We start from the raw sequence: 72089 nt of genomic DNA, 5'->3' as shown, positions 1-72089 counted from the left end.
CGAAATGTCCATTGACAGATAAATGGATAAAGAAGATGTGAGACACACACACACACACACATGTGCATGCACACACACACACACACTGAAATATTACTCAGCCATCAGAAAGGATGAATACTTGCCATTTCCATAGATGTGGAGGGAACTGGATGATATTATACTAAGCTAAGTAAATCAATCAGAAATAATTATCATATAGTTTCATTCACATGTGGAATACAAGAAATGGCAGAGAGGAGCATAGGGGAAGGGAGGGAAAATGGAATGGAAAGAAATCAGAGAGGGAGGCAAACCATGACAGACTCTTAACTATAGGAAACTGAGGGTTGCTGGAGGGGAGGTAGTGGGAGGATGGAGTAATTGGGTGACGGGCATTAAGGAGGGCACGTGATGTGATGAGGTGCTGGGCGTTATATGCAATTGATGAATTATTGAACTTGATATCTGAAACTAATGATGAACTATATGTTGGCCAATTGAATTTAAGTTTAAAAAACCACTAGAGTGGCGACTGGCTGACTCAGTCAGTGGAGCCTGTGACTCTTGATCTCAAGGTTGTAAGTTTGAACCCCATGTTGGTCATGGAGTCTACTTAGAACAAACAAACAAAACACTGGAAATATACTTCCTATCATTGTTTTTGGTCACTTTGATTACTTCTTTTGGTCAGGTCAACCTCCTCAATCTTGGGCTGGCTCTTGACTTTGGTAAGGCTTCCAGTAACAAATACTTCAGACCCAGCTATTATGTGTTGACCATTTAATAATGAAAATGCTTATTCTTCAGGGGAGGTAGGCTAAGGTAGGATGTTTGTTTTGGTTTTGGGGTTTGTATTTTGTGTTGTTTTTTTTTTTTTTCCAATATAAGCCTTTGGCAGGGCCTTCGGCTGGCAATAAAACAATATTTGAGACATTAGAGAAAGGATTTAGGAACTGAGTGTTCCCAGGCTTATCAAGTGGATGGTTTGTTCTAGACCGTCAAGAAAGAAGGATTTATTTTCAGAAAGGAGGTACATGCTATTAAGAGAGTAAATGGGATGAAAGTTTTCTCTCTTGCCTTGTATACCTGCTATTCCGAGGCTATTCTACTTGAAGAACAAAATGTGAGAATCATCGTCTGCAGTTTTCCGTAGAAGTTGTCTCGATGGTTGCTGATAAGTTACAGACTCTACAACAACCACTCCCAAGCCATTAAAACAGGTCTGAACCCATCCTGTCTGGTAAGTTGCTGATACTTCACCAAAAAAAAGTGAGAAGAGTAAATGCAGTTGGAGCCCAAGATTTCAACCCAAGACTGCGGTGACTGGGCGTAGGATAGGAAATACACCGGTATCTACGGAGTTGGGTTTTCAATCTCCATATCCAGAAAGGCTCAAAATCTTTTGCGCAGAGACAATTAAATGCAATTAGTACCTATCCTACTGTATTGTGATTAGTACATACCCTACTATGTCTACCAAAGCCCGAGAATTCAGGGATAGGAAACACTGGCTTTTATTTCCCTAAAAAAGTAAAAGACAAAGGTTATTTACTATATACCTTGGGAAAATTTTTAGATGACTTAATATTTTGGCAACCAAAGCAGCTAGAATTCTATAATCTCACCGTATCAAATGAATAAGTAGGATATTTTATGAATGTATCATTTAACTTAGAATACTTTTTTTTTGGTCACTTAAAGAACACTTTAGGGGTGGAGAGCTTTAATCCTTTTGTTACTGAAAAAAGTGGCATTGTGAAATTAAAGTGGGTAGATTTTTATAGTAATAAACACAATATGGGTAAATACCTTTGGAATGCAAAAATCTTTATTAAGTTAAATAAATTTTAAAAGTTATGAGCTAAGTATAGCGGCGCCCAGGTGCCTCAGTCAGTTAAGCATCAGACTCTTGATGTCAGCTCAGGTCTTGATCTCAGAGTCGTGAGTTCAAGCCCCACACTGGGCTCCACACCAGGCATGGAGCCAACTTAAAAAAAAAAAAGTTATGGACTAAGTATTTAAATAAACTTTTACCTAATTATCTTTCCATTTATTTGATCAATAGCACCTTTTTTAAAAAAAAAGATTTTATTTATCTGTTTGTCAGAGAGAGAAAGAAAGCATGCACAAGCAAGAAGAGTGGCAGACAGAGGGAGAAGCAGGCTCCCTGCTGAGCAAGGAGCCCAATGAGGGACTCAATCCCAGGACCCTGAGATCATGACCTGAGCTGAAGGCAGATGCTTAACCAACTGAGCCACCCAGGTGTCCCCTGATAGTATTTTTAGTACGTCATATTGCAATTGTTTACATTCTAAGCTATGATTCACATTTAATACAAATTGCTATCCTTTGAGCAAGGATACTCTTCGAGGAAGGACATTTTTCCCAAATAACCAAGTCATATAGAATTTTTAAGCCCCAAAGAAAGATCTCTGTAGGTAAAAGGGACATGGTATCCTTTAGCTCAGCCTAACTTCTACTTGACTTGGGAAATTTGTAGAGTTTATCTCTGTTTTTTGTTTTTTGTTGTTGTTTTTTTTTTTTTTTAGAGAGATCACCAAACCCAAACGTTTTCACAACATCCCTCATGGGTTGTAAATATATTGCCACTGCTTACTGGCTGTGGAAATAGCCGAAGAAGTTCAGGGATTTATCAAAGTTCTTGGCAAATGTGTTGTTGGAAAAGGTAAATGAAATTGGAGCCAAGGATATTGGATATAGTCTTGATGTTCGTTATTTACCTTCTATGCAAATATTTTCCCCGCTTTTGGTTTGCTTTCATGAGTCATTATGTAAAAGCAACCACACAAGGGCAGGGTGTAAATTATTAGCTGGTGTCTGCCGGAGGCGGCGGGTGTGGAACCGAGCTAGTCTGGTAGAGGAGGCCTTTGATGCAGCAGTGAAAGGATTCACCTAAAGCACGACAAAGGAGGTAAGATACAAGTTTACTGAATACACTACAAGGGAGTGGAGGTGGGGCAGGACATCCAAGAAGAGCCCAGAAAGCAGTAAGGGGTGGGAGGAAGGGAGCTGTTTTTAGGGGGAATGAGAGGAGGTATGGGAAGTATGGAAGTTTCCTTTTTGGGTACCTGTGCCCAGTTGTAAGTACCCCATTGTTCAACCAGGACATGTGGATGTTTTGAGGTGGGCCGTCTAATGGGCCTGTTGTATTCGGTCTGCTGGTCCCTGTGGAAACGTCTACCTTACTCAGGTCTCCATTGTTCAAGCCTGCTGCCTAAAAGCAGCCTTTACAGGGGAGGCAATTTAAACTCGGGATCACAGTATCAGGTCACGTGCAGTGAGTGATGAGTGCTTTCGTTCAAGAGGCAACCCTCTGATTGTAGGTGTCCATATCGTGTTTTGATGACTCATATTGGCATCACCTTGAGGTCTAGATGGTGGTCCGCCATCTGGAGCTCCTGAAAATACATGACATAACCCAAGAACATCAGGCGAGAGACGAATCACAGACACGAAAGGCCTACAGCAAGACGTATTCCTCTGTGGCTAGACTGCGGTAAGACTCTCTACTCAAAGTCTTGCAACTCAGAGTACTTTCTTGCTCAAAGAGGTTGATAGCATCAGCCACCCCCTCCCCACCCTCCTCCTTTGTTAGAAATTCAGAATTTCAGGCCCCAGACCCGCTGAATTAGAATCTGCACTTTAACAACATCCTTGGTGATTCAAGGGTTAAGTTGGAGTTTGAGAGGCCATGATTTAGGTCCTAGATTCTAGGGTATCCCATTATTGTATTTGATTTTCCTGAATTATCCAAAAGACCCAGGACAACCTCTCTCCCACTTCCTTCCATCCATTTCTCCTCTGTTCTCTTTCTTCCTCCTCCTCCTGCTTCTTAGTCTCTTTCTCTCTCTCTCTTCCTTCCTCCCTCCCTCTCTGCTTTTTCTCCTCTCTCCCCCTCTAGAACATATGCCAGGGAAATAGAGATCTTCAACTCATGCGTTTTTATGTGTATTCGCAAAGCCAAATAATTCCAACCACAAGGAGCATGAATCTATAAAGGAGCTGAAAGAGGAGTATCGAAAGGTGGTGGTGATGGGTCTCTCCACAGAGTTGGAGCAGAGCCAGGAGGGGAGACACAGGTGGATGTGGATGGATGTGGAAAGGTGTGAGTTTTGCCTCCCTCCTCTGCTAGCCTGCGGTCAGTCACTGAGATCTCATCACTTACTGAAGTTGCTGAACAGGAGGCAAGGCATCAAGATTCTGCCCCTTTTCTTTTGTTACTGTTTTATTTTGAAAGAATTTCACACTTCAAGAAAATTGCAAAAATAATGCAAGGACATTCTGTATATCCTTTATCCAGATTCGCCTTTTTTTTTTTTTTTTTTTGTAAAGTAAGCTCTACCCTACCCCCAACATGGCGCTTGAACTTACAACCCCCAGATTAAGAGCCAGATGCCCTACTGACTGAGCCAGCCAGGTGCCCCCAGATTCATCATTTTTAACATTTGACAATATTTGCTAGCTCTCTGTCTCTTTGTACATATATGTACACACACTCATGAATTATTAGCTCAGAAGGCTGTATCTATTTTATCCCTTACCCCCACCCCACCCTTTTTTTAATGTAGGGTCGGTAAGGATCATATCTTATTTTCTTAGGCTCATGATTTGAGTTTTAGATTTTGGAGATTATTTATACTGATTGCTTAACAAGAAAAAAGAAATTCAAAGTTTGCAGTAGTAAAATCTTGCCTTGTCCATGAATTCCAATCTTAGAGTTAATTAGGATTTTGTTTGGTTTTCCCTCTATGCCTGCTTAGATATTCCATCATCCTTGAGAACAAATAGCCAGATTTTAAGCTATCTTTCCAATCATTTTTTTGTGTAATTTTTTTTTACATATCATGGGGAGAACTGACAAGAGCTAACCACCTTTTGGGTTTGAGTTTGTGTGGAGTTGGTTTTTCTTCCCCCAGCTTTATTGAGATAACTGACATACAACCTTGTATACATTTAAGGTGTACAACTTGTTGATTTGATACATTTCTATACTGCAAAATGATCGTCAAAATAGCATTGGCTCTCACACCTCTATTCCATGCAAAAATATCATTTCTTTGGTAAGATCTACTCTCTTAGCCACTTTCAAGTACAAGATACAGTGTTGTTGGCTTTAATCACCCTGCTGTACATTAGGTCCCCATGTGCATTAGACCTTATAATTGGGAGTTTGCTCCCTTTGACTAATACCTCACAGTTTCCCACATCCCCCAACCCCTGGGAACCAACACTTAGTCCTGTTTCTCTACTCGTAATACTTCAGAGTATATTTCTTAAAAACAATATTCTTTTATGAAATCACAGAAATTTAACGTTGGTAGAATACTATTCCCTAATGTAGTCCATATTCCAGTTTCATCAATTGCCCCCAAATGTCTTGTATAGGAACTTTTTACTGAAGCAGGATCCAGCCCAAGAACACATGTTATTATTATTATTAATTTTTAAAGATTTTATTCACCCATCTGCCAGGCAGAGATCACAGGTAGGCAGAGAGAGAGGGAGAAGCAGACTCCCTGCCAAGCAGAGAGCCCGATGCGGGGCTTCATCCCAGGACCCTGAGATCATGACTTGAGCCAAAGGCAGAGGCTTAACCCACTAAGCCACCCAGGCACCCCTCATTTCAGTTTTAATGACTATTTTAACCTTTAACAAGTAACACAGATAGTATTTATTACAGGATCTCTTTTTATGTGATAAATTTGGCTTCATGGGGGAATTTATGGCATTTCCTCTGTATTTCTCATTTCTCTTCTGGCCAGTGCACATGGCTCCAAGGAATCATTACTTGTCCACACTGACTTTGGGGAAATCACTCTTCTGCGTAGAGTTCTAACGGTTTTTCAGTATCCAAAGAGTTTCTGAAGTGAACGAAAATAAAAAAAATGAATGTTTTCATGGCAAGGAAGCATGGAGATCACACCATCCATCTTTCATAGACTCTTCTTTCTGCTTCCCTCTGTACATCTACTCTGCTTGTCATTTCCTCTTCCTATTGCCTTCCCCTGTTGACTCATCTTGGACTTGCCCTGATTATTTACAACCTACTGGCCTAAATACATAGCACTTACAGAGAACTTCCTTCTCAGTGTCTGTTATGGGAGGAACTGTGACCCACCAAAGACAAGTTCAAACCCAACCCCCATCCCTGTGAATGTGACCTTACTTGGAAATAAGGGTCTTTGCAGACATAATCAGGTTAGGATGAGGTCATGAAGGTTGGCATGAATCCAATGTAACTGGTGTCCTCAGAGAAAGAGAAGAAACACAGAAACAGACACACACAGAGGGAAGATGTCTCCAAGACAGACAGACAGGGAGAATGCTATTTGAGGATTGAGGCAGAGACTGGAGTGAGCAATCCAGCTACAAGTCGAGGAATGTTGAGGATTGCTACAACACCAGAAGAGGAAAACATAGACTAGATTCTCCTAGGGCCTTCAGAGACAGCATGGTCCTTGGAACTTGATTTTGCTCTTCTGGTGTTTAGAACTATGACAGTAAGTCTCGGATGTTTTTAGCCACTGACATTGTGGTCCTTGGTTACAGGAGTCCTAGGAAATTATCACAGTGTCCCAGCTAAAGTCGCTGAGCGAAGCTGCTTGGCTGTCTAACCCTGGTCCGGTTAGAGGTCAGCTTTGCTTCCCAGCCTGAGTAACTGTGAGTGGGGCCGTCTGACCTACATGTCTAATATAGGAAGGCTGGCAGTCTAGGACCCACTTGGAGAAAGGCCAGGGAGTGTGGCCAGTGGCTTGAAGACACAGACAAGGAAGTAGGACTCTAACTCTCTGTCTTTGTTGGCTTGCAACTTTGCTTTCAGGAGAGGGCAATGAACCCCAAAATTTCTCACTTCTGCAGCCATACTGAGAAGCTCTTGAACTTTTATCATGGAGGAGAGGGAAGCTTTCTAGGTTTGAACCGTTAAAATAGTTAAAATAGTGTTGACCAATACTGTCTTATTTTGATAAACTATCTTAATTTCTCCGTGCCAGGCATTCTTGCAAGATATGGGTCCATGGGAGAAGAAATATGGTCTGATTTTTATTTTTTTTTAAAGATTTTATTTATTTATTTATTTGACAGAGAGAGATGACAAGCAGGCAGAGAGGCAGACAGAGAGAGAGGAGGAAGCAGGCTCCCTGCTGAGCAGAGAGCCCGATGCGGGACTCAATCCCAGAACCCTGAGATCATGACCTGAGCCGAAGGCAGCGGCTTAACCCACTGAGCCACCCAGGCGCCCAGAAATATGGTCTGATTAATGAGCTTGCTTATTCCAAGGCACAAGTATGCCACAAAAAAAGGGGGGAGGCTATTCATAAAAATATTAATCTGGGCCCTTTATGGCAACAACAAGCAGGATAGAGAGTCAGAAGAAAAAAAAAAAAAGCCCACATCAACATCCAAAGATACTGTATGTGGTGTATTGTTTCTCTAATCAGATTGAAACAGCTGAAATAGGAAAAATCTTTTTCTGGGGCTTTTTTCCATTCTTGAAATTCCTTCACATTGCACTGGGAAAATAGACCTCATGACATGCAGAGCCAAGTGATGAATCATTCTCCCTAAATACATAAATAAAACCTGAATTTGAGCCAAACCAGTAAATCCATTATCTTTCAATCTAGGCGTTGTGGCTTGCTAGTAAATATCCAACAACCAACTCTTGGGAGGGAAAAGCTCTGATCCGCAGTGCGTGCTGGTTTCCGACTCCCACCGTGGCTCATTTCAAGTCGCCAACCTTAAAGACAGTGAACTTGAAGACGGGAAAAGGTGTGCACAACCCACTCACGAGCTAGCTCCTCCCTGCTATTGCTTAGGAATTTATTTTAATACTTAAACTTGACACCTGTAGAGAAATTTTAAAATGATGTGTTCTTTGGACTGAGTGTTGCACATAAGAACTCCTTCACATTCGACATTCTTTTTCATCTTTACACTTGATGAGGTCGAAGACATCTTAGGTTTATAGGCCATAAAATTGAGTGCCTAAAAGAATGAGGCGTTCATATAAAGCCAGGTAGCGGAGCTGAACTCAGCAAGTTATTTCAACTCAAGGGCCTTTGTTTCCTTTGCTGAAAAGTGGTCTAATATGAGTATCCCAAGATGGTTGGGACGGTTTAATAAAATAATGCATGTAAAATTCTTAGCACATTGTCTGGTATGCAGTTCTTCCCTATTTCAAATGCAATAAATATTCATTGTAGAACATTAGAAAGTACCAATCGGCAAAAAAGAAGAAAATTTAAAATTTAATTTAAAATATTAACTGTGGGGGCGCCTGGGTGGCTCAGTGGGTTAAAGCCTCTGCCTTCAGCTCAGGTCATGATCCCAGGGTCCTGGGATCGAGCCCCGCATTGGGCTCTCTGTTCAGCGGGGAGTCTGCTTCCTCCTCCCTCTCTGCCTGCTTGTGATCTCTGTCTGTCAAATAAATAAATAAAATCTTTAAAAATTAAAAAAAAAAAACATTAGCTGCGAACAACCTTGGTACAAAATTCTGGTTCTGCAGAACCATGAGTTGGATAGGGCAGACTGAGCATATGAAATACTTTACCAGTGATGAAGTATTTGAGCAATGGTTGAGTGCAATTTTGTTTGAATCATGATGGGAGCTTAGGTTGCATACCGATGTATGCAAATGACTTTTTAAAATAAATTAGAGGAATAATAATGTCATTGTCAATTCGAGTGTGCTATGATGTTTTTTTTCTGGATTGTGAGTCCTAAGAAAGGAGATGCTACCAAGGCCCAGAGTCAGGACACCCATGGAAACACATAGTGGCTAAAAATTATACCCCCCATGAATGTTGCAAGAGAGATGGGGAGAGAACAAAGTCAGACAAATTATTATTAGGGAAAGCTAATGTGTTTCTTCCAAGCCCAGTCATTGGAAAGTGTTCCCTATGTTGTATGCTCTGTTGCAAAGGAGAGCAGGGCCTCTCCTCTGAGGGGTACAGCAGGGCTATGTGTGCATAATGCTTACTGTGGACAGAGGAGGGGCGCTTGCGGTTTGCATGCCAAGGATGTGCTATTTTTGGTAGATGGCATTTCTCTGCCTGATTTGACTGAGGATTTTCAGTGGAAACAAGAAGTGATACTTTTCTTTTGTTCCCCAAATTTTATATTCTCGTTTTATTTTTGTTTCCTTTGTTACCATAATTCAGTATTTAGAAGATGGGCTTGTAGTTTAGAGTGCTTATATATGAAAAATCTTTCCTATTGTTCTCAGGCACAATAAAAAAATTAACACTTACAGGGGTGCCTGGGTGGCTCAGTGGGTTAAAATGTCTGCCTTTCGCTCAGGTTGTGATCCTGGGGTGCTGGGATCGAGCCCCGTGTCAGGCTCTCTGCTCAGAGGGGAGGCTGCTTCCTCCTCTCTCTCTGCCTGCCTCTCTGCCTGCTTGTGATCTCTGTCAAATAAATAAATAAAATATTTAAAAAAAAAAATTAACACTTATTCACATCGAATCTTTGAAAAACTGAGAAAAATGCAAAAAAGCCACAATATTATAGCCCTACTGCCTTTTTGTGCATTTCTTCAGCCTTTTAAAAAGTATGATAGCAACATCCATTGCTATAAGTGTATCTACCTACCTATCTGTCTATCAACATATACTTTTTTAAAAAGCGGCATCATATGCACACTACAATTTTTTTTTTAAACTTAAAAATAGACTATGAACGTCTTTCTAAGTGGGTGCATGAGGAGTAATCAGATCCTTTCAGTGGCTGTGTATTTCATGTGCAAATAAATAAGCATCACTTAAGTATCCATTGTCACCCTTCCCATTGCCAGATGTTTACCTTGCTTTACTGTTCACTTTTGGTTTTTGTTTCTGGTTTTTTGTGTTTGGGAGGGTGTTTGTTTTAGGCAATTTCAAACTATGCTACATGAATATTCTTGGTATATTTTTATGTGCCTGAATTAGTATTTCTGTAAATATACATTTCTAGACGTGCAATTCCTGGGTTGAAAACGATGCACGCTTAAATTTTTCATAGCTGTGATCCACATAGTCTCCAAAAAAAAAAAGTGTTATCAATGAATTCAATAAGGATTAACATGCCAGAGCACTCATTTCCTCACATCCTTCCAGCAATGGGTACTATAAACCCTTATCACAGAAACAGATGACTTCCGTGATTGCCTCCTTTTTAAGGATTCTTGGAAACTGAAGTGGTTGAAGGCCACAGAACTAGAGACTGGGTGTACTGCTCCATGGGCTGCTAGGAGAAGTCTTTGGACCCAGAGTCAAATGGGACTCTCCTGAGGCCTGGGAGGAAGAGAGTTGTATTTGGCCTCAAACCTCAAAGACCAACGCACCGCACATAGTGTAAGCCTGTTGTGGCAATACAGTAGCATAGTAGGGTGACAGATCGCTTCATTTTGGCTCAGGGCATCTCTTGTACTGGAAACAGGATCAGGAGCTAATTGGTACGGGGAAAACAGGATGGAGAAGAGTTTAGTGCTCAACCCTGTGCCAAATTTAAATAGTCATGTGAGATTCAAGATTTGTGATTCTGAAATCCCTTAAAACTCTACTAAAGATTAGATGATCCTTTAAGTGGCTGAGTCTAATTATAAGATAGGATGGGCTCTAAAAGTCAATCTTTCACTTCCTCAGGCAACAGAATTCATCAAGGCCATCTTCTAGGCATTGTTCTTGGCACTGGGACTTCAAAATAAAAATAAAATAAGGTTTTTGACTTCAAGGAGGTTACAGTCTCTGTGGGGGAGGGCAGAAAAGATTGAAAACCAGAAACTAATACCTTCCATAGAGTTCAGTCGGGTTGTGAGGGACATTTACTTAGGCAGATTTACCCACAGAAAGTTTTGGCACATCCATAATGGAAGAACTAAGAAGAAGGGAGGAGGGTGGTTACAAAGAAATGCTTCCAGGATGAGCACCAGATCACTTGATTGCTTCTTGGAGATAATTTTCACCTTGGTTCAAGTGGGTAGGTTGGTGGGTGGCCAGTGAAGAAGGGTTTTTTAAGGGATCTTCTCAAATTTTCTGTTCATACGAATCCTTAGAGTCCTTGTTAAAATGGAAATTTTGAATTGGCACGTCTGGGGTAAGGCCCGAGATTCAGCATTTCTAATAGGCTCCCAAGGAATGTCAGTGCCACTGGCTCAAAAACCACACATTGAACCTTGAATGCCAAAGATCTAGATTGAGGAGGCCCTGAATCCTTTAGAATGACTGGGAATGAAAGAAGTGGCTTGGGTCAGAAACAAAACTGGAGAGGTAGTGGGAACTAGCTAAAGAAAAACTATCTAATGGTGGAGAGCCATTGGGGTACTAAAAAGAGAAGGGATAAATTGGGGAAGGTGGTGGAATCTAATTCAGAGAAGCAGACTATGGAGAATAAATCTTCTGACCTCCTCCCTTTCTCCTTCTTAGCCATTTTCTTCTAAGAATTCTTCTTCCTCTCCTTGTCCTCTTTCTCCTTCTTTCCTTCCACCTCCTCCTTATCATCATCATCATCATCACCATCACCATCTTGCATTTAGGTCATATAATTGGAGAATTACTTCGTGCAAGCAAAGGGGAAGACTTCTAAAACCATAGATTCCTAATAATACAGTTTCTGACACAACTTGGCCTATACAACCCAGACAACATATGCCAACAATATTTAAATAGATGAATAGATATCCTGGAGGGAATTTTGGTTTGGCTGAGTTTAGCACACAGTGAAGTCAGCACTATTTTGGGGACAAAAAGAGATTTTTGGCTATTGCAGGATTCTTAGGTCTTTGAGTTCCTTAAAATTTCCAAAATGAGTTTTTATCTACAGAACAATTTAGATTGTTTGCCTCACACAATGGGTGCTGCTTTGACCATAATTCTACGATTTGAATGGTGACTTGGTGACTCTGCAGTGGCTTCTCTGGGCCCTGACCTGAAACCTAAGGAAATAACCACTGATTTTAATGACAAGCTTTCTCAGGCTCAGAGGCCATTTTTTTAATAGAATTTTTCTATAATAAACTATAATATCTGTCTTCTTTCCTCAGACTCAGTAAAGTAAACATCTCTAAAGCCAAATAGTTGAATTTATCAATGCTCATTTCTGCTGTTAGCTGGGTAAGAAAATCATCGGGGAGATGATTTCCATTTCTGATGGACTTTGGTTGACTACACATGCTAGAATTTAGTCCTCTAACCATGAATCATAGATATGATGTCTGTATTAAATAAAGGAAGGCCACTTAATCAGATTTTTAAAATTTTTTATAAGATTTTATTTAGTTATTTGACAGAGAGAGAGAGAGAGAGATCACAAGTAGGCAGAGAGGCAGGCAGAGAGAGGGGGAAGCAGGCTTCCTCCTGAATAGAGAGCCTGATACAGGGCTCTATCCCAGGACTCTGAGATTATGACCTGAGCTGAAGGCAGAGGCTTAACCTGCTGAGCCATGCAGGTGCCCCTCTTAATCAGATTTTAAAAACCCAGCTTAGTAGTTAGATATTCAGAAAAAAAGATGGCCCCCAAATTCTAACTGCCATCACTTTCATAGGTCCTTGGTGTCTTTTTCCTCTTCTTTAGGAAAATATTTTGATTATTTTAATTTTTGAGGGCTTAGCATTTTTATGTATAGTCACATTAATTGATTGCATAAGGTGGATGAATCCCAAGTGATTTGGATGATTCTCACCCTCTCTCCGTGCCCCTTGGGTTGGGACTTACAATTGCTTTTTCAGGAGGAAATGCAATAAGGAGCGTAGCCACAGCATACACTTATTTTCATGAAAAGAAGACAAGGTTCTCTTTAGCCTAGCTGGACTAGGATAATCAGTTTGTTCTGTTGCCTTGGAATCCAAACTCAGAGGCCTATCTGGGCCAGGAAGGACATGTGAAATGTATGATTAGTACAATGGATGAGTAACAGGGAGTGGCGGGGTCTATGCTGGATGAGGGTGTGTATTCACAACTAAATTTAAAACAACAACACTGATATGTGAGCCACACATCCATGACTGCAGGTTAGAATGTCATCTAACTCAATGTCAGTGTTGATAGCCAGAGCAGTACTCTCCTAAGATGAAGTGATGTGAGTGCAAGGGGAAGCCATACCACAGAACCCATAGCATGAATCCCTGCTTCCCCAGTGGGTAGACACAACATTGCTTAGTATTAAATGTTCACATCTGGAATTGACACACTTGCTTCATACTTTTTCCTGAAATTTTCAGTAATTTCTATAAGCATGTTTATACCTGCTCTGTGCCAAGCACTGTGCTGGGATGTGCAGATCAATAATACAGAGTCCTTGCCCTTGAGAGCCTAATGATAGGAGAACAAAGTAGAGACATAACAGATTAAGGCAATCAAGTGTTAGTTCTCACTCTCATTTTTGTTTTATAGGAAAAATAACAATGGTACGGCGTAAGCCAACAAGTTGGGAGTACAACAGAGAGCAGAATCATTGCCTCTAATCTCCCCCATCTAAATCATTCACATAATAAATGCACCACTATTGCCAAGAACCTCTGCCTTCCTGACTTCACTCCCGGCTCCCTGGCGCTCTGCCAGCCGGGAGGGAGCAGCTGGGATTTTGAGGCCGCTGTGTGGTAGTGGTGCTGTTAGAGTCCTTTTGTTCAAAGTAAGGATATGCCCAGAGGACAACAGCTCATTCTGTGGACAGTCATCAATAGTTTCACTAAAATAATAAAATGGTAGCCAGTCGCTGTTGGACAATTTGAGCCGTAATGGGAATTCCCTTGGGGAGTCCATTTTAATGCAGAATGTATGAGACTGAGAGGCATTTGGAAAGACAAAAAATAATAAGTGGAAAAGGCTAAAAACAAAATGGCTCAGTTCAGTATTTTCTGATGTAACTCGTACTTCTTAGTTTTACAACGTCTTCATTCCTAGAGCCCATAAGACAGATGCCTTCCAGAGTTGTAATTATGTTTATGTTACACGTGGTCATTTTTCTTCAGAGATTGTTTCATCATATCGGGTTTTACCAATGTATTGGTCATTTACAGATAGTATCCTATTACTCTAAATATGAAAACTTGAGCTAACACCTCTGTGGGGCTGGTTAGTGACCCACAATGGGACCCACAGATACCTTATTTATAGATGAAAACTTACTGTAGTCAAAATCAAATTGAAGATGTCCCCATTATGAAAAACGATTATTTATACTCAAAATGTCAGAGATGGGGAGGGGCAGAATTCAAGTCTAGGTCTGGCCTCGAAATATGGAGCTTTTCCATCGATATCATTATTGTAACCAAGCTTGTGTTAGTTTGTTTCTTGGTGACCCACAGAAACTACACCACGTGAGTTGTTGCACAAAGAAAAAAAAAAACTTCATTTGCAGCAAATAAGGAGATGATATAGGACAGCTTCCAAAGTCATGACTCCCTAAGAATGGGTGAATGGGTACCTTATGTTTAGGGTTAGGATGAATATTTAGATAGGGACGCCTTGTCAGCATGTATAGGGTCAGGCGTAAGGTAGAATATGGGCCTTAAAGAAACATGCCTATAGGCACATTGTTATGTCCTGTAAATGGGGCTGAGGCTCCTCCTTGGCCAGACATTTTAATATTATAATGAGGTAAAAGTAATGGTAGGTCATTCCATCGATCACTCCATGGTACCTCTGCACAGGGTAAAGTTGGGATTTAGCTCAAAGGGTCTGAGTGTTCTGGGCCAGGGAAGACTTGTTAAGGCGGTTGCTATCACCTAAGGTGTGGTTTCAGGTTTTCATTTGCCTGAGTTGAGAGGAAAGCTGGAAGGAAGAACTTAAGGGAAAATATAAGACGACAACAAGTACAAGCAGGTAGGCTGTATAGATCAGATCTTGAAGTCTAGCTGGGGACATTACCACCTTCAAAAAAATTAAGGTATAAAGTGAGATCATGCCGTGTTGATTTTAGGCAAATGAGATAACCTATTTCATTATGTAATCAAATAAGATGTTAATCTTTTGTAAAATTCAATACATATGGAGCCCCTCTGGAAATTACGAGTTAATTAACCTCATTAACCATGTTTTTGAAAAATTGTAACATTCCACAGAAGTGACAGGAGGAAAGAATATATTCTCTATATTCTATTTCAGTATCTCAATATCTCATATAAGTTGTAATCTAAATATGTTGCACTAATTTTTTTGAAAATTTTATTTATTTAAGAGAGAGAGAGAGAGCATGAGGAGGGAGGATCAGAAGAAGAAGCAGACTCCCTGCTGAGTGTGGAGCCTGATGTGGGACTGGATTCTGGGACTCCAGAATCGTGACCTGAGCTGAAGGCAGCCACTTATCTGCATGTTGCACTATTAAAGAGTTTCTAAGCAAAGTTTTGTAAAATGGCATTTCCCGGAGTATCTTCTTCCCCTGTATGGGTCCATGTTTCTCTGTTCTCATTATTCTTCCTATCATCTAATGCTACTGGTTCATTTTAAATCTTGAAGAAGTTCCTCAGCTTCCAACCCACTGATGACATCTCTCAAATATGTATAATTCTTCTATAATTTCAATAGGATTTAAGGAAAGAACATGGATTTGGTCCATCAACTTGAACTATGAACATCAGACAAATAATGGCTTGACTAAGTGGTGATCACAGGAAAATAAAGATCTATTATAAATATTTAAGGGAAGCAAACTGGCAGGGAAGAAATCCATCACTGAAGTATGACTAACAATAGTGAAATGAAACTCCAAGCTATTAGGAAATGTACAACAGCAGGCTTGAGCAGATAATGGTACATAATTAGGAGGAAATTTTAATTCTTTAAGAAATTTGGGATTAAAAAGAGTGCCATCAAAAAACCATTGCATCCTATGCCTGGCACAAAGCATACACTTAATAATTATTTAGTAACTGAATGGGTGACAGTGTCAGAAATGCTGTGGGATCTCATCCAAGCTGAAATATCAAGCTGTGAGTCGTGAGTGGTTGTGAGTGCTTTGATTTATAAAACTAGAAACTCTTTCTAAATCTAGTGTTTATCTAATACAAATGCTTTTTTTAGTAGGCCCATTTCAACCAATTCGCAATTGGGAGCTATCTCTTACTGCAAGAGTTCTTTGACACCCACTAAAAAGGTGGCTCTTTAATTTTCGGGATCTCACTTAAATGAAATATTGATAACGTAATTTTATATTAGAGGTTAACCAGACGTTAACTTTGACGCTGGGAAGGTAACACTTGAAGTTAGGTAAGTGGTAAATGCTGATTAATTTTCTGGGACCTTCAAAAGAGAGAAAAAAAATTTTTTTTGGTATGGTTGATTTTTCACAAAATCATAAAGTACATTTGCAGAGAGGGTCTCTGAGGGTCTGTCTTGCTTTCGGAAAAGTTCCTTCAAACTTCAGTTTGCATACAAACAATGCGGGCGTCCTGTTAAATGCAAATTAGGTTAGGCAGGTCTGTAAAGGTCCTAGGAGTGCAATTTTGACAGCTCCCAGGTGGTGCTGCCCGCGTTGTAAGAGTCTGCGTAGAAAAAGTATAAACGCTCCAACATCTTACGTCACTCATTTTCGTTTTCGACTTAAAAGATTTGGTCCAAATGTGCTTGCTGTTTTGTAACGAAAGTAAGTTCCCAGAAAACACTAAGCCTGCTATCTTCCCTCACTTTTGAACGGCAAAACATGTGATTCAAAACTGCAGCTCCGGCCTCCACGTTTGGTCGTCCTAAGGCGGCTTTGGGGACCAAGGAATGCGTCTAATACCCCAGTCCGGGTGTTGGCGCTACATCTAGCCGGGCTCCGGGTCTGCGGAAAACACTCACGGGCGGGGGAGACCCCGGGGATGCCCTACCGCCCCCGGTCGCCGACGCTAGCCCTTTCCAGGAACGCGCGGGCCCGCCCCCTGCGCGCGGCCGCCGATTGGCCGGGAGGCGCCGGCGTGACGTCAGGCCCCGCCCTCTCTCCCCTCCGGCCCCGCCCCGCGGGGTGGCCTGGCGGTTTGGTCTGGAGCAGCTGAAACCGGTTTGAGCGGAGCCGCTTCCTGCCGCTCGGCGCCGCCGCGGGCTGCCTGGGGGAGCGCTGGCGAGGCGCTGACGGCGGGTGCCCGGCTTCTCGGCCCGCGGTCCTCGCTCTCGAGCGCGGCGGCGGCGACGACGACGACGGCGCGGACCCGCGGACCCGGCAGGTGAGGCGGGCCGCCAGGCCTGGTCCGGCGCTCGGTGCGGAGGCCGCGGCGACAGCTCACGTGGCGGCCGAGCTGTCAGGGCGGCCGGGCCGGGGACGCAGCGGGGCGAGGGGTGGGCAGCGTGCCCCGGCCCCCGCGGGCACTGCCCTCCCCCCCCCCCCCCGCCGGGAAACAGCGGCCTGGACGTTCGAGCCGGTCCGTCGGTGGGCAGTCTCTACCTGTTTCCACTTTTATTGTTTGCTGCCACGATCCCGTTGGGCTGCCTGGTGCTTAGTTCCCCTCCGAAAGATTTGTCAAGTGCGGGATTCTCCCTGTGCCAGAATGCAGAGAGCGTACGACCGCCACGAGTACGCGAACTTCGGGAACGAAGAAACAAAAATTGCCACTGAAGTCGTTCGTGCACCCCTAGCCCGCAGCTGGCCCCTCGCCTACCCCTACTCGCTCTGTCCATGCGTAATTCATAGTGTTTTGGCAACTGCTTATTTTCTGAAATTGCCTAACCACATAGTTGAAGGCATGCTTGTATAATTCAGTTATTCTTAAAAAAAAAAAAAAAAAAAAAAAAAAAAACCGAAGTCCCTTCTTATCCTAAGGAGAGGTCCCAGCCATAGACATCTTTGCTCTCCATGCAATTTTGGGAAATCTGCATCTTCTCTCCCAAACTGCACTTGGCCCAAGGCTCTGCAGATAGCCTTGGTGACTGCTGGGGGAAAGCCTCGATCAGTTAGGGGCTTCATCAGTCCCCTCTCGCCCCACTGCCCGGTTATAAAGGAAGTCGTTCATGAATTCAGTCATGAATTTTTTGTAGAGAATTCTTTCATTTTGAGGCAGCTGTGAAGTCCGTGTAGTGCCGACATAGAAAAAGAGAGGAACCAAGCAGGATGTTTAGACTTGATGTTTTTTTCATGGTGTTCTCTGACGCTCCCTATTCATGCCGCGTAACTACCCTTTCCTCTACCTCTTCATGTTCTCCCTCTTGCTACATTTTTGACAGTTGTGACTTAGTTAAGAAGTAAATACAAGCTGTCAGTCCTTTTTTCAACTCCTGATGGTCTGGATACAAATAATTCAGGATAAAGCATACAGGTAAAACTGCACACAGCCTAATCTGTTCTGGACTTAAGAACTAGGGAGAACCAGTATTCTGGACAAAATAAGACATAGGAAAGTTCTGTTGAGAAAAATAATGACCACAAAAGAAATCTCATAGTGACTGAGTAAAATCTGATACCTACAAAAAGTAGGTTGATGAATCAAATCCTTGTATGTAACCTAACCAGGGAAAGTATATGAACTATACATGAAGTAATATCAAGACCAAGTGAAATGGAAAACATTTGGAAAACTTTTACAGCATTGCTTAGAAAGTTGAACCAGGAATAGTGAAATCTCCAGAAATGCTTTCTTTATGAAAATCCATTCATTTTTGCATACATTTGTTTAAAATACTGGCTCAAGTATACTGGGGTCAGAATAGTGGGGTCATAACGATCCTCCAAAAGGATGACCAGAAATTAACTCAGGAAAACGTAGGCATTTCATATATTCCTTATAGCCAGCCAGTTATGAGAACCAAAGCTGCTGGAGTCTAGGAAAAAGCAAGACTTGGAAATGGCTTTTTTCTTTGAAAAAATTTGAAGGAAGACAGAGATGTTCTTTTTGGCCAGAAAAACACATTTTAGCTAAAAATATCTGTGCTCTCAATTTAACTCTAAACTAAATGTTCCTGTACCTTGGTTTGCTTAAATACCCCGTTTGTTCCTCAAGCTGGTAAACCAGTAAGGTCATGTGTTGGGATAGTTTCTCTGACCACAAAAATAAAGTAGAATTTATTTCAGCAGGTAGTGTGAACTCTGAAATATTTCTTGAATGTAAATTACAATGTCACACTTTACTGATTGCTTAATTCTTTAAAAAAAAGTGCTAAAATACAGTTAGATGCTACTCAAAATCTCAGATGAGAATCCTGTTTGATATTTATCTTCAAAAAGCACAAAATGGAAGTTATATATAAAACAAATTGAGTTGGTTGAATTACATTTACTATCAGCTCATGTACATGAAAATGGCTAGATTTTTTCATCTGACTCTTGTTTTGTTTATATCTGGAAGACCTCCCCAGTCCAAGTTGGGATGATGATGATGATGATTTTTTTGGCTTGTTTGAAAGAAGAGGAAGTGTTGGTGTGTAAACTTTGCATTCCACAACAGGACAGTATTTTACTTTGTCACTACTGTCTTGGTGGTAGCTGGGTGCCAAAATTATGCATGCCAATCCTGCACCAGAATTTTGGCCTCTGTCCACAATCAAGTAAACTGGTGTAGGAGCAGCCCCCAGGCTTTTATTTGGTATGGTATTAAATTGTGGGAGGAAGACGGCAGGAAATTAAGCCAGACTATAGGACTTTTGGCAATTCAAGTGGAAAATGATGCTTTGTTGACATCCAGGAAGGTTTTTTGGTGGTGGGGGGGGGAGGTATTTTTGTGCTTGTGTATGTAGTTTGTACAGTACATTTACTGCAGTTGTTACTATAGCTGTTACCAAGTTACAATAGCCACTTTTACAAGCAAACTTAAGAATGAAAGTCAATTTTAATAATCAATTGAATTTGTATAAGTTTCCCATTTAATGCAGTAGAAATTTAGAGGTAATTTTGTGCCAGTTGTTGATTTTAATACATAGGAATAATTACATTTGATTTCCCTAAAATTGGCTAAAATAGATATTTAAAATTGATCATAAAATAGTTGTAGCAACTGTGTAATTATACAGATGAGATTATGTAGTCCTTTGCTGAAAACTGTAACTGTAAATACTGGGTGAAAGTAGAAGTTGTAGGTTGAGATTAAGCTTGGTTATTCAGCAGTTTTGCTAGATGATGGGGCTTTTTGCTGTGTCTCAAAATTAATTCAGTTATGTAAAAGCCAAGCTCTTTTGCTAGTCTTGAGGTTTCTTTATATAACATAAAATAAATGTTAGAGTGTGGTGTTTAAGTGAACTATTTAATTATTAGAAGGGAAATAATTCCTTTTCTTAGAATTAGTACTCTGATTCCTATCAGATGTCATATTAAAGGAGAGCTAATAAGATACTTGGATAATGATTGCTTAATGAGGGGGTTGATAGTCTACAGCTATTTTTAGATTTAGAACATTCTTTGGCAGTGCTAGAACTGGATGTATATGCTTTAAATAGATCATGTTTATTCTTAGACACAAATTATTTTGATCAAGGACAGGATTTTCTCTAGTGTACAGTCTTAGGTTTTCTAACTGAAATGGTAGAGTTACAAATAGGGAATTCTGTATTCAGGTGATATGAAACCACATTGACTGGTGGTCTTGTTTAATATGAATATTCAACATTTACATTTTATCACTGATGTGAGGGGGATGATAAATAGTTCATAGCAAACATTGAGTCTGGATTCTTGGCCCTAATAGCAGTCCCTGTGGATCAGGTTTCTCAGTCTCAGCCCTAATGATATTTGGAGCTGGACAGTTATTTGTGAAGAGCTGTTCTGTGCATTACATGGTGTTTAACAGCTCTGTTGACCTCTACCCACTAGATACCAGCAGTATCACTCCCAGTTGCGACAACCGAAAAGGTCTCTTGACATTGCCAAATATCCCTTGGAGGGCAGAATTGTCTCCAGTGAGAACTGCTGCTGTATATTACCTTGACTTGGAAGTGTAGTTACCTGAGCAGCAGTGTTGGTTGAATGGTCATTGCGGAGTTGGGTATGTGTTCATGGAGAGGGAAAGGGAGCAAAGGGGAAATAGAAGAATGAATAGCTATAAAAATTACTTTATGGTTTTTAAAATAATGTAGAAATACAAATAACCTTTAAGCTGGTAACTTAATGAAATGCAGGGTAAAGACATTGGAATTGGTTTAGGAATATTGGTGAATTGGGGCACAAAATTTGGGGGAGGGTTTGGAGAAGTTATGTAGAATCTGCTCTTTGTGTCAAGTATGTGTTCTTCCTATATATAAGTTATATAGCACTCTTTCGAATTGATACTGTACATGTTTTTAAGAAAATCTGTTATCTTCCCTCAGGTACTTAAATTAGGGAGTGGTAAACAGATTGTTTTGGCTGGGAAAACAACCAAGAAACGAAAAATCAGCTATGGAGATAATGTGAATAAGAAATCAAGGATTAGGGGTTTAGATTTCTGTTAGTAATGGAAGTAATTCCAAGTCAGAGACATGAGGAAGAATTTTTTTTTTTTTTTTAAGATTTTATTTATTTGACAGAGAGGGAGAGTGCACTAGTAGGGGGAGCAGCAGGCAGACAGAGAAGCAGGCTCCTTGCTGAGTGCAGGGCTGGATCCCTGGACCCTGGGATCAGGACCTGAGCAGAAGGCAGGCGCTTAACTGACTGAGCCACCCAGGTGCCCCTGAGGAAGAATATTCTAACTGATATAAAATGTATTATTAGGAATACAGAATCCAAAACATAGCTTAGAATACTTAGGATTTTGAATGAAATTCAGACCGTACAAAGAAAGTCATGTATGTAGGATCAATTAGAATCAACAGGGTTCGGTAATAGATCACGGAGTTGAGACTTTAAATATGAGTCTACAGAACTAGAGCAATGAAAGTCCTATGGTTAATACAGAGAAAATTTGAAAAGAGTGGTTTATGGGGGAGGATTTTTTTTGTAAGTTATTAGTTACATTACTTAGAAGCAGAACCTGCATCTTGTTGCAGAACATGACTAGTTTGTTTCAGTGAATGGTACTTAAGTTCTTCAGTTGTTTCCTTGTTATTAAATTTGTAACCTTACTGAAGTAGACTCTTGAGCCAAGTTTTTTCTATCTGCAGTTGTTTTTTGCTTTTGTTTTTGTTTGGCTTTTTTTTCCCCCTCCATCATAACATGAACCTGGTTGTGAAAGATAGGTCGAATTTGGAACAGCTGCTTATCAGAAGAGAAAGTTTGTAACAAAATCTTAAATCCTTTAAAAAAAGTGTTTGGACACACTTGTTTTGCATTTTTTCTGGTCCGTACACACAGAATAGGTTTTAATATTAGGTCTTAAATATTTCTAGGTATTTCCTAAATAACTCAACCTTTATGTAAGTTTTCTGAAATCTTTTGTTCATAGTTTTGATTTATTTCTTTTTGTTTTTTTGTTTCATTTTTAAATTTGTTTCTTGGTGGCAGCTATCTAGAGCTAAGTTTTTTATGTATTTTAAATGACATCTTCTCTTTTTCTTCCTAGCTCAACATTGTAAAATAAATCCATCAGAATGACACCTTCTCAGGTTACCTTTGAGATAAGAGGAACTCTTTTACCAGGTATTGTAAAGTTTTAGTTTAAAACAAAATTTTAAATGAGTATTTTCCCCATCTTGTCTTAAATATGCTATTTGTTATTACAGTAGGCCTCATTTTTAGATGAAAATATCTTTAGGACTTCTCTGATTTCAGAAATGTGCTTGGAGTATAATAAGAAGGAAAAACATACTTCCCCAAACAGTAAATGTCTTAGTCTCATATTTTCCAAGAAGGCTGTGAATGTATTTAATTTTGCACAGGATGAAGACTATGGGCTATGATTTTTAAGTACCATGAAAATGAGGGAAATTTTGCCAGTGCAAGAAGTTGGTGAAATATTTGGTTAAGATAATTTTGTTCCCTATTTGTAAATTTTTTGGCTTATTGTATTTTTTGCTGTCTGCTAACACAGTGTGAAGTAATTTTAGGGTAAATAGCATATCAAAATAGTATCAGGCCTGAGGCATGTATCTCCTTATTTAATATACTCACCAACTGGCCAGTTCCTCAAATCTGCTACATTCTTTCTCTCTTTTGGGCCTTTCTTAAAATTGTTTCCTCTGTCTAGATCTGTGGCCTCCCTTCTTCCCTTTAACTCTGCTTCACTCCAGCCCTGCATTTAGCTAGGTTAGGATTCCGGTGAAATTAAGGCTTCTAGGACTTTTTGTAGTACCTACAGATTTTATGGAATTATTTGAGTAATTGTGTTTATGGATAGATTGTCAGTTCTGTGAAAATGTGACTATTTTTTCATGCTGAGTGCATGCACCTAACACAGTGCCTGACTCAGAGCAGGAGTAAATACATGTTCAAGGAATAAATAAATGATTAACTCTGTATGTCCAACGTCTTTGGCCTAGCAGCCATCAGAGTGGCTGACGGAGTGTATATTTGTCCCAATTCAAATTCTTAGCCAAGATGATCTGGTAGAGAGCTCTCATTTCTGGGCAGGATTCTGCAGATTGAAAATTGCTAGTCAGCTGATAAGTTGACTCACTGAGGTCCAGAGCTTACCTCTAGTCCAGTGTGTAGCCTTCTCTGTGGAGAGAAGACTGCAGAGCTGTATCATACCCTTTCAGGGAATTGTACATAGACAACTTAAGGTAGAAGGAGCTGGCCATGTCAGGCATATGGACCAACCACAAAATTAGCCCTAGAAGGGTGAGCTTGGCAAGGTCTTACTCTCAAGGACTAGAGGGAAGATAGTGGTGGACGTGAATGTAAGAGAGGACTGTGTGCACAGCAGTGTGTTTGACTCTGGGAATGAATATTTGTATTTAGCAACAGCCTTTATCTTTCTTTTTAATCAGAGAAGGTAGTGATAACTTAATTACAAAACAAAATCTGGTTGCTCTAAAGGATTGGTGAATATTTTAACGTGAAATCTCTCTATATAACCACTCCATTCTTGACAAACATGTATTTAGAACCCCCCAAACTCCTGAGTGATTATTGCATTTGAAATTTCAGTTAAATTTTAGATAGTCCAACCTTAAAAAATGCTCATGAGGGCAGTTAAAGCCAACTACAATTTTGGCTTTACTAGAGTAGTGCGTAAAAGCCACTCGGAATGTGGAGGAGTTTGTCTTGCACTGTTCACTTGGCATCAGTTCATTATCTTTTTCTCCACGAATTTTAATAATAGTAATTCAGAATATATCACTGTGTAAGTCAAAGACTTCTCCATACTTCTATCCAAGAATTTTTTTTAAAGATTTATTCATTTTAGAGAGAGCATGTGCAAGCTGGGGTGGGGGCTCGGGGGACCGGGTGAGAGAGAACCTCAAGGAGACTCCCTGCTCAGTGTGGAACTCAAAACAGGGCTCAATCCCATGACCCAAACATGAACCTAGCCAAAACCAAGAGTGAGATGCTCAACTGACTAAACGACCCAGGCACCTTGTAGACTTTTGCTGAATGCGTATAATTCAGCAAATACAGGTGACAGTTGTATTTTGGTTTGTCTATTGATGAGAAGCGTTCAGATAAAACAATAGTCATTATTTAGTAAGGAGAACTGATTTTTCAGTAAGTCTTTGGAAGAAGTTTTGTTGTTGTTGTTGTTGTCCCATTGATAATTTTCTTAATCTTTAGTTTGTTTTAATAGCCACTGTTTGAGTTCCTGGAAAATATTGGTTACTATTTCTCTAGAATGCTTCTTTGCACTTAGTGTGGGCCTTTTTTTTTTTTTTAAGATTTTATTTATTTATTTGACAGAGATCACAAGTAGGCAGAGAGGCAGGCGGAGAGAGAGGAGGAAGCAGGCTCCCTGCCAAGCAGAGAGCCTGATTCGGGGCTCGATCCCAGGACCCCGGAATCACAACCTGAGCCGAAGGCAGAGGCTTTAACCCATTGAGAGACCCAGGCACCCCTAGTGTGTGCCTTTTTAAATCAGAAGCTGCCTGGGGCGCCTGGGTAACTCAGTGGGTTAAAGCCTCTGCCTTCGGCTCAGGTCATGATCCCAGGGTCCTGGGATTGAGCCCCACATTGGGCTCTCTGCTCAGCAGGGAGCCTGCTTCCTCATCTCTCTGATTGCCTCTCTGCCTACTTGTAATCTCTGTCTGTCAAATAAATAAAATCTTAAAAAAAAAATCAGAAGCTGCCTTGAAGGCAGGAACTGTGGCATGATCACTTTGTCTTCTTGGTGCTTGTTATTAGCTCACTTAAGTGGTTGAACAAATGAAGTAAGTTTATCCCTATCCATCCCTCCTTTTCTTTGGTTTTGGTTCTGTAGAGTTAGGTCAAGTTAAGAAGTCAGGTATTGGTGTGGTACCTAGGTCTGAAACATGTCTCAGTGAGGCTCCTCCATCTCTGCTAGTGGGGGCTCTGCATCTAGGTGAACTAGTGCAACTGACTGCTCTTTTTTGGCTTCCTAAAACTACAGTCTGAAATTTCCTTACTTAGCCCACTATAACTGGTTGTTCTCTTTCTTTAGGAGAAGTTTATGCCATATGTGGGAGCTGTGATGCTTTGGGAAACTGGAGTCCTCAGAATGCTGTGGCTCTTCTTCCAGAAAATGAGACAGGTGAAAGGTAAGAAGGGTAATAAAAGGTTACAGAATGATTGTGACACCCAGATTAGAAACGTGGAGGGTTTCTAAGATACCTTCATGTAGTTTTTCTCTTTTAATTTTTATGATAGTTCTTGCTTGTGCATAGAATGAAGTAGTTGTACAAAGTTGGTTGGTTGTTTAAAAAAAAAAGTTTCTCTGTTTCTCAGTTTCCCACTTCAACCATTTCAACTTTTGGCTGGTTCTTTTGGTAGTTACCACTATATTTCTGAATAACAGGATTATATTGCTATTTTTCATTTTTTTAAGCTTTTTTAAGGTATTGTCTTTTAGCTTTCAATATATACTTATATATATGGATACATCTATCTATCTATAGGTATATATATTTATTTTTTTAATTTTATTTATTTGAGAGAGAGATCAAGAGAGAGAGAGAGCACACCAGCGGTGGTGGGGGAGAGGCAAAGGGAGAAGGAGGAGCAGGCTCCCTGCTGGGCAGGGACTCTGATACAGGGCTGGATCCCAGGATCCTGAGATCATGAACTGAGCTGAAGGCAGACACTTTACTAACTGAGCCACCCAGGTGCCTTTCGGCACAAATTCCATTTTTTTTTTTTTTTTCTTTAAGATTTTATTTATTTGAGAAAGCAGGGGGAGGGGCATAGGGAGAGTGAGAAGCAGGGTCCCTGCCTATCAGGGAGCCCAATGTGGTGCTCTATCCCAGGGATCATGACCTGAGCCGAAAGCAGTTGCTTAACTGCCTGAGCCCCTCTCCATACATATTCTTAATAAAAGATCTGATTTTTTCTTTAGCCTATAAAATATTTTTCTAGAGCAGAGTGTGAAACAGGTATTTTAGCTAATCTACTGAAATGAGTTTGCAACTGACATTAAATAGAATGCTAAAGTTAGTGTGGGTGTATTGGTGCATTGCACTGTTGAAAGAAGGGCCTGGGTGCAGGTTTCAGTTCCACAGTTAACTGCAGTCTTGGGCAGATCTGATTTCTCTAGGCCTGGGTTACCTCATCTGCATTGTAAAGGGGTTAGGACAAAATCAGTGAATATTAGGGATATTTGGGGCATTATGGGTTGTCAAGATGTATATGTGGGAGGTAAGGAGAGAGGAGATCTTAAACAGTATACAGATACATGCAGTGCCCCTAGGGAGAAACACCAGATTACATATTATTAAGCTCAACTTGTTTTCCATGTAGAGCATGGCTACTGAAAATGTGGCCTGTGGGCCAGTGCTAGGGAAAAAAAAAAAAAAACAAAAAACAAAAAAAAACAAACTTTAGTTTTTCTAATAATCAGTGCATAATATGAAAAATACATAAATTAAGAGCAAGCATTTAGAAATGTTTATAGCACTTTGAGATCGTTAGGGCATTCATGTATGTCACCGTGGACTCATCTCTTGTTGTGCTAGATACATAGATCAGACGTGTTGGTTACAGGACAGACAAGCAAACAAAAACTGGTCCTTTGCAGCAGATAGCTTGAGGAGCACTGATGACAGAGCAAAAGAAAATAACAAATACAGTACCATAACACAAATCAAGGAAAAGGAAAACGGACACCTGGGTGACTCAGTCATTTGCCTTTGGCTCAAGTACCTCACTGGGCTCCCTACTTAGCAGGGAGCCTGCTTCTCCCTCTGCCTGCTGCTCTCCCTGCTTGTGCTCTTTCCCTCTCTCTCACAATATAAATAAAATCTTAAAAAAAAAAAAAGTCTATAGAACATCCTTTTCCTCCTTGCCATGATTGGGACATATTTTCTCAGCCAGTTCGCAGCTGTTTTTATAAGTGAAGTTGATAATACTGGAATCACAGAGGAATGAAATGTTTATTCCCTTCAAGTGGCTATTTTTTTCCTTCATTTTCAGTTCAGCCACTGCTGTCTGAAGTAAAACCTTATGCCTTTCTGAACTTGTTCCTAAAACACACCTTGCTGTGAACGTTTGAGCTGCACTGTCACCTGTCTTAAGTCCATTTCAGCTAGCCTGATCAAAGTTATGTGAACAGATGAGATAACACTTAACTACATAACTTGAAGGGACCAGCCACTTTACCTTGCTGACATGCACTGAAATGTAATTGATTGACATATGGCAGATAAACAGTGTTTCACATGGAGAAAGGAAGTAGATGATACAAGAGGATACAAAAAACATTTGTCTTGGACACAGTTCTTGTGTTTTAAAATTGTGTCTATTTGGATTTCAGTGTCTTGTGCATCTAAGCCCTTTGTACAGAGCTCTTTTTCAGAGTCTCTTAAGCTTCTCCATACCTGTAGGCTTATAGTGACAAGAGCTCTGTTAGGATTTTTTTTTTTTCAACTTACAGATAATTTGAAAGTCGTGGTATTGTTTCCTAGTAATGCAGAAAATGTGGGTCACTTGTGGTTTTATTTGCTCTTGTAGATTTTATGGTATTTCGGGGGAGGATATGAGGGCATTCAAAATAAAGCAGGTGTACTAAGCCTTGTTGCCCCTCTTTCCTGACTTTTCTTGAATTTCATCAGATTATATTCATTTTTGATGTCATTGAACAGTTCCGGTTCATTTTTAACTTTGCAGCATTTACTTAGGAAGGTAAAATAAAAAACTCATTGCTTTGCTCTCTGCATCTCTTTTTTTTTTTTTTTTTTTTTTAAGATTTTTATTTATTTATTTATTTGACAGAGAGAGATCACAAGTAGGCAGAGAGGCAGGCAGAGAGAGGAGAGGAGGAAGCAGGCTCCCTGCTGAGCAGAGAGCCCGATGTGGGACTCGATCCCAGGACCCTGAGATCATGACCTGAGCCGAAGGCAGCGGCTTAACCCACTGAGCCACCCAGGCGCCCCATCTCTCTGCATCTCTTTTAACCAAGGGCTCACTTAGACTCACTTGTGAGGGATTTAACAAATACACATGTCTAGATCCTACCCCTGGGGAATGAGGAATAGTGCATGAGAGAGGGATCCCATACATTTTCAGAGCTTCCTGCTAATTCTGCTGGTCACATCTGAGGTTGGCTTCACAGTATCTGGCTGAACGATTTATAAATGAAATAGTACTAGAAATTTGCCATTTTTTGTAGCAGAGATGGGAAATAATTTCACCTTAGAGTTGGTAGAGTGTGCCTGGAATGCTGTGTTGAAAAGGACTCTGAGGCTTAACAGAGAAAAGTAGTACGGGCGCCTGTGCTGAGCATTTGCTGGTCTTGCTTTACAGCAGTGGCCCTCAGCCAGTCTTCCCTCTTCACCTATCCTATGCAAACTCCACATGACGGGGCTCCACCCAGACCTCTGGAATCATAGTTTCTCAGCGTGGAACCAGGGCATATGTATTTTATTACTACTAGATTAATCTAATTGTTGACCAGGGGTGACAGGTGGTTGTGGGTATTTTGTTGGGAACCCAGGATTGAGTCCGAGTGAAAATAATGCCCTAAAGCCTGCCTTGGCAGAGCCAGGTGGGAAACAGTGCTAGCCATCTGGTATCATGGAAGAACATTTGGAGCTGATGTTTATTCACTAAACTATTCATGCTGAATTAATGTTTGGGTAATGGTCTATGACAGCGGCTCTCAAACTTTAGTGTTCATCATCAGAGTCACCTGGAGGCTTGTTAAATTACGGATTGCTGAACTCTTCCCCCAGAGTTTCTATAGTAAGTCTAGGTGTGGCCTGAAAATTTGGATTTCTAACAGTCTCCCAGGGTGATATTCATGGTCCTTGGATTATACTTTGGATACCACTGGTGTGTGATTAGAAGGTAATAAAAATCAGTTACAGTCATGAGTTGTAGTCACTGCTTTCACTTGAGTCAAAGCTTTAGAATAGCAGTAGACTATGTTAGCATAGCATAGTTCAGAGCAAGACATTGAGTTGAAACAAGTAAGGTATAGATCCCAATTGTTTGGCCAGGGGATTAGCCAGAAGCTGGGGAAGAAATCAGGACAAGGGACACTTGGGAACGTGAATATAACTCACTTGCCTCAGCCCCAAAGCCTCTTAGCAGCCCTGTAACATCTCTAAGTGGAAAGTCAGAAAAGATTCTGACTCTCACTTCCACCTTTGTGTTACTTTTTCTGTTTAAAATACTTCTCCTTGTCTTTGTGTGGCTGGTTCCTTCTCATTACATAGGACTCTGCTCAGACTGTTCTTCCTCATTGAGGCTCTCCTCCAAAACTTGCTGTCACGTCAGAAAGGTCAAATAGCCCTTTCTATGTATGTTTGGTTATTTGTCTCCCTTCACCAGAAAGCAATTTACTTGAAGATAGGGGTCTTTCTGCTTTACTCTTCACTGTGTTCCCAGTGCCTGATGCAGGGTCGCCCTGGAGTATAACTCTGTGTAGGAATAAACAAGTGTTATTGGTCACAGACCTTGCTGGAGGGGTTTTATGCATTATGAAGTCTATGCATTGTACTTTGATATTAATGCTTCTGCTCTTTTCCTCACAGCATGTTGTGGAAAGCAACCATTGTACTCACTAGAGGAGTATCAGTTCAGTATCGCTACTTCAAAGGGTGCTTTCTAGAACCAAAGGTATGTTTTCTTTATCTCGTTTCCAGTTTCTTTAACAAACTTACTTCTTTCAAAAGCAACTAATTTAAGTTTGGAAACATTGAAAGTAATGTGAGTTTGTTTTGATCAAATAAGGGAAACCGAACTCTAGATTAATGATATTTTAGTGCTAAAAAGCAAGCAAGTAGCCACTTCAGAGGCAGACGATGTCTGCAGTGGAATTTTTAAGACTAATAGTAAGTATATTCTGCAGTATTCTTGTTATGAGATTGGTTTTAATGATAAACGAGTGTTCTCAGTAGCTGTGCTTTTTCTCTAACTTTTGTAAAGTAACCAGTTAAAAGGGTTTTCTTTTTGTTTCATTTTTTAATTCTTATGTGGTATAAATACATTTGAAGGAGTATATAGCCAGTGAGTAATTATTTTTAAAAAATTATTTCATAAAAGCCATCTCTTAGTGGCTGAGTTTAACTCCTATCAGAACTGAAGTAATTCCTCTTATTAGATTTTTTTTTCAACCATGGTGTTGATAGAGTAGGATCTTTTCTGAAGGCCTTTGGAGTATCTGTTAAATCTAATCTGCTTGCTCACAATGATTTATTATTTTGGGATTGTTTTCATATTTGGAAAAGAAAAAAGTTGATTCTTTCCCTCTTATTTTAAAGATGCTTATTTCCTGAAAGGATTCTTTTCCTTCAGATTTTTATCTTTGAGTACACTTAGGCTGCATGTGAGCAGGGGTTTAGGCAGGCATCTAGGAAGCAAAACGTGGATTAAACCGTTTTAAAATTTTTATTTCCCTTTGGGATCATTGAATACTTGTTACATGTGAAAAATGCAACCAGCCAGTTACCTCATGCTCTTAGCCACCATTATAGAAAAGAAAAAACTGACAAAGCCACTTCAGCTGTCTTTTGCACCTATTACGTTTCTTATTCCAACAATATATTGTAAATACTCAGTAATTAAAATTACATTATGGTTGATCGTTGTGTTGGCTTGTCTTGACAATAGTCTCATTTTAATGACTTAATATCATTTATTTGGCTTAAGGGTTGTGCATTGTGGCAGAGTTTTTCAGTTTAAATTGAACAGTTGTGCAGTGATAAATAGGTCATAGCACTCATGACATTGAAAGTTAATTTGAGGATCCTGGTATGTGAAATTTGTAATACGTGAAGTCAACTAAATTTTACGTAAAGGGGCATTTGGACAAGACAAATCATAATGAATCCTTTGGGCATAGTTTTCTAAAGTAAGACTATTGTCAACATAGATAAATTAAGCCAACCTATAGTATTTTCCCTCTTCATTAAAGTGTAACCAAAAGCAGCAAATCAGTCCAAACTGCCTTCTGAAAAAATTGGCAAGAAGTCTGCTTACAGTAAAAAACAAGTTTTTCCCCTTGTAATACTTGCAAAAGTTTACAGTATGTGTTGGTGAGTGTGTTTCTTTAAGTAGGTGCTCTGTATCGTGTACACATGTACCGTGTGATGCAGGGGCTGCCATGGTAAGTATGTTTTTCATGGACTAGAGTAAATAGATACATAAAATCCCATGCATATAGCTAGAGGTTTTTTTTTTCCACATGCCAGCTTAAAGTGACACTTCTTTTCTTTTAAAAGTTGGTGGCGCTCTTTAAATGACAATTTTAAATAGAAATAATTATGAAACTTTGTCTCAGTTGTGCATTGTCAAATGATAAAACTAATGTGCAAAGAATCTTAAATTGTAAAATGAAATTATTGGAATATATATTTTATAAATATAAAGAATGATAGGAAAGCAAAGTAATTATGAAACAGTGAAAAGCCTGAAATGAGTAATAAGATTAATTTTGCTGAGGTAGTCTACCCACGCATTAGTAGAGCTTAAGCTAAAAATCTTAGGTCTTGTCAATTGACCTTCATATTTTAGTTTTTTTACCTATAAAATGAAGGGCTTGGACCATGGATTTCTTAGGTCCCTTCCATTGTGAAAATTTTATTGCAAATAAATAAAATTTTACCATTTGTATTTTCTCATTTTTTGCTCTTTCTGGCATATTCTTTTTAGCTTATAAGAGTCCCTTTACTTAACTTTTTATAACTAACTGTTGTCTTCCACTCTGTAGAATTAGAATGAGGTGTTAATATGTTGATTTTAAAATAATTTTACAGGTGACAAATCAAATACTATCTTGAACATAGCAAACAAAGGTTGTAGGTAATCTTGGAATGAAAACACAGATGGGAGCTGCAGATGGTCCCTTAGTTTCACATCTTCACCAGAGAAAATTTTTCAGTGTGAACATCAATTAAAACATTTTTTTTTTTTTTTAGTCCATGTCCATCCTTCTATACTTGTGGGCAGAATTAGTGATGTCCTGATGAAATGTTAGCCAATTTATAATAATGTTGTCTTTGATTTCCCTTCATTTCAGTGGAAATAGTTCTTTATTTTTTAGTAACTTCTGTTTCTAATTTTTATAGGTGTTCACATTCACTCATAATTAGATTTGTTATAAACCCTTATTTTGTTCTTAATCTCCCTTGATTTTTGTTTAAATCCTTTAACAAAAGAATCAGTCATCTGTGATAGGCAGATCATTGTTTATTTATAGAATAGCCCAGGTATCTTATTTTGCTGAGTGGTTTTCTTAATGAAATTCTTCTGGATGCTAAATACCCTCAGCTGTTGACCTCAGACTTGAACCATCTCACAGATATCTGTCTGCCTAGCTTTCTTCACCTCCAAATTTAGTTACCCATAAGTGACTATTTTTCTTATTAGTCTTATTCAAAATCGTTATTTTTAAATGAGTGTTGGTGTGGCCTTACCATCATAGATGCAAATTCCTCAGAGCCCCTTTTACATGCCCCCCCCTTTTTTCAAAATGTGGAAAGACAACAGTAAAATTTTAGAAGTTTTATTTTTCATGATATTTGAAAGCAGTGATACAACTTGACTAGTTGATGATTTTGCTACATGTTTTGTTCAAAACAAAACAGACCAAAAACCTCGGTCTACATGTTGTTTCTCTCAGGGCTTGATATAGCTAGCTCAGTGATGTTGATCACTGCTTACGAAAGCAGTCATTATACTTTTCTTTCTTTGCAGAAATAGATTATTTTGTATTTTTTTAATATGCTTAATAGTATTGATACAGTTGTTTCACAATTTAACATACATTTTAGCAATCAACTGATTTAATATATGTTAAATTGTGAAACAACTCTATCAATACTATTAATGGAATAATGTCTTAGACTGATGATGTTACTTTTTTCTTCAAAGATCCACCTTGCACTTGACTCCAAAGTGCTTAAAATTGTGGCAGCCTTTTATGGAATGAAACTGTTCTTTTTTCTAAGATCTTGAAGAATGAGTTTATTACATTTAGCTTGTTAAAAAGGATTGCAGGTTTTGGAGTCATTACTGAGATTTTAAATTTCCCAGTGCTCAGGGCTTAAATATTTTTTAAGAAGTTCAGTAAGCTAAAATTTAAGATTGCCTTCTAAAGTTTGACAAAGTAGTACCATTTTGAAAGATAACTGTAATTTAAAACTTGGTTAATTTTTTTTTATTTTAACACTTTGTTGTACGAATAAACATGATTTGTAATGTGAACGCTTATATACCCAGTTAGAAGTCATCTGTTGAATCAGCTCTTTGGATTGCTCCTCGAATGCCCCATTCAGTTCAAGCCTAGGTGGTTTTATGCTGTGAGTGGGTTTGCTACTAAAACAGATGAGGGTAGAGTTATTAAAATACTATTAAAATATATTTCCTGCCGAATATTTTAACCACAGGGCTATTCTGACATTAGATGTAGATATTGTAGTCAACAGTTTGTAAAGATCCCCTGACACTGAATTGATACAAAAACAAAAATAAACTCTCCTTTCTTCTGTCCACTTCTTATCGTTGCTGGTATTTAATACTATGTTCCTGGCACCTTTTAAAGTCACCTTTGTTTAGTAACTTCTGTAACAATGTAGAGCTAGCTATACCATCTTTGTAGCAAAGAGGATTATTTTTTTGGGAAGGAGGATGTGCAGGGGACATGAGAGGAATGGGGGAAGATTATAGGTTATATCTTTCTGGATACTGTCTATTGCTAAGAAACATTGTTCCTTTTTTAACATATATATTGTATCTTTTGAGGATCAGAAAGTTTGATGTTTAAGAAATTCAAAAAAATGTGACAGGAAAGTCATGATAAAAAACATCTAACAGATATAGGAATAAAACTATCTCCATGTTTTAGTGTAAAGGAAATGAAATTCATTATATTTAAGATGAGCAGTTTCACAGTAAAAAAATTTTAAAAACATCTGCCCAGTTTACCAACTTCTAAGTTGAACCCTTAAAACAAGGAGTTATTCAGCAAGAGAAAATGAGGATTTGATAATTATCCTATTTGCTTTATGATTTGAATGAATAGCAAATGCTATATTAGTTTTCAAAGTTCAGAAGTTTGCAAGTTTTAAAAAGAATTTCAACCTCTGGTTATTTTTAAGTAGAATATCTCTTGCATTTAATTACTTAATGTGCTTAATTTGTCTCATACATGATTATCATTTAGCACATTATTATTAATACTGAAAGCTATAAAATGATATAGAAGAGTATTTAATACCATCTAAAGGCATACACAGTGTATATAGAGAGCTTATATGTTCTGTGCTTTTTAAGAGTATGTAATATATGCCTAGGAAAGGGGTTGAAGATTTATGTATGAAAATATCAGTAGTGATTATCCCTAAGTGGTGTGATAATGAATGACTTTTGTGTTTTCTTTTTGCTTCTTTGTATTTTATTAAATGTCTTCTGAAGATGTGAAGAGAAATATAAAATACCTTGTAATGTTACAGTTTGAAATTTTGCTTCTAAATTATGTATTTAATAGTTTTATTTTGGCACACAAGTTAAGTTGATTTTTTTAAATAATTAAAATTAGGAAGCATTTAGTTAGTAGTTCAATCCTTTAGGTATACATAGAGAATCTTAGTCGACAGTTTATTTTTATTTTTAAATCGCTGTAGATGTTAACGCATAAAGCTCTATTTTCCCTTTTAGTAAGAGAATTTGATAACAGAAGACAGTATTAGTTTTCACTCTGTATGAGTTTTTGAACTGTAGGGCATAAAGAGAAAAATTAGATGGTAGTTCCCTTTTTGTCAGACTTATTCTTCGAATTTACTCATGCACATGTATTTTCTTTTAGGGTTTTCCTGTACTCTTTAGAAACAATGGTTACTATAATACAAGAAATCTGATGTTCTTCCTGTTATTTACTTACTATAATAAAGAACCTTGTTATGCCCTCTAGTTCCTTGTGATCACTGATCTAGTACTTGTACCTACTATTCCTACTATCACAGAGTATAGGCTTTTCCCAAACACTTGGAGAGTTACTTGAGATAACTTTATTCAGTAATACCTCATTGACCACTGACAACCAGGCATAAAGTATATTTGGTGTTAACTTTAATTTATGGGAGTTTACCAACTAATTAGGAGTACTGTAGGCAGATTTAAGAAAGGATTTAAGATGGTTTTATGTGCCAGTTTCATCTCCTTTTTCTTGTTTACTGCCTCACCGTCCTTTTCTTCCAGCACTCATGTTTTGTGACCTGGTACATCCTGATTTTTGGCATATAATATTGATAAATAACAAGATGAATCTTTTGGTTTCATATTTAGTATAAGACTTAGGCCACAAACATCTAATGGAGTCATGGGTAGAAAATAAGATATAAGAAATTATTGCAGACGTTTAACTTTTAAATTGCAGACTATCGGTGGTCCATGCCAAGTCATAGTTCACAAGTGGGAGACTCATCTACAACCACGATCAATAACCCCTTTAGGTATGGGCATTAACTGCATCTGTTTGAGGCATATGCATAAAGTTACTAATATGCTGCACAATGGCTTAGTGGGATTTAATAAATTTTTATTCTAAAGTTTAAGGTCAATGCATTATCAGTACTGCAAATTTCACTTAGCATATCATGGATCTTTTAAAACTAAACAGTTCTTAATTGCCTTTCTTTATAAACTTTGTTAGAAATGCTTGCCAGGTTATTTTTATTTGGGGGGATTTGATTAATTTATTGTGGAATATTTATTTTCATTTGGAATATTTAACAAAGTTTGCAAAATAACATTCTTCTTGACTGAGCATCCATGGCTTTATTTGATTACTTGCTCAGAGAGCTTAGAGAACATTTGAGGAAAGAGTTAATCCAAAACAAAAATTCTTAAATTTTTAACTTTGAATAGTAGGAGCAATTGAATAAGTTATCCTATTTATTCTGTGTTGTTGTTTTTTTAAACTAGTAAATACTTGAATAAACTTGTATGAATGCATTCAGATTTCTTGGTTGTAGCAGACATATTTTCCTCCTGATTTACTTAAATACCTGCTGGCTATGTTAAAATTGATATTCAGATAGTTGATTTTATTTTGTTCTTGTTTTTTTCCCCCCCTAAAACATCATTCCGTTTTTTTGTGCCAAAAAAATGGCAATTCTCTTCATACAAGTATTTTTGAATTTCCTTTTCCTTACTGAGATTAAAATTTGAAGTTCATATCATATGCATAAATTACCCACTTGGATTCATCTGTAGATTCACTCGTGCTGAGAACTGTATCTTTTATTTTCTAGAGAAAATTAGAATTTAAAGATAATAATGGCTTGCTAGTAGCTATCTTAGATTAGAAAGTAGTGAGAGATCCCGCTTTACCCTGTGGCAAGGACATGTCTTGTTTAAACAGATACTTCATTCCATCCTCTTTATTGGATTTTCTTTTATGTTTTAATACATTTTTGATCATATATTTAAAGTTTTCATGAACAGCATACTATAGAATTATAATAGTCCCATACTGAGGTTGGAAATTATTAGGTATTAAACATTTAAAAAATAATTGCATTTGGAAGCATCTTGCAGTTAAATATATTTCCTTATTATAAGAAATGGGATGTTTGTTTCTGATCTTTTAAAAATTAATTTTATACTTTTGCAAAGCATAATCTCTAAACTTAAGAGCTGCGTGAAATCTACCAAGAATCTTTATTGGGAACTATCACACCTATTTTGACAAATATTTCAAACTTAACGTTTAAAGTTTAAACTGGGAAAGGAAGTAGCAGGGAAGATCATTAGTGTTTTACTGAAGAGGGTGGGGCTTACCAGCTTTTCTTATTTAGCTGAAATTTCTGTTAGAAAGGAATGTGCTAGCACTTATTCTTTTGGTAGTTCCTCACAGCTCTGTAAATGCAGGTAAGTATGTGCTGTTTTTGAAGCTTGTAGCTGGCTCTAGAGAATAGTTGGGATTCGAGGAGAGTTATGTTTTAGATAAGTTCAGAATATGCACTACATAAGAATAAGCATTTTAATTGTGCCAAGACCTTTGGTTTAAAAAATCACCCAGGAGATACTGTTGTCCAGCAGCCTGTCATATAAATTGCTGGGTGTAGAGGTTTGTCCCAGTGCCTCTAGAGGGCCTCTCTGAGGAGTTTTCTTTCCCTTCCTTGTAACACCACAAATCATCACCAAGTTTGTAAGAACTTCTACTGTTTGAGTACCTCCTTAAAAGGGAATTCTTTATTGAGGGCTACAATAAATATGCTTATTCATTTGGGGCTGCTTTTAAATTTTAGATTTCATATTTTAAAAATCCTTAAGGTGGGTAATTTCTCAGTTATGCATTCTGTATAAATCATGAATTTTAACTAGGTGTTTTTTTTATTTTCCTTCAATTCTAGAAACTGAAATTATTATTGACGATGGACAATTTGGAATCCACAGTAAGTGAGACTGAATTTTGACAGTCTTTACTGATACCACTGAGATGTTACCTTTCTTTTCATTAGAAACAGCACAGGGAAATGTTACAGTATGATACTGAAAATAGAGGCTAGATCCAAGAAACAACCACATTGTGTTAAATAGTAGTTTCCAGTATAATTCTTAAGCTTTAAAATTTTATCCTTTTGGTTTTTGACTGGTGACTTAGATGTATGAATTACTATGCTTAATTTAAGAGTATTATACTTAACTGTTAATATATCATCCCCTTTTAACCCCTGTGTTTGGTATTAATGTTTCCAAGCATTCTAGACTCTTAAGTGAGGTTTGTGCAGTTTGTGTGTATATGCACTTACAGTAAAATCCAGATTAAACAAAATGTTCCAGTAATTCTCCTGAGACTTTAAAAATTAATTTATGGTGGAGTAGATGATCCTTTTACTTCTGAATATGTTGAAAATTTCATGCATTCATATATTTTTGTGCTTCACTAAGGTTCAAGTTGTCTTTGGTGACTGGGGTTCTCACAGTAGAATAGTGTTACGATGCTAAGCTGCATTTTTGTTTTAGATCCTAAACTGGTCAAAGATACAGAGGGGGTGAGCAGAAGGTGTACTTGCACTGGCCATGAACCAGAGATAAATTGCTGATACTAGGCGCCTATGTTTATACACTTGAGAAATGTACACATGCTTTGGCAGTGTTTGGATAGAAATTTTACTTCTTTTCCTTAATTTTATTTGGGATGACTTATATTACATTGTAAGGTAGTCTAAAATACTTGCATAGCTTTAGTTTTAGTATTTTAGAGTCTTGTTCTCTTTATTTACAAAAGATATTTATGCTACATGTTTTAGAGAGCTTGCTGGATGGAGAAGTAGCTTTCTCATGTCCCTAACTGTAAGGCAGGACATGTCCCTCTACTGTATGTTAATATTTCTGCAGAGTTACAAATGCAGGTATTTCTTTGCTCTTTTGTAGTTGTTCTCTTAAACTCAGCTTAAGTTAGCTGTCAGGATGGAAGACTGTCTTTCCAAATTTGTCCATTTCTGAGAACAGTTTAAAATTAAGAGAGGATAGTGGTTTCTCTTTACTTTTAAAATTTAGTAATTATTGAACCTAAGTTATACCTAAAGAGAAAAACTAATTTTTTTTTTTTTTAAGTCTTATTGATAAAAAACTTGGGTCCAAAATGGCTGACAGCTCTCTGGTATTTATAAAAATTTTATGACCTATTTTAACAGGAAACTTCAAGTTAAATAATACTAATACAGTGTTATCACAATCCTGCCATTTATTTATGTCCGAATTTCTAAATGCAAGAATACAGAATTGACTCACAGTTTTGGTTTCAACCTTCTGTCTCAAGCTCCAGCATTAGTGGTAGAACTTGTTCCAGCTGGGTAGCTCATGTGACCCTTTGGAAGTGTGATAGTGGTCCTCAGTGAAACACTATTAGGTTAGAACCAGTGAGGAATGTGGTATTCTCTCAGAAATAGATGCTGTTACCTCGATAATGGATTCAGTAAGAAATTTTAATTTACTTAAGTGGTTAAATATGGCTAATTGTTAACATTTAACTTTTTTCCCCTGACTTCATATAAAAGTTTTTGAGGAACAAATTTAAAACTACATGTGTGTTTGCTTTGGAGAGAAGTTCCAGTGATATATAAACTGAGTGTATGCAAATGTGAACATGAACTAGAATTGTCAAAGGTGTGTTGTACTTACCAGATTGTTTGAAAAAGTGTGTATAATAATTACTGTTCTTCATACTTACTCTGCCAGATGGTGTTGAGACTCTGGATTCTGGATGGCTGACATGTCAGACTGAAATACGATTACGTTTGCATTATTCTGAAAAACCTCCTGTCTCAATAACAAAGAAAAAATTAAAAAAATCTAGATTTAGGTATGACCATGTGAATTTGTTACTTAACCTGTTCATTTTTACTAATGCTGTACATTTCTGACCTATTTGTTTTTAGCCTTTAAGTGTATATACTAAGAACATAGCACACATATAGATAAGGTTACATTTTCTTATTGAAGGGTCTTGTGAGAGTGAACTGCTTCCCTGACTCAGATTGTTCCCTGACTCAGATTGTTAATATTAATTGCTAAATTTGAAAGCAGAAAATTTTTCTATCTAGGTAAGTTATTTCCAAATGTATATACCTTTGTGGTTTCTAGCATTCAGAATTTTTTTTTTTTAAGGATTTTGTGTATTTATTAGAGAAAGAAAACATGAATGTGAGCTGGGGGAGCAGAGGGAAAGGGGCAAGCTGACTGCAGAGATCCCATGATCCTGAGATCATGACCTTAGCTGAAACTAGGAGTTGGACATTTAACCAACTGAGCAACCTAGGTGCCCCCATTTAAAATTTCTTAGTGTGGCGATATTTTGTCTTAAAATTGATATGACAGAAATGAATTTGTGCTAAATGAGGGGATAATGGTATAAACAGAAAAATGACTATTGGGAATATCCTTCAGTGATCTGAAGTGTTCCTGTGGCTTGAAAATGAAAATTTTTTCATGAAGAAAGTTAACAGTGATCATGGCAGTTCCAGATTAGTTTCTTCCTAATTCTGTATTAGGAGTAGATTTCAAGCTTTGTGTAAATAGCTACATAGTGGGTAACTTGATTTTTCTGTAATGTCCATCATATATACCTTTAAGTGAGCTGGCTTCTCAGTGACCCAGGCAGCCCTATCATTTGAGTTTTTATAACTTAGGGACTGAGAGTTGTAAGTTTTGTAATGCATCCTTTTCTGACAAAATGTCAGGGTTGGGTTGAAAGGGCCATTTTCAGCAACTGAAGTAATGAGTAATACAGTACCTAGTGTCTTTATAATAAGACTTAAAAAATACTGTAGGTAATAACTCATAAATGTTTTGTAATAACCGCTTAAATACTGTAGTACTTATTCCAGTCATAAAATTAAAAAGGAACAGAGTGGGTAGCATTTCGAAGTCCTTTGCATTAGCTATTCTGAGAAGTGAAAGGTTTTGGGTGTATCTTATCTTTGTTCATAGTGCTTCTAGGCCTTTTTCATACATAATTGAATCCTTTTTTCTTTTAAACTTTATTTATTTAGGGATTTTTTTTGCAGGAGAGCTCCAATGCACCCACGTGAGACCCACCCTGACCCCCCACCTAGGGCGGAGGGGCAGGCTGGGTGGCTCAGTCAGTAAAGCCTCTTGCATTTGGCTCCTGTATTGATCTCACTTGGTGGTGAGATTTGGCTCTGTGCTTGGGGTGGAGTGTTTACATAATTGAATCTTTTATTTACATGGGAGAAGAAATAAATCGTGTTACAACTATAAAGGGTCTTCTTAAAATAAGAATAAAACCTTGAGGGCTGCCTGGGTGGCTCAGATGGTTGGGCATCTGTCTTTAGCTTAGGGTGTGATCCCAGGGTCATCTGGCTCCCTGCTCAGTGGGGAGCCTGCTTCTCCCTCTCCCTCTGCCGTTTCTACTGCTTGTGCTCTCTCGCTATGTCAAATAGATAAATAAAATCTTAAAAAAAAAAAAAAAAAAGAGAGAGAGAGAGAGAGAGAGTAAGACCTTGAAATAACTGTAGAAGATAAACCAGATGGTTGGTTGGGCTTACGAGGATTTTTTTCTTTCCTTGACTTAAGTTAAGAAATTAATAGATAATTAATGGTTGGGGTTCTGCTTACAGATTTCTGATTGCAAATGCATGCTGAGTCCTATACCATTCTTGTTTATATAGAAGTTATTTTGAGTGTTAGTATATATTATTGTGTTAATCAGGCTTAAATTGGAATATTTTTGTATAACCAAACTTCGGTGGGCTCTGCAAATTAAATAACTGATTGCTGTTGAAATAATTGTGTATGGAGTACCTGGCTGGCTCAGTCTGAAGAGTATGTGACTCTTGATCTCAGGGTCGTGAATATGAGCCCCATGTTGGATGGAGAAATTACTTTAAAAAAAAAAAAAGTGGTAAACTTTATTAAAATTTGTGTATAACTAGAAATTTGTGTTCTCACCACCTTTTCCTCCCAAACTAGTATTTAATGATAAACTAAACCTTTATGGGGTAGGAGATAAATTGGTCTGCAAGAATATCAGGACTTTAAAAACTTAGCAACAGCTTATGCATTTTAAATAAAATGCTAGACATGCTGTTCTTTCTCATTATCAGCAAGTTTTTAAAAAAATTTTTTTCATTACCACTAAGTTTTAAACAAGCTTCTCATTCAGTTTGCTCTCTCTGTAAGTGGAAAGAGATTATAACCATTATAGAGCTGTTTGAAGAAAACATTTAATATAAATGACTGAAATTTTTTCATAAATTCCTTTAAACTTGAATTTATTTATTTTTTTGTAAAATAAAATTTACAAAATTTTTCTAGTAACATTGCTGTTTTCAGAATAGTTATTTTTATCTTTGTACCGTTCTTGCTTATTTATTACTGTCCAAATGTGGTCTCTCTTCATATATCCTGGTGGAGAATGTTCCTTGAGGTTCACTAATAGAATCAGTTATCCAGAACTATTCTTTATGTAATTTTTAATTTTTTTTTATTTTTTGAGAGAGTAAGAGAGAGACTGCTCAAGTGGGGTGGAAGGGCAGGGAGCCCCATGTGGGGCTCAAAGCCAGGACCCTGAGATGATGACCTGAACTGAAGGCAGATGCTTAACTGACTGAGCCACCCAGGTGCCCTGTTTGTTTCATTTAAAAAGTAGTTACATGGAAGTACATACACACATGTAAAAAATGTGCATGCATACAAATAAACATTTAGTGTACTATTTTTTAAAAATAATGTACTTTTCACAGAATACCTGGACACACTGTGGTAAGGTAGAAGAAAGGGGAAATTTCTTTAAAAATATTTTTTTAAAATTATTTTTATTAACATATAATGTGTTACTTGTCCCAGGGGTACAGGTCTGTGAATCATCAGATTTACACATTTTACAACACTCACCATAGCACATACCCTCCCCAATGTTCATAACCCAACCACCCTCTCCCTATTTTTAAAAGATTTTATTTTTTTATTTGACACAGAACACTACAACGAGAGAGGGAACACAAGCAAGGGAGTGGGAGAGGGAGAAGCAGGCTCCCCACTGAGCAAAGAGCCCTGTGCAGGGCCTGATGGGATGAAGACCTGAGCTGAAGGCAAATGCTTAACCACTGAGCCACCCAGGCACCCGAAAGGAGAAAATTTTTTTTGTTTTTGTTTTGTTTTTTTTAAAGATTTTATTTATTTATTTGACAGAGAGAGATCACAAGTAGGCAGAGAGGCAGGCAGAGAGAGAGAGAGAGAAGCAGGCTCCCTGCTGAGCAGAGAGCCCGATGCGGGACTCGATCCCAGAACCCTGAGATCATGACCTGAGCTGAAGGCAGTGGCTTAACCCACTGAGCCACCCAGGCGCCCCGAGAAAATTTTTAATTTACAGCCTCCTACTCTAGTCTTGTAATGTACACTAACAGAATATGGTTTCAGTATTATGCTTGTTTTTATACATATATTCTTTTGTGAGACTTTTCAAAAGAAATTGAGATAGCCATATATAAATGAGATAATAGTAAATGCCTCTATAGAAAAAGAATTACTGATAACCTTAGATACAATGAGCATTTATCTTGTTTTAATTCTTTGCAGAAATACATGTAGATAAAGACATCAATATCTTATAAAACATAACTAACGCCTTAACCAGTAATACGTGTAGTCTCATATAATACCATATTTTTGTTACTTGAAGGATTAGCATATTCAGGGTGCACTTTTAAAGGTAACATTTGTATGAGTTTTCCTTTTCCATTTTTTTTTTTTTTTTTTTTTTTTACATTTCATTATTTTTTCCAACGGTGTAGGGTAAAGCTGACATTAGAGGGCCTGGAAGAAGATGATGATGATAGGGTGTCTCCCACCGTTCTTCACAAAATGTCCAACAGCCTCGAGATATCCTTAATAAGCGACAATGAGTTCAAGTGCAGGCATTCCCAGCCAGAATGTGGGTATGGCTTGCAGCCCGATCGTTGGACAGAGTACAGCATACAGACAATGGAACCAGATAACCTGGAGCTAATATTTGATTTTTTTGAGGTGAGTAATTATTTCATGGAGAGAGTTGAGAAAGAATGCAGGCATGGGCTTATTTTTAAATGTTTTGATTTTTATTTTAGTCTGAGTGTAAATCCATGATTCATGCATCCTTTTAGATGTTTATTTTTCTATACATTTTAGCAGGTTTAAAAAACTTGGAGTTGATAGACTTAAGTACTATAAAAAAAAGTCTCAGTTGAATTGATGTTTTACATCAAGACCAGATGTCTTAATGTTTATGCCTGTTCTTTTTTTTTAAACCAACATGGGTCTTGAACTCACAATCCTGAGATCAAAAGTTGTGTGCTCTGCTGACTGAGCCAACCAGGCGCCCTTGTGCCTATTCTAAGTATAAATGAATAATATACAAAGGAGCCTCCAAGGATAAACAGAGGGATGAGCAGACTGTGTAACTCTTGATAGGCAACCCAGGACTCAATATGATTGAGGCCTCCTCATGACTAAAGTGTGTAGCTTATTGAGGCATTTTATTATAAGAATTCTTAACAGTGGACTCATTTTTGCAACTTCACTTGATATTGTAAATATGTAGCAAAAAAGAGTTGCTGTGAAAATTGTGCCAGGTTGTTCAGAATCTGCTGCTAGCCTTCCAGAGTTACTCATGACTCCTAACACTAGAGCCCTCTGACTTGGTGGCTGTACAAGTGCTCTCATCTTCACAAGTTTTGCTGGGTCCTTGGTAATGAAGGTCCTTGCTTGATTGTGCCCAGCTAGTGGTTATTGCTTTCCTTAGATTCTTGATCTTTGGTACTTCCACTCCCATTTCCTTTAGATGAGGGCACCCAACCACAGTTTTGTGAAAATAGCAGAAGACAGAATGGATTTAACCCCACAAGTAACATATGTTACACTTGTCAATTAAAATTATTATACTCTTTGAATTATTTAATTTGATGATGCCTTTATGCATCGCCTTTGCTACTGGCTTTTTGGCTGCTTTGCATTGTATGAAATTTTAAGTGTTTCCTTTCAGAAAACTATAATAAGGAACTTTTATTTTTTAAAAAATCTATAATTTGATCTTACCTAAGTAAGGAGATCTGTGGGACTTTATTGTTAAAATGTGAGGTTTTCGTTGAACATTTCCTTATTTCTTAAGGATGTACCTTTTAATACTCTTAAATGTCCTAACTTGCTTTTCATTTGTTTAGCAATTTTGGAAATACTATTTTATTTGTAGACTGGGCTGATAAAATATCCAGTGTAATGTCCAAATGAGTATTCAGTTTCCTGGAGAGTTAACTATCTCTTTATGTCCTCTGTTGGAAAGCATATTTAGAGAATATAATACACATTAACGGCTCACTACAGGTGTTTGTTAGTCTTTGAATATAAAGATACTTAGAAACTTTGTCAGTGTTTGAAATTCATCTGATACATGTTAGAGAATCAGAAGTGCCAATCACCAGAGTTATGACTAATGAAGTACTATATAAAATTTTCAAATATTATATACTAAAAGAAAATGTATCATTTATTTTATAAATACTCTATCTAAATTACCTGAATATAAATTTGATTCCTATTTATTACTGATCTTCTTCAATAGATTTTGGATTAATTTTAAGGGAGTTTTTTTACTTTCAAATGGGAAATACTGAAGTGTAAGAATATGGATTATTTTAAACCTCATTTTTTATTTCAGGAAGATCTCAGTGAACATGTAGTTCAGGGTGATGCCCTTCCTGGACATGTAGGGACAGCATGCCTCTTATCATCTACCATTGCTGAGAGTGGGAAGAGCGCTGGAATTCTCACTCTTCCCATAATGAGCAGAAATTCCAGAAAAACAATAGGCAAAGTGAGAGGTAAGCTGGGAGAAACAGAGGGGCCCTTTATAAATGAGCAAAGATTAGATTTGAATTTTGGTTAGTTAATTTCAAATTGAGCTTTTGGGAATGGTGTTAAATTATTTGTTTATAGAATATTATCTACTATAGTAGCAATAAGGGGCATCTGTGAAATTTTCTGGAAGCTTTGCTTTGAATCGGTTTTGGCGTGTTACTTGTTTTCTGTTTGATAGAGATTGATAAAGTTGGTTCAAGTACTTAAATGTTAATACTACTTAGATGCTCATTGTGGCCTTTTTAATCGGCTTTATCTTTATTTCTTCCCCTTTTTTCTATGGAAGTTGACTATATAATTATTAAGCCATTACCAGGATACAGTTGTGACATGAAATCTTCATTTTCCAAGTATTGGAAGCCGAGAACACCATTGGATGTTGGACACCGAGGTGCAGGGAATTCGACAACAACTGCTCAGTAGGTTGAATATTTGAGCAGCATCTAGTGCTTGGTAGCTTGTGCATGATAAGGCTCCGTTGGGTTGGCCCACTGAAGGTCAGGGATCCTTTATTACCTGGGATTTAATGTAATTCAAATTAAGTAGAAACTCTCTCATAAGACTCTGGACAGTCTGTCTAAAATCTACTAAACTGATGCAAAGAGGGACATTAAAACAGAAAGCCAGGAGGAAAAGCTTGATGCAGGAAGCAACCTGAATCTCAGTGTGTGTGTTGTGGTCCCAACTTTTCGCGTGCTCCCCTTTCTGGGTCTCAGTTTCCTCACCCGTACTTCTTGGTATCATTTCCATACTGCTGTCCTGCCGGGTCTCAGCCTTTCCAGTTCTCCCGGTCTGCCAGGATTAAATCCTCTGAGGCACCATTGCAAGGAGCAAGTCTTTGTGTTCTACTTTATGCAACTGCAAAAGGTGGTTTTCCTTGACTGGCCACCTTACTGGGGGAGGTATGTGTGGCTGTGGGATATGTTTATATTTGGCTTATACGTACTTGTCATTAGAGCTTGTTTTTATGGAATAAATGCATCACCAAGTGATGGTCACAGTCTTAATTTGGGGATGGCAGAAGTAGCTTCAGAATAGAGAATTTTGAACTGGTTCCATTGTTAGAGACATAGTTGGCTTCCTTATTTTTATTTTTTTAAGGTTTTACTTATTTATTAGAGAGAGACAGCAAGAGCACAGGGAGGGACAAACAGACTTATCCCTCCGACTCCAAGCACAGAGCCTGATGTCAGCTATTTCTTCTCTTTCAGGCTTGCTAAAGTTCAAGAAAATACTATTGCTTCTTTAAGAAATGCTGCTAGTCATGTAAGTGACCCTCTCTTTTTTTTGAAAACTTGGGACTGTTGGTCCAAAGGTAGCAAAGTAGAGAAATGTGGGCCTGGGTAGTCTGTTCCATTAAAAGCTTATAAAGGTTAAGTAGGTTAAAAATGCATTCTTCTGAATATGATTCTAAGCGAAGGTAAAGTATCTTTGAGCATTTGTTTTTAGATTCTTGATTAGGATTGTGATGAAAACTATAGAATCATTAGCATCTTTGTTTGAGATTACAAGAGTTTTTTTGTTGTTTGTTTTAAAAGATTTTATTTATTGAGAGAGAGCAAGAGAGCATAAGCAGGGGGAGGGACAGAGAGAGAGAGAAAAGCAGGCTCCCCACTCAGCAGGAAGCCCAATGTGGGCCTCAATCCCAGAACCCAGAGATCATGATCCCTGGTGTAGGCAAACATTCAACCGACTGAGCCACCCAGGAGCCCCTGAGTTTACAAATTTTGAGTGATTGGGACAAGAAAAACATTCCCCATTAAGCACTGGTTTTCATTAACTGAATATTGTCTCATTCAGATACTTTGGAAATAATGATTACAGAAGGATTTGATGATGGTTTTATATAACACTTAAGTCTGTCAGTTTATCTCCTGCATACCAACTTGATTATATTAAATTTCTTAATTCCTTTTAACCATTTATTAAAGGTTAGAGTCTATTTTTTAGCTTTTAGTTTTTTTCAGCAACTACAACTTGACATTTTTATTATTTTTTTAAGATTTTATTTATTTATTTGACAGACAGAGATCACAAGTAGGCAGAGAGGCAGGCAGAGAGAGAAGTGGAGGCCAGCTGCCTGCTGAGCGGAGAGCTCGATGCAGGGCTCCATCCCAGGACCCTGGGATTATGACCTGAGTTGAAGGCAGAGGCTTAACCCACTGAGCCACCCAGCCGCCCCCAACTTGACATTTTTAATCAAGAACCTGAGATTTCCAGGTCTCCCCCTGCTGCCTTGTACCTGACTGAAAAGCTTCATGCCTTGAAGTTAAACTACTTTCTTAGCCTTGCATCCTGGTATCATGGGCAGCATTTTTTCCTCTTTCTAGTGGTATATGAAGCATTTTATAATTCATGACATTTTACATTAATTATTTTAGTGTTTAAAAATATGAATAGTGGATTTCTTTGCCTTTTTGTTGAAAGGATATTAAATCTATGAGTGTTGGGCTCTACTTCATTATTTGGAACTGGTTTTCATGGTAGCTAATAACTATTCTATACATTGATTTATTCTGTAAACACATGAAGATCATGTTAACGAACTTGCAGTGTCTCCATGCTTTTTTTTTTTTTTTTTTTTAAAGAGAGGAAGGTTGGGAGAGGGAGCGGAAGGAGAGAATCTTAAGCAGGCTCCACGCCTAGCACAGAGTCTGACACAGGGCTTAGTCTCACATCCTTGAGATCATGACCTGAGCCAAAATCAAGAGTCGGTTACTTAATTGACTGAGCCATCCATGCATCCCTCTGTGCTTTTCGAGAGAAAATTTCATTAAGCTTTTTTTCTTCCATGTTCTGTTGAGATCTTTCATAAGTCATATAGATCGCATTTTAGAATGCCATATGCTGGTTATTAATGGCTTGTTTATTTTAATACTAAAAACATATCCTTAAAGGGGTTCTTTGTGTTATTATCTTACTCCTTAAAGCTTACACATGGATCTAGGGATCAGATTTTATCTCTTAGTAAAATTACCTTCCTAAAGGGTGGTGATCCTGTAAAGTTAAACATTTAAACTACAGAGCTATAATTTGTTTAAGGATTGCAGGTTTTGTTCTCTAGTAGAAATGCTTTGTGTTACTGTCTTGTTTATAGCACTGGAAGGAGCAGTTAAACTTATTTCCTGCTTCAGAAGTCATCAAGGAAATAGGCTCCTTTGATTCTGGTCTGTGATCCATGTGACCTCAAAAGTTGGACACCCTTTTCGTGACCTAAAGCTTGGGGACGGGTGGAAGCATATCATCCATCCTTACACAAGCACTTCTCTAGGCTGCAGTAATGTACAGAATGCTCAGACCTAGTTTCCTTTGATCCCAGCCAGCTTTCTTTCCGTGAATGCACACCTTTGTGGGTCAGTTTATGTTCTCAGCTTTATTTGGATTAATTCCTGTGTCAGAATGGTTCTGACTTGGAAGAATGCACCCTTAACTCCGTGTCATCATCCTCCTTCCTTTTGACACTCTGTCAGGAGATTGGGCTTGTGCGGCACCATTCTTGACCCCCTTGCTTCTTTCTGTCTTTTCAGCAGCACCTGTCATTTCCTCTTTACTCTGCTTCTGGGGTTTTGCAAGGAAAGGCTGTAAGGTGTGCCGCCCAAGTGCACCAGGGTGCAGAGCTGAGACAGTGGCTTCTTCCTTTAACCTCCTCATCTTTGAAGGTCTGCTGCCTATGGTACTTAGGGGCAATAAGGCATAAGGTGACCCCGCTCCCTGTTCCGGCAGGCTCTGTTTATGCTTATAGTAGTAGCAAAGGTGACAGGCTGGCTACTGCCATAGAGTGGCCCTAGAGTGTGTTCAGATGGATCAGTGTGCCCATGTTTTTGCCAGAAAAAAAAAATTGCTGTGCTATTACAGTGAAGAATGATAAAAACGTTGTAAGAGAAGAAACTACTTTTTAGAAAAGCTTAAAGCATAACATAATTCATGAGGAAGTTTTTTGTTTTATGTACAGGTCTGTGAGTTTATAGTGAACAGTAAATTTCTAATGTCCTTGTAGTTTTAGATGTATTGTGGGCTAGATAATGTTTTTCAAGTACTCATTTCCTTTATTTCTTCTAGGGTGCAGCCTTTGTAGAATTTGATGTACATCTTTCAAAAGATTTTGTGCCTGTGGTGTATCATGATCTCACCTGTTGTTTGACAATGAAAAAGGTATGTTGAAATTCCTTCATTTTATTTTATTTATTTTTTCGGAGAGGGAGGACAGGGAGAGAGAATCTTAAGCTCTGTGCCCAGTGCAGAGCCTGACACGGGGTTTGCTCTCACAACCCTGAGATCATGACCTGAGCTGAAATCAAGAGTTGGTCACTCAATTGACTGAGCCACCCTGTTGCCCCCAAATTCCTTCATTTTAAACTCTTACAGTTAGATAGGTTTAAAGGCTAGGAAGTTTATTTTACATATATGCATACAGTTATTTATTAGAGTTGACCAATTCATTTTTGGGGGCAATTAATGCCAGTTCTTTCCTCTGTCAAGTTCCTGTAACATTGAGTAAAGAGATAAGAATAATAATTGCCTGGAGCAGTGTCTCTGTATTGCTGATTTGTTTTCTTCTACTGTCTAACAAAGGAACCTTCCAGGTGGCTTCTGTATCAGTCTGCCACTCTCCCTGTAGTAAAGCAAGAGAGGAAGCTGTCACAGTGTCTGTTTTCTAGCCTCCCTTCTAGTTTTGCCTCAAGCTTGTCCTCAGATTAATAGGTTAGTATGATTTGGCCAGAAGAGAAGAGCCACAGTGGAAAAGCGCTTTCAAGCAAATGGAAGAGGGCCTTAGGAAAGGGGTGTAGATTTAGGAGCTAGGGGAACGTGACAGACTTTTGAGTCAGGAAGGGAAATGTTCAGAACTAAACCTCTAGATGTAAGTACCTGATGTCAGGGGAATTGAAGAGGACAGAGAGGCAGGGGGAGTGGTAATGTGGCCAAAGGTACAGTAAGCCTGGCCCAGAGTAGAGATAGAATGGAGAATGGCACAATGGAGGAGAAAGTCCAGAAGGAGATTTAAAAATTTAAAATTATTGTTCAAACATAATTGTGTAATACTTAAACTTTAGTGTATAAAGTAACCAAGTGATTTCTTAAGAACTTTAGTCTAGGTTTATTTGGCATTTTCTATTAAACTGTTGGGTATTATTTTCTGTTGAGGTGATTTAATGTTAAGGCTAGTTTGCCAACATACAATACTTTACCAGGCATGATTGTTGTAGTGTACATGGTAAGGTGCCTGCCTGCTCATGGATTTGAATCAGTCATGGGGGTTTGGATTGCTATGATGTATGAAAAAGCATGCTTTCATTTCTAGAAGTGGACCCCCCTGTTTTTGCATATGTGAAGGGGCTAGGCTGTAAGTCCTTCTTGGTAGACCATAGGGTCTGACCCTTCTTGTCCATAGTCTTAGGAAAGGGAAGGAGATACACCTATTTAGATAATAGAGGTAAAATAACTTAGTAGAAAAAGAGGAGATTGTTTTGCCCTGGGAAAAAAAATCAATGCAAAAGTGGACAGGAAGGAATGGAGCAGAAAGATCTTTATAACCAAGATTGAGGTTAATGAATCAAGCTGTAATTTCAAAAAACCTATGAGAGTTAATGGAAAAGTGTTACTGATCCTGTTTTCACCAGACTTTATCTTGTTCTTAGGTTGAATCTGGATGACTTAGAGAATGAAAGTAAAAAATTATATGTATTTTTAGTTTTAATTTTCAAGCTGCTATTTTCCTTAACAAAATCAATTCATGTACATTATAAAACTGAAGAAGATTATGAAATGAAAAATAAGTCTTCCTTTCCCCTTTGTCTTTGGTCACACTCCCTTACTCTTAACAGTTTCTTGTGTGTCTTCTAGAAGAGCCATATGTACAGGTTTATACCATATGTATGTGGACGAATATAAATGTAGTAGATTTTAGCATATTTGTTGGATTGATGATTTATTGGTGGTCCATTAATGCATTTTCTTAAGGTAGGGGTGCCTAAATAGTGTGATGTTTGATATGGTAGTAAACTCATAAAACGGGTTTTTTCATGGGGAAAACATTTGTAATAGATTAGAGTTCCTGTTAAGTATTACTACTTAAGTCAAACAGACTTTTTTTTTTTCCACGACCATTGAAAAAATGTGGCTGTTTTTAAACCAAACTTAAGTTTAAAAGGTTTAGAAAAGTTTAGAAACTTATTGACAGAAATTAATCTTTGTATAGTACTTGTACATGTTGATTGCCTGGTCATGTAGCATGGATATGCATATGTCACAATGTCAGCAGTATGACAGGAAGTAGGGAAATGACTGATTCCTGGATCAGTATGTTTGCAGGGCCCTAGCCTCCTCCCAGCTGCTTTTTTCTTCCAGGCGCTCCCACCTACATCAAAAACAAAAACCAGAATTTAAGAGCTGGAAGGTGTTTTGTTTGTTTGTTTGTTTGTTTGTTTTTTCTTTTTTTTTTAATATAATTTTTTATTTTTTATAAACATATATTTTTATCCCCAGGGGTACAGGTCTGTGAATCACCAGGTTTACACACTTCACAGCACTCACCAAAACACGCACCCTCCCCAATGTCCATAATACCACCCCGTTCTCCCAAACCCCCTCCCCCCAGCAACCCTCAGTTTGTTTTGTGAGATTAAGAGTCACTTATGGTTTGTCTCCCTCCCAATCCCATCTTCTTTCATTTATTCTTCTCGTACCCACTTAAGCCCCCATGTTGCATCACCACTTCCTCATATCAGGGAGATCATATGATAGTTGTCTTTCTCCGCTTGACTTATTTCGCTAAGCATGATACGCTCTAGTTCCATCCATGTTGTCGCAAATGGCAAGATTTCATTTCTTTTGATGGCTGCATAGTATTCCATTGTGTATATATACCACATCTTCTTGATCCATTCATCTGTTGATGGACATCTAGGTTCTTTCCATAGTTTGGCTATTGTGGACATTGCTGCTATAAACATTCGAGTACACGTGCCCCTTTGGATGTTTGTTTTTTAAGAGGGGCTCCTCTGCATGGGCTTCCTGTGGGCTCTGAACATTTGTTCTCATCATTCACTATGTTGGGATGTTAGGCCTGTCTAGGGTTAAATATTCAGTAATAATTTGAGGCCTATTTTTCTCTTTATTTTCTTTTTAGAAATTTGATGCTGATCCAGTTGAATTATTTGAAATTCCAGTAAAGGAATTAACATTTGACCAACTCCAGTTGTTAAAGGTAGTAATGATACATAAAATGAAAATGATCTTTTAGTTTTAGAATGATTTATACCTTGTTTATGTTCTCTTTCTGCATGGAGATGACTATATATTCAGCATCAGTAGACTGTATGCTTGGTTCTCTGTTCTAGTAGGAAGAATGGGTTTGTGCTACTCCATCTGTCTTTAACAGTTTCCACAGACCCCACTGATTTTGCATATGTGAAGAGGCTAGGCTGTAAGTCTGTGTGTAGACCATAGGGGCTGACCCTTCTCATCCAGTCCTAGGTTGCCTCTGGTGTGCATTAGCTCTTCTTTATAGAACTGTTACAGTTGACCTTTTATGCTCTCCTTGGTTTTTATACTTCCATTACTAGGATCTTTGTATGCATGTTTTTTATACCATGTAATTTTATACGATTACTCTTCCTGTTTTCACTAGATACCTATATAAATGGTTGGTTGAGTATAAAGAGTTTCTTAAGAATTTTTATATTCTTCCCTATTTGGGTATTTGATCATGATCTTAGATGTATGTGTGCACATGTAAAATATATGTAGTGATTAGTGATTATTCTTACTAAACTGATTAAGTCTACATTTTATGGTTTTCTTACTAGCTTTTCAAGTTATAGTTCTGTTAACCATATCTTCATAAACTAAGGCTTTTTTTCTTGCATTTTATGTTTGTGTGTGTGTGTTTTCTAGCTCGCTCATGTGACTGCTCTAAAATCTAAAGATCTGAAAGGTATGTACCAATATGGAGGCACCATTTTCATTTCATAGTTAACATGTATATGGTATTTCCTTCTTTTTTTCTTTTTCTTTTAACATACCCTTGGTCATTTTAATGAATATAATATTGGGCTGTCTAAATCATTTTATAGACATGAAGTCTTTACATATATTCATTTTCAGATGCATTTATGTCATGTTTTTAATAATTACGAGTTTTTACTTTTAGGAGTTTTCTTAGCTTGATGATCAAAGCTCTCTGTAATTTTGTACCTATCATTTTTTCTAAATGTTCTTTTTTTTCCCCAATATATATTTTTAAAGATTTTATTTATTTGACAGAGAGAGAGCATGAGCAGGGGGAGCAGTAGAGAGAGAGGAAGAAGCAGGCTCCCTGCCAAGCAGGACCCTGGGATCATGACCCGAGCCAAAAGCTGAGGCTTAACCATCTGAGCCACCCAGGCCCCCCTTTTCCAAAGATTCTTAACCCAAGAACAAAGTGGACGATATATAAAGTATGAAAGCTGGCCCTAGAGCCAGGAGTTTGAATCCAACTCTGACATTTACCAGCTGTGACCTTGGGCAGGTTACTTTACTTTAACCACTTTGTTCCTCAGTTTCCCTGAAACTTGTCCTGCCTATAAAATCCCTTTGTGATTGTACTTTACTTGGCACTCTCATAGAACTTCATAGTTTGTGCCATTCATTTGAGGTTTAATGACTCCTTTTTTTTTTTTTTAATTTTAAATTTTTTTAAAATTTCTTTTCAGTGTTCCAGAATTCATTCTTTATGCACCATACCCAGTGTTCCATGCAATATGTGCCCTCCGTAATACCCACCACCAGGCTCACCCAACCTCCCACCCCCCTCCCTTCCAAAACCCTCAGTTTGTTTCTCAGAGTCCACAGTCTCTCATGGATCATCTCCCCCTCCAATTTCCCCCAACTCACTTCTCCTTTCCCATCTCCCCATGTCCTCTGTGTTATTCCTTATGCTCCACAAATAGGTGAAACCATATGATAATTGACCCTCTGCTTGACTTATTTCACTCAGCATGATCTCTTCCAGTCCCATCCACATTGATATAAAAATTGGGTATTTATTTTTTCTGATGGAGGCATAATACTCCATTGTATATATGGACTCCATTGCAATTTGGACCATATCTTCTTCATCCATTCGTTTGTCGAAGGGCATCTTGGTTCTTTCCACAGTTTGGCAACTGTGAATGGCTCCTCCTTTTTTTTAACACTTTATTCTATATATGTCCTGTCTCTTCAACTAGAATATAAATCTCTCTAGGGTGGAAAACATGTTTTTGTATTTCCCAAGACACTTATAATGCTCTGTATGTAGTAGGTGCTCGTTAGATATTTATCTGCAATTGTGGTAACAGGGTGGTTGGAATGACTTTGTGAAGATATTGTAAAGTGTTAAAGACTCCAGGGGTTATCCCCAGAGCACTGATAGGACTTTGTAGGCTTTGTAGCTATTTCACGACTGTTAATAACAAAATGAATGTTATTTATTATTTTTACTCTTACTTATTTACTTGGAAATTTTTATATGACTTTAGTCTTTGTAATACACAGGGCTTTTTTTTCTTAACAAAAGAAAAAAAATTGATATCAATTATTTTTTTCCCTCTTGGAAAAAAATTCTTAGGTGTCTTGAGATATAATCTATTTTTAATTAAATGGTAGTGTAACAAAAGCACAGTTTTAACTTTTCTTTATATTCTCTTAATTTCTAACTTCTGAGCTGATTTTAATATTTCAAAAAGAAGCCTTAGCACAAGGACACAGCTTTTATTTTATTTATTTATTTTTTTAATATTTTTTTATTTTTAAAAGATTTTATTTATTCATTTGACAGACAGAGATCACAAGTATGCAGAGAGGCAGGCAGAGAGAGAAGAGGAAGCAGGCTCCCTGCTGAGCAGAAAGCCTGATGCGGGGCTCCATCCCAGGACCCTGGGATCATGACCTGAGCCAAAAGCAGAGGCTTTAACCCACTGAGCCACCCAGGTGCCCCAGGACACAGCTTTTAATTCCATTGAGAAATAATGAATTACTGCTGGTGACTACTTTGTAAAACGTAGTATTACAGTGTCTGTAAGAAAGTACTCAACTGTTGGGGCCTCAAACTTGGTGTTACTATGAAATGTGGTAAACTAGTTTTCATAAAGGATGCTTATTTCCTTCAAAAATACTGCATATGAAGGAATCTCATAATTACCTTTACATCTCTCTCTCTCTCTCTCTCTTTTTTTTTTTTTTTTTGTCCTGAGAGTTTAGGATAAGATCTTAGTGATAAAATAGTATCCTATCTACTGAGTTTTTATAATTTTAATTTTCAGAATCTGTGGTTGAGGAAGAAAATTCTTTTTCTGAAAATCAGCCGTTTCCTTCTCTTAAGATGGTAAGTTCCTTAGGGAAACTAGCAAAAACTGTCTCATTAATTCTGTTGTAACCGAATCAGTTATTTGGTCTCTTAGATGGACACTAAAAAGACTGTGTCAAAGATAGCATTTTTAGAGAAGATATATTTTTGTATGGTGTATGTATGCTACTTTTTTTTAAGATTAATTTCTCTGCCCAAATGAATAAAAATCTTCATCTCAATGGGTTAATTTGATAAGAATGGGAAATTCACATATTTCTGTATATAAACAAGAAATAGAGGGCACAGAAGAAGGGGTGGGAGGGACTGGTGATGGTAAGAGAGCATTTTTACAATATTTATTCATCCATTCATTTATTTATTTATTTATTTATTTTTTAAAAGGTTTTATTTATTTATTTGAGAGAGAGACAGTAAGAGAGAGCATGAGTGAGGAGAAGGTCAGAGAGAGAAGCAGACTCCCCGTGGAGCTGGGAGCCCGATGCAGGACTCTATCCCGGGACCCCGGGATCATGACCTGAGCCGAAGGCAGTTGTCCAACCAGCTGAGCCACCCAGGCGTCCCATTTTTACAATATTTAAAACTGCCCTGGGGCACCTGGCTGGCTCAATCAGAGGAGCATGTGATTTCTTGATTTTGGGATTGTGAGTTCGAGCCCCATTTGGGTGGTGTAGAGCTTACTTAATTAAATAAAAACTTGGAAAACAAACAAACTGTTCCTTAGCTTTTAGAGAGAAATGAGATTCTCCAGCCAAAGAAAATAACTACCCTCATTACTCAAAATGAGACACAAATTTCAAGAATTCACTTGAAAAAGTATAACAAATACTATTACAAAGATTTTAAAACTAGACACAATTCATACAGGAATCTGCTGACCAGTATCAATCAAGTCCCTGTGGATGCCAGGCTCTCCTTGCTCATGCTGGGTCTGCTTTCTTTCCTACTGGCTCCATCTCTAACTTCTTTTCTTCTCCATTGCCTTTTTCTGATGATGTCAGGTACACTAGATGTCTTAGGCAACAGTTCATCATGATTATTTACACAACAGAAAAGAAGCTGTAAGAGAGCTCGTAAAACATGATTGGAATAATTTTCCAGATTTTTATGATGCCCAGCCAAGTAACATCATTCCTTCTGGTTCAAAAATGTGAAATCATTTGGTTCTGAAAAATCTCTTGATTCCTAGACTTGTGATTAAAAACAACTTTTAAAAAAAATGTGTATTGGGGAGCCTGGGTGGCTTAGTGGGTTAAAGCATCTGCCTTCGGCTCTGGTCATGATCCCAGGGTCCTGGGATCAAGCCACACATTGGGCTCTGCTCGGCGGGGAGCCTGCTTCCCCCCCCCTCTCTCAGCCCGCCTCTCTACCTGCTTGTGATCTGTGTCGGTCAAATAAATAAACAAAATCTTAAAAAAAAAAAAAAAAGTGTATTAACGGTTTAACATTTACTTAGCCAAATACCTTAAACACACTTTTGTTCATGTACTTTGGCACTGTCACTATAATTTAATCACAGAAATTTTAAAACCAAAAAGACCAAATAAAATCTGTGTATTTATTTATTTATCTTTTTAATTTATTTGACACACAGAGAGAGCACAAGTAGGCAGAGAGGCAGGCAGAGAGAGAGGGGGAAGCAGGCTCCCTGCCGAGCAGAGAGCCCGATGTGGGACTCGATCCCAGGACCCTGAGATCATGACCTGAGCCGAAGGCAGCGGCTTTACCCACTGAGCCACCCAGGCACCCCAAAATCTGTTTATTTTTAAGAGAGGTAAAGAGAGTGCTCAAGGTGGGTTGGGGGAGGAAGAGCAGAGGGAGGAAGAGAATCTTAAGCAGGCTCAGGCTCAGCATAGAGCCCTACTCAGGGCTCAATTTCACAACCCTAAGGTCTTGATCTGAGCTGAAATCAGGAGTCGGATGCTTAACAGACTGAGGCACCTGGGTGCCCCTAAAAGTCTCGATTTAAAGGAGAATCTTAGTAAATTTGATGTTTAGCACTCTCAACACTAACATATACTATTGTCCTTATTTTTCTAATGTTGCATTAGTCCAGTAAAAACGTGATAGGTACATTAAATAAAATAAGGCTAAAGGTATCAGAGAACAAAGTCAAAAAGCTCCACATGAAATTGAGTACACAGTTTTAGGTGCTGTACTTTCCATGCAGTGGGTTGGTGTAGACCCCAGAGCTATGCTGGTGGAAGCATTTGAGGTAAAAGATACACCTTTTGATGGTAGTGCATCTGCCATCACTGACACAGCCCGAAATTGCTGCTTTTGTTGTTTAATTTCTGTCGACTTTCTTATTTGACTTAATGATCAACCAGGATGTCAGTTTGGGTATGAGAAAAGATAGTGGTTTCTGCTGAAGGCACAAAACATTTTATCCATACTTAGTGATATGTTTTACTATAGGTAGCATTTTGTAATAATTCTCTTTTCCTTTTTTTTCTTCTCTTATTCTGTTCATCTCACCAAAAACAAAACAAAATTCACCTCCAACAAATAAAACTCTAGGTTTTAGAGTCTTTGCCAGAAGATGTAGGGTTTAACATAGAAATAAAATGGATCTGCCAACAGAGGGTAAGTAATGCCCTCTTCCTCTCTCCCCCTCATTTCTTTAAATGCATTTATTCCCATCTCCTTGTTTTAATGGAAAAGTAAAGCTGAAATCTTACTGTGGCTTCTCCCAACATTATTGGACCTTTTCAATAAAGCACCCTTTATCCTTATACTATATATGAGTACTTAAAAGTAATGATGAATGTATCATAGTGTAAATTTCAGTTTACATGTGTCTTGTGTGAACATTAATATGGATTATTCTGAATACACTTATAAAATGAATGTGAAAACTGGGCTGTTAACTTTATAACTGATTAGTTTTTGTTTTCTTATTCTCCATCTAAATATATATTTTAAATAATTCCCTAAGCAGTGTCCTGTTAGGTGGCAGTAGTAGATAGTAATAGTTAACCAAGAAAAGAAATTTCCGTAGGTGTGTTATAAATCATTCCCAGATTTAGTCTTTTTTTTGTTCAAAAGTTTATATTGAAAGTGAGGCATTTTGTGGGTGCTGGGTTCAAGTTGTGAACAAATAATAAACCTTACCTTCTTGGAACTTACAGTATAGTTGAAAAAAACAATTAACTGTTGAATATATCAATGGGGATATGTATAAATGGTTGGGATGCATGGGAAGAGGGTTCTTGGGCCTGGGGGTTGCTGAAAGGGTTTAATTCAGGTGTGACTAGGCAGTCAGAGCAATATCCTGGATTTCCTTTGTCAGAATACTCTATAACTGCCCTCAAATCTTGCTTTCTAAGTAGCTGTTTATGATAACCTGGTCCCAGTTAACATTGTAAGTGATTTTTCTTAATAGGTGATTTTTAGTTTTCTGAGCTTTTAGGATTATTTTAATGACTGGTATATAAAACATCTAATATTTGAATATCAGCAGGGCTCTTAGTGTCTCAGCTGTATTTAGAGAATATTTTTATTATTTGTTAAGGGTACTTCATATGACTTTAAGAGCCAAAGAATGAAGCTTTTAATTTAGTGATTAGTAATTACCTGGATTTTGTTGTGGGGGGCACCTGGGAGGCTCAGTTGGTTGAGCATCCAACTCTTGATCTCAACTCGGATCTTGATCTCTAGGCCATGACTATAAGCCTTTTCGGGGCTCCACACTGGGTATGAAGCCTACTTTAAAAAAAAAAAAAAAAAAGTTACCTGGGTTTTTTGGTAATGAATTAACAAATGAAGTCCTTTTGTCTTACAGTTCATGAAGATTATATAAATATTTTATTTTTTAAAAAGATGTTATTTATTTATTTGAGATAGAGTATGAACATGGGTGGGGATAGTTTGGGAGAAGCAGACTCCCCGCTGAGCAGAGAGCCTGATGCAGGGCTCCATCCTAGCACCCTGAGATCATGACCTGAGCCAAAGTCAGATGTTTAACCGACTGAGCCATCCAGGCACCCCATATAAAAATATTTTTAATATTTTTAATATTAATTTATTCTAATATTTTATTAGAGTGCAGAGTTCCAGAGTTTTAGCTTTTATTTTGTTAACTTTATTAAAGCAAAAGTTTATTGATGGTATAATCACTTTGTATATGTGTCTTTACCTGAATTACAACAGCTGCACAATCACTAAGTAGCTGTGTGGTCTTGGGCAAGTTACTTAATCTTCTAAGGCCTTTGATTTCCACAGGTAAAGTAAGAGTTAGATTAGGTGATCTCAAGAATTTTTTCTGGCACTATGATTCTAGGGTATCTAATGACTTTTGTTTTCCTATTTCTTCTACATAGGATGGAATGTGGGATGGTAACTTATCAACGTATTTTGACATGAATCTGTTTTTGGATATAATTTTGAAAACTGTCTTAGAAAATTCTGGGAAGAGGAGAATAGTGTTTTCTTCATTTGATGCAGATATTTGCACAATGTGAGTAATAATTCAGTTTTTTCACCCTTAGATAGTAGCTGGGATTTAGGGTACAAAGATTGTGGTTGAAGGTAGGAAGGTTGCCCAGACTTCACCCTTGACTTGACCTCTTAGGTTACATATGTTTTCACATCCCTTTAGGTATAGGATGCCCTCCCAACTCCTCCAATGGACTCTACACCCACTGGATCCTAGTACCTCACACCCTGTGTTTCATTTTATAGGCATGTAACATCTTCCTTATGAACTCATAAGCCTTCAAAGGCTTTCTTATTGCCCATTCTGAGAATCTTTCAGCTCTTGTATAGAATGGTTTAAAATCTTTCTTTCTGATTGACAGGTGTAATACATGTTAATGGTGATTATATCTCAATAATGGGATTATGCTCTTTTGGGGGAGGTGGTTTCTTTATATTTTTAGAGTTTCCTAAAATTCTAAAACAATATATTAGAATTATCTCTCTGATGAGAAAAGTATTTTTAAATTGTCTTTTTTAGGGTTCGGCAGAAGCAGAACAAATACCCTATATTATTTCTGACTCAAGGAAAATCTGATATTTACCCTGAACTCATGGACCTCAGATCTCGGACAACCCCCATTGCAATGAGCTTTGCACAGTTTGAAAACCTCCTAGTAAGTTATGCTTGCTTTTTTTTTTCTTTTACTTTTTTTTTTTTTAAAGAAATGTCTGAGAGCAGTAGTAAATATATTTTCATGTTATTTTACACATCTAAGTGGTTAGTTTTGACACTCTTATAACAAGCTGAGAGCTTAAATAAGGATATTAGATCTCAGACTGAAAAGCAGTTAAATGAGCAACAAAATATTTTCTTTCTGGCCTAGGTCAAGTAAATTTTTATAGGTTTTTTTTTTTTCTTTCAGTCTTTTTTTTTTTTTAAGGTTAGTTCGGTTGACATTTAATATTGGGTTTTGGTGAGTTTTTGTAGATTTCTGAGTGTATTTTATGAATCATCTAAAATGGCTGGACTGAAAAAATATGTTAGAAGTTTTTCTTCCAATTTATTTTCCGAAATTTAAAGTTCTAACTTTTTTTTCTCTACTCACTCTACTTTGGGGAACACTGATGTAGATTATGACCATTTAGCATTTGCAGTTAGTTATTTTTTCATGAGTAACTAATTTTTCTTCTTTTAGGGGATCAATGCTCATACTGAAGACCTGCTCAGAAACCCGTCCTATATTCAGGAGGCAAAAGCTAAGGGACTAGTCATATTCTGCTGGGGTGATGATACCAATGATCCCGAAAACAGAAAGAAACTGAAGGAACTTGGAGTTAATGGTCTAATTTATGATAGGTATTTGTTTTTCATGAAAAGTTTCTATGGATTGTTAGAAAAAAAAAATAGTTGTTTTATAAAATTAAAAATAATATTAAACTTAGTTAAGTTAAAATTCTGTAGTTCAGCTTGAGGTTTATCTTAACATTTGTCAGTGGAATTTTTCAAACTCTGGAGTGTAACACAGCCATGTGGGAAGCTTATTAAACATTTGGATAACTGGGCTCTATATCAGATGTAGTGTCCTCTTGAGGGTTGGGGGGCTATCTCCCCCATACCTCTCCACACCAACTTTCTTGGGGATCTCATCCAGTTCTGTGTCTTTTCATACCTTTATTCTTAAAATTTTTTTTTTTTTTTAACCTCCAACCTTTTTGTCTTTCCCCTGACTGCCTAAACTTTTATATCCAGCTATAAATACCTAACCTTTCTATAGACTTCCCGATTTCAATATAAATGACAACTCTGTCTTTCTGGTTTCTCATTCCAAATCCTGGGAGTCTTTTGTGGCTCTCATCTTAAACTCATACTCTAAAACCAGTCGGACAGAATCTTTTTGATTCTGTCTTCAGAATATAACCTGAATGTATGCACTCACCATATTTACTACTATCACTGTCTGCTAAGAAGCTCATTTCTCATGTGGCTTATTGAAGTCTGTCTGCTTACCATCCACTCCTTTATCTACGCCTCCTTGCTCTCTGTTCCCAGCGCGGCAGCCAGAGGGGAGCCTGTTCTAACTGAAGTCAGATCCTGTTACTGCTTAAAACTCTCCCACAGTTCTCTTTGTCACCTAGAGTAAAATCCAAGGTCCTTTCAAGGCCCCACGTGAGCTGATTGACATCTTTCTTTCTCCATCTCCTACCCCAACATACCCACACAAACATAAGCTCCACGAGGACAGGCTCTTTGCCTGTTTTGTTCACTTCTGTATCTCCAAAAGTTAGAACAATGTGTGGCATGCAGTAGGGGCTCAAATATTTGTTGAACAAAAGTTTTTTCCTTTTTTAATAAGTTCCCTAGGTGTTTATGATAGAAATTTGAGAGCCACTGATCTGAGAGATTAAAAGATTTCTTAATATAAAGAAAGTTTGGGTTAGGAGGGATGTCATTTAGTCTGTTAAGGGATTAGTAGGCTTTGTAATACTTGAGCAACATCATATAAAGAATAAGTGATGAAATTCTTACAGGCCTGCTTTTAAAAATACTTTCCCTGAATTTAGTTCACTTTACTGTTTGTCCTGTGTAGTTAATATCACTTATGATAGACCCTTCCAACTAATTAAAAGAAGATAAAATTTTTGCAGTAACCATTTGAAAGAAGTGCTGGCTTTAGCAAAATTTTTGAATATTTTTCTTGGAGGAAGAGGAAGGAATGATTTGCAAGTATATTCAGGCAAGAAAACAGTTTGTGAGACAGATCCTTTGAAGGGCCTTACTTGGTTGGAACCAAATTGTGATGTGTAATGGAGAACAGGAAGATGCTTTGCGATATTAAAGGCCCTGAAGAAAGTGAGCTCTTTCTGGCCTGGGTCAGTAAGAATAATTTCAAAGAGGAAGCCTGGATTTGGATTTTGAGAGTGGCCGTTTGCTTTGACAGGATTTGAGTTTTAGGCAGAAGCAATAGTGTGACTCAGGGCAGGACTGTGTCAAAGGTGTGGAAGCCATTGAGGAAATAGCCTAGGACAGGGCTTCTGCTACGGTCTGTTAGGGTTGTGTTTACCTGCAAAAGTTTGGGGTTTTTTTAAATGTTTTAATTAAAGAAGTGTGTGTATATGCAAGGTTTACAATAAAAACCAGCAGTTCCCTATGCCTATCCTTTTCATTGTTTTTAGCTGAGTTCTTGTGCCTGAATGTTTTTTACTGAGAGAGAGAGAGTGTGCATCACATGCAGGCATGGAGTTGGGGGGCATAGGGAGAGGACGTCTTAAGCAAACTCTTGTCCAGTGTGTGGAACCTGTCTCATGACCCGAGGTTATGACCTAAGCCAAAATCACGCTTAACCAAATGAGCCACCCAAGTGCCCCACCCTAATGGGTTTTTTTTAGCTATTTCTTTTGGCACATAATGTGGTTATGCTATTATTTTTCTTATTGTCAAATCTAGACATAACAGGGAGGGTTTTGAACGATCATGATTTTGGAGCCTTTGATCTCTTTTACGTTGGGGAAATTGTTGATGAGAGTGGGTGTTTTAGTTGATCAAAACTGATTTTTTCTCTTCTTTCCAAAGTCAGTACCATATAGATTTTACATTTAATCATGGTTTTATGGTACATTATGTTTTGATGCTGATATTTGGAATTTTTGCATTTGTGATAAAGAGTAAGATGACCTTTAAATTTACCTTTCTCAACTGGTTGTTGTCTCATTTTGGTACGGGGAAAATACTGCCTCAGTAATTAGGCAGTGTTTCCTCTTTTTATTAAAAAAATTACTGTGCTCAAATGATTAAAAAATAAATCCAGTAGCAAACACCCCCATTTAAAGTAAAGAATGTTATCATTAGATTTGAGGTCTCCCATATACCTCTCCCTAATCCAATTCCTTCTCTCCTCCCTCAGATAAAACTGCTTATCAGATTATTATTCTCTTTGTAAAAATTTTAAATTCTGTTTCTATCACTAAATAATATACTATCTTTAAACTTTATTTGTACTTTTTTCTCACTTGTGGTAATATTCTTAAAATTAATCTATTTGTTGTATATACCTATAATTTGTTCATCTTTGTGGTTATATAATACTCATGGCTATGTCTCTATTACAATTTATTCTTTATGAGAACATTTAGGGAGTTGCCAGGTTTTTGCTTTTGCAGTGTTTGCTGTAAACATTGTTGAACCAGGCCTTCTAGAAAACATGTAGAGTTTCTCTAGGCCAATGATTTTCAAACCTTCTTGACCCAACCCAGCTAGAAATGCATTCTACATTATGACAAGGTGCACACATTGATAGGTATATCTACAAGTAAGTACCTGAAACAGAATTTTAAAAATAATGGCCCTCGGACATTTTCTGTTTGTATGTGTACTTTTGAAATGCTAGTCCATTTTGCCACTGGCCTTCATGTTTTTAAATGCTAGTCTTAACTTTCAAAGTTGTTTTGCAACCAACCCATTCCATTGTAAGGTGTCTGTGGGTCATGTATTGGAAGAGTATGTAAGGATTATGGTCCTGTGGAGTGGATGGTTCTGTATCCCTTGGTTCTGTACCCATTGTAGCCTGCTACCAGTTCTCAGGAGGAGGCCAGTGCATAACAAACTGTCTGCCTGACAGTTTATTATCATCAACACATGGTTAAGCCATGTGTAAGTAGGATTCGGAATCAGGCCTGGTAGGGCGCTCTGTCCTTAGGGTACAATGCTGGTCCAGTGGCATTGGCCCTCTTGGAGTGATGGTAGTCCCACACACGCCTTCCCTTTTACTCAGACTGCTCCTAGACTCACTGACTTCTTTGGGTACTGCTGTCATACTGAGTGAAGACTGCTCCCCTACTGCTCCTGTGTCAGAGCTCCCATCAACTGTAGTCCTGATCTTTCCCCTTTCCTGTCATTTTTATGGAACACATCCTTTAGTATCTTCTTGAGAAAGGAAGACATGGAAGTAAATGTTTGGTCTTGTGTGCCTGGAAGTATTGTGGCTGGGCATAAAATTTCGTGTTAGGAATAATTTTCTTTTAGAATTTTAAAAGCATTTCTGTCACATTCACAGTTTCGGTGTTACTATTGAGGAGTGTGAACTATGTTGACTTGTTCCTGCACATGTGATTTCTTTGTTTCCTATCTGGAAGCTTACAGAGTCATCTTTTTGTCACTAGTGTTATAAAATTTCATAGAGATGGATCTTGGTGTGGGTCTCCTTCCATCCCTTGTGCTGGGCACACAGCAGCCCATTTAATCTGTTGATATGTGTCTTTGAAGACACAGAGATTTTGTGAATTATCGTTTGATTTTTGTCTCTTCTGTTTTTCTGGGTTCTCCCTCTCTCCCGCTCGTTATAGAAATCCTTTAGTTTACATACTATTCACTCTTGGACCAGACTTCTAATTCTTATGTTTTCTATTTCCTATCTTTGTCTTTTTGCTCTACTTGGAAAGATTTTGCCAACCTTATCATCCACCATTCTATTGCGTTTTTTCTGTCTTCAATTTTAAGAACTGTCTTTTTTCTCTGAATGCTTTTTTCTTCTACATATAACATCCTGTTTTGGTTCAGTGAACTATTTCTGTGAAGGCATCAAGGACTTCTTTTGTGTCTTTGGAATTTTTTTCTCTTTGACTCACTATCTTACATGTTAGAAGCTTTCCTCGGTTGTTGGGAAATCCTTGGTTCCTTCTCATGGTAAGAAACTGGGATCTAAATACTTGTTGGAGGCTCCTGAATGTGTGAATGGGGCTTGTTAACTTGGAGTTCACTGAGGGGTGATCTGGGTGGCCTGTTTGGTCATAGTTCTGCTGTCAGTAGATTCAGAACTTTACTTTTTGGCTGACCAGATTCCTCACAGAAGAGTCTATATAAACTACCTAGAGGACCCAGATCTGGCTCCCAGGGTTCTTGGGATTCAGGTAAGGGAAGAGAGCTGGGGAAGGGAGGGCATGTCTCTGAATTTTGCATGTGTTATATGTATGGACTGTCTCTAATTCCCCTGGTGCTGGTGGCTTTTGTAAAACGCCCAAACCCTCACTCACCTGGTCTTCTAGTCCTCCATTCCAAGAGGTTTTCTGTTAAGCTCTCGAAATCAAATCAACCTAAGTGGGGGAGCGGGGTGCCAGGCAGCCTTCATGGCAGGAAGTTAGAAGGAAGGGAGATGCTTAATGCTGCTCAAGAGCCTTTACTCATCCTCCCTGTTTTAGTTGCCACCCCCCTCTTTCCCCAGTTCTAGGGGAATCTGGTGCTGCTTTTAACTCAGCCTTTTCATGTTTTCCACTACTGGCTTGTGGCCTTTTATGTTCTGCTAACTGAAACACTTTGTTATTATTTATGCATCTGTTTTCCAGCTTCCAAAATTTTGTTGCTGTATGTCTCTTTTTTTTTTTCCCCCATACGCATGGATTCTTTTTAAATCCTTTTATTTTCTTTTTAATGGGATATACAGAGAATGCATAGTTGCTTCTGATTTTGGTCTGATATCTTGACCCAGAGGTCACTTCTCACTCTCTTAGAAATTCTTTCCTACTATGATGTCACAACGACCTCTGTTGTAGCATGAGTTGCCTGGCCCTCACATTTAGGCCTGAAAGGCCATCCTCTCTCTGCTGATGGGCAGTGCAGTGCTGCTGTTGTCACATGGGACTTTTTCTGGCCTTTCAACTAGAGGTACCTTGGCCTAGGCTGCACAACTTTAGGACAGTTCTCACAGTCCAGATCTTCAGTGCTTTGAAGTCACACCTGGGTATGAATTCCAACCCTGCCTCTTATTGGCTTCCCATCGGTAAAATGCGGCATTGCCGGGTGCTTGGCTTGGAGAGAAGATACCTGACGAATCAATCACTAGTAAACTACAGGTTTATTTCATTTTCTGATTCAGTTGCTTTGTAATCCGTTCTTTTTCATTATGGGCACAAAAGGAAATGCTGCTATTCTTTGTTGTTGGAAAGATGGAAGAGAAGTTATTTTTAAACTGAACCTGATAACTTTCATCTTTAAAAAGGGGGGTGGGCTCTTGTACAATGGATATTCCAGGCATTCTGTAATCAGATTGCCCTGAAAAGGTTAAGGCAGGCGGATCTTACGTAAACCATAAAATTATACTATTTTTTGTGTTTTGTGTTTGTTTCATCATAGGATATATGATTGGATGCCTGAACAGCCAAATATATTCCAAGTGGAGCAGTTGGAACGCCTGAAGCAAGAATTGCCAGAGCTTAAGAGCTGTTTGTGTCCCACTGTTAGCCGCTTTGTTCCCTCATCTCTGTGTGGGGAGCCTGATATTCATGTGGATGCCAACGGCATCGATAATATTGAGAGTGCTTAGTTCTTATTGGACAGAGGCCATTTGGGGGCATGCACCACTGTTCTGGGTATTCCCTTTTCATCGTCGAGCATCGTCTTATCTACGCCTTCTAGGTTTCTCAGTCCACTGAAGCAATAATGAAGTATTTTACTCTTTTCACTACACTTCTTGCTCGAATTTCAAGTATGCTATTTAAATCACTTGGCCAGGTATAATTACCAGTCAGTCTCTTTCCAATGAGAAAATTTATTGGTTGGCAAACATATTAAACGAAATATATAAACATATAATGTTAAACAGGTGTTCATTAAAAGCATAGTGCTTTGAAATTAACTATATAAATATATTTACAGTTCTTACAGCTTTCATTTGATCAGGTCTGAAACACTTAGCACTTGGGGAACATGACTATGCATAATTATACCTGACCATGGAAAAAATAAGTACCTCAAATGCATGCATTTGCACTGGTGATTCCAACTGCACAAATCTTTGTGCCATCGATGTACATATGTATTTTTTACATGGATTGACATGCACAGACAACATTTCCATTCAGTATGAACCATGAGGCTGCTGCCATTCTCCCACTTAACCAAACCAATGCCTGTGTAAACAGCCTGGAGGTGATCCTTGAAAACTTGTTTCATAAGTCTTTCAAAAAATTGTTTTGCATAAATGTTAAAATGCTGCAGGGTAATTTAATGTATAAAATAGTAGAAGTATGTCTACATAGTTAATAGAGTAGATCATAATGTATAAATTCTATTGAGTGCATGCTTTAGGTTGTAAGCATGAAATTGTACGCGTTTACTGTAAGTCCTTGCATCTGTGGTGCTAGGTGAGTGTGAGAAGGTGTCAAGGACTGAAAATATTTTGTCGCTAAAAAAAAAGAAAAAAGCCTGTTTGTAGGCATTTTCAGTATGCTTATTTTAAGTGTCTCTCACTACCTATTACACACCGTTGCTTTGTGGGTTTGTTGTGTGTGTGTGTTGTACAGTAGTTAAATCTCCATGCAGAAAAATAAATGTCCTGAATTCTCATATTGGTATTCTTTATTGGTTAATGTATATGAGGCATGTAATTTATTTAGAAATTTTAGAAGAGCCTTCTAAATGTATATGCGTGTTTTTAGGATTATACTAAGGTTTCTTTCATTACATGCTGATTGTTTTGGCATAACTGTAACTTAAGAATGTATGTTAAATAAAATATACAGATTTATTTTCTTCCTTATAAAACAAAATTTCAAGAAGGTATTACTTTTATAGAATTGATTCTATACTATTATTATGAGAAATTGGAATTTAAGAATTGGAATCCTACCCTAAAGTGATGGTTTATTTGCATCTACTTTTTACTGCATGTTCTTCACTAGGCAACTTATTCATGCATTTTCATATTTTAGTACTAGCTGAGAACCTAAGACTTGGAATTACACGTTGTATTTTTTTTTTTTTAAAGCCAAACAATGCAATTGTGGTTTAGTCTTAATTGTGTGAAGACAGGCTTTGAACTCCTGTGGTGTTGGGCTATAACACCATTATTTAATGGAAGAGTTTAGGAAATGCAGTCTTCTGCAAGTGTTCTATATACTTTTCTCATGTTGAACGAGATTTTCCCATGCTTTGGTGTGAGTTAGGCAGTTTTAGAAAACTACTAAAAAGGAATTCATTTTCTTTGTAGACCTTTGTACAATACAGTGACCATTACCTTATGGTAACTTGATTAGCCATAGGTGTACGTTTCTGATCTTGTTTGTTTGCTCTCTTCCCCTCTGCCTTTCCATCCAGTGGCAATGCAGCTTCCATGTTGAAAACTCACAGATCATTAAAGGAGAGGAGAGGTGATGGGGAGGGGGAGGAGTTTCCTGAGCAGTGTAATTTGCTGCAAAGAACTTACAAGGACTGCTTATGCCCCAGACAGAACCTCACTGCTCCCTTTCTTTCCTGTCCCTTCCCAACCTTGCAAACCAGGGTTAGCAGACAGTTAAAGCATAGCAGTAGCTCCCCATTGCTATAGGACTGAGTCTAGGCTTCCTTATCACTAACTGTTGCCCTGTACACTCTGCTCTGGCCACATTATACCCATGGTAGGCCCTGGCCATGCCATGCTCCTACACTATGCCCTGTCTGTGGCCATGTGTCCTCTGCCTGGAAGCCCTCTCCTCCCCACAGACACTCCCTGCCACACTCACTCCTTTCTCCTGAGCCATCAGCCTCTCTGAAGTTCTTGCTGGAAGTTATGCAGAAGGGTGTGAATCCATCTCTTACTCCATAGCCGTATGCTTGTACCTTGATCATGCCTTGTGTCCTAGCACATTCTAAGTAGATGGCGTTGTTCGGCTCACCTACCAGGCTGCGGGCGTTTTCCAGGGCAGGGAATTCGTCTTACTCGCTATTTCCACAGTGTGTGTAACACGGTAGAGAATAAATGTTGGAATTGTTGGGATAATATAATTTGTATCAAATGTCCTTTTGAATTAAGAGATTTAATTATGTTTACTAAGAATGTAAACTTTGGTTTACATTTTTTGACCGTTGGAACAGTTTGTTGATGTCAATTTTAAATGTAGAGGTATAATGTTAAAATCATTTTATATTTTCTGGAAATCGAGTGCAATGTTCGATAAAATGCCGCCATTGTTCTCTGGTGTTTTCTACCCTCTGGAATTATGTACTGTAACTGACTAGATGTAAATTTGAGGAATACAGTTCATTCCTGTGTCGGTAGTGCCTAAGGGCTACCACAGCCACCCATTACCTCACCACTCCCACCGTCCCTTGTGTTTTCGCCCCTCCAAACCCCACGCTTACACCTACCTCAGTACCGCTTTCCTTGTCCGAAATGCCTTCTCTGTCTTCCCTCTGTGTCCAGCTCAGGTGCCACCACCTCCATAAAACTTGGCTCAGCTTTTGATCAGAATCATGATGCAAACAAATGCTTATGGCCTCTCAATCTCACAACTTCATTTTGCAGCTGGGCTACTAAACCCAGGGAAGTTAACTGACTGACCAGGTTGGGACTAAAACTGGGTTTTGTGATTCCTAACCCCTTGTTCTTAAACTACGCTGCCTTCTGAATTCTTGTGGCATTTGTTAGCATGTGCTTTCTTACGGTCTTTTTATGTGCCTGTTCTATTTCCCTAAGATTGTAAGCCCCTTAAGGGCAGGGACTTCTTTGCATTTCTAGCACTGCTATCATGTTCTCTCCTTAGGTGAACTAGACAAATAAATGGCGGTGGCAACGATCCTAGTTTCCTCACTCAGATTGTTTCACAGTCTGCATACAGTTTTGTATGGCCTGCTTGGCTATGTCGTCTGGAGTGTGTGTGCTCGTGTGCATGCGTGTGCATGTGTGTCTGCATGTACACTCATGGAGTTCCCTCTCTGCCCCAGTTGTTTAAGGTCACAGACAGGTTACCGTAAACCAATTTTCTGCTCCGTGCTGAATGAGGACAACTGTGGGACCCAATGGAAGGTGAGGTCTGGTTTCTCCCGCAGGCCTGGCTGGCCCTCCCTGGGCTGATACACCTAAATCCCGCAGCTGGTGGTCTGGGAGTGCGAGATGTGCTGCCTCGGGTCGGACTCAGGTGACCTGTGGGCCGGCTGTCTCATTAGCCCTGGTGGAGCGGCACTGCCCTTTGTGCCTTGGCACTTCCTCTTCACAGCTGACCACATTCTGTTTCACGTTTCTACTGGTTTGGTACTCCAGGTTGGCAGTGGAGGCCTGTTAATTTAGATTTGGATATAATTCACTCCTTTTGCATGTTAGGTTTGGATTGTGTATTTTGGGGGTAGGAAGCAAAACGCACATATGAAGAACATTGATTATTTTGTTGTTCCTGAGTGGAAGTCTATTCAAATATAATCTGTGAGTTTATATAGTTTGAGAAATGGATTTGAAATCTTTAAAATGCAAGAGAGCATATGATTAAGAGTTTTATATTTTCTTTGTGTTGGAGACAAGAGGAAGAGATAATAGGTTAAAGCAAGGCTCTTGAGCCCTTGCGGAGTGGGGTGGATGGAGGTCAGGGTAGTTGTGAAGCCTCTTTGGGGTACGGCTTTTGTAAACTCAAGAGGCCAGGGTAGTAGTTGTGGAGTGTTGAAAGAATGAAGGAACCATCCCGATAATGGAGAGGATTTTGTTTTTAATGGATTTTAAAGGAAAATGAGAGAAATGTACTTTATTTTTTTAATTTTATTTAATTTTTTTCAGTGTTCCAAAATTCATCGCTTATGCACCGCACCCAGAGAAATGTACTTTAAAATAATGAGGAAAGTAGTATTGGTACAGGAATAATAAAAGAAATACAAAGATGAGTTTATCTAATCCTCTACTAAATTGGTCCAAGCAT

At 38.2% G+C, this 72089-nt stretch overlaps 1 protein-coding gene across 5 annotated transcripts; it reads left to right on the top strand.

Moving 5' to 3' along the window:
* The first annotated feature begins 16929 nt into the window (after nt 1-16929).
* Nucleotides 16930-70982, top strand: GPCPD1 (glycerophosphocholine phosphodiesterase 1). Of its 5 annotated transcripts, XM_059133895.1 has the most exons (21): nt 16930-17120; nt 22353-22429; nt 25344-25440; nt 29869-29953; nt 35712-35787; nt 37693-37734; nt 39524-39647; nt 43600-43831; nt 45498-45660; nt 45984-46116; nt 46909-46963; nt 49757-49849; nt 52824-52901; nt 53591-53630; nt 55978-56039; nt 58542-58607; nt 60344-60480; nt 60979-61114; nt 61637-61797; nt 66273-66344; nt 67564-67699. In XM_059133895.1, exons 2-20 carry the CDS (start codon nt 22381-22383, stop codon nt 66295-66297), a joined length of 1854 nt encoding a protein of 617 aa, XP_058989878.1. In that variant the 5' UTR covers nt 16930-17120; nt 22353-22380; the 3' UTR covers nt 66298-66344; nt 67564-67699. The 5 variants fall into 5 exon arrangements, with proteins under 5 accessions (XP_058989878.1, XP_058989877.1, XP_058989873.1 ...); XM_059133890.1 differs by lacking the exon at nt 66273-66344 and having other exon boundaries at nt 16932-17120; nt 67564-70982; XM_059133891.1 differs by lacking the exons at nt 16930-17120; nt 66273-66344 and adding an exon at nt 19451-19469 and having other exon boundaries at nt 67564-70982.
* Nucleotides 70983-72089: the final 1107 nt, after the last annotated feature.

The sequence above is a fragment of the Mustela lutreola genome, chromosome 9 (genome assembly GCF_030435805.1).
Source record: "Mustela lutreola isolate mMusLut2 chromosome 9, mMusLut2.pri, whole genome shotgun sequence".
In the NCBI taxonomy this organism is placed as follows: Eukaryota; Metazoa; Chordata; class Mammalia; order Carnivora; family Mustelidae; genus Mustela; species Mustela lutreola.
This window is presented reverse-complemented; position numbering and strand designations above follow the sequence as displayed.

Bases quoted from the DNA above. Each gene is read 5' to 3' on its own strand.
- GPCPD1 (XM_059133890.1), top strand. From the start codon at position 22,381: ATGACACCTTCTCAGGTTACCTTTGAGATAAGAGGAACTCTTTTACCA. The intron at 52,902-53,590 runs GTAGTAATGATA...TGTGTTTTCTAG, and splicing joins ACCAACTCCAGTTGTTAAAG to CTCGCTCATGTGACTGCTCT. The intron at 53,631-55,977 runs GTATGTACCAAT...TTTAATTTTCAG, and splicing joins AAAATCTAAAGATCTGAAAG to AATCTGTGGTTGAGGAAGAA.